A 72,089-nucleotide genomic window follows, 5' to 3' on the forward strand; every position below is an offset into this window, starting at 1 on the left:
GTTCTCCTAATTGTTCTTGCTAATACTTCCAGTACAATATTGAATAAGAGTGGTGAAAGTGGGCATCCTTGTTTTGTTCCAGATGTGAGGGCAAATGCGTTCAGCATTTGTACATTCAAAATCATACTGACTGTTGGTTTGTCATGTATAGCTTTTATAATTTGGAAGTATGTTCCTCCTATACGTAATTTGTAGATTTTTATCATGAGAAGATGATGAACCATTTCCCTTGTGTTCTCTCTGTCTATTGACAAGATCATATGGTTTTTGTTCTTCATATTAAGTGATTTATGATGTTTATGGATTTGTAAATTTTGAACCACCCTTGTATATATGGGATAAATTCTTCTTGATCTTGATGTGTGATCTTTTTGATGTAGTGCTGGATTTGGTTTGCGAGTATTTCGCTAAGAGTTTTTGCATCTACATGAATCAACAATATAGCTCTGTAATTTTATTTTCATGCTGTTTGTTTGGTTTAAGTATCAGAGTGATGCAGGTTTTATAAAAAGAGTTCAGCAAAGTTTCATCCTGTTCAATATTTTGGAATACTTTAAAAATTGTCCAGTTTCATTTCATGTTTTTTTTTAAATTTTATACTTACAAAGAGAACATATAACATGTAATTCATAGGGACAGTATAAGAAAATAACTGCATTTCCCCCATCTTCTCTTTCTTTCTTTTAATTTTTGCAAAGATATAATTTTTTAAGAAATTTTTTTTTTTTAAGATTTATTTATTTACTTGAAGGTCAGAGTTACACAGAGAGAGAAGGAGAGCCAGAGATAGAGGTCTTCCATCCACTGGGTCACTCCCCAATTGGTTGGAGTGGCCGGAGCTGTGCCTATAATAAGCCAGGAACCAGGAGCTTCTTCCGGGTCTTCCACACAGGTGCAGGGACCCAAGGACTTGGGTCAGCTTCCACTGTTTTCCCAGGCCATAGAAGAGATCTGGATCGGAAGTGGAGCTGCTGGAACTCGAATCAGTGCCCATATGGGATGCCAGACTGTAAGCAGTGGCTTTACCCAACAATACTCAACAACTCAACAAGTAAACATTTAAAAACGATGCCCCAAATGTTCCCATGTTTCAAGTGGAATGAGGGTTTGTTAAATCCAGAATGTAAGGTAAGGTCAATTTCTTTACTCTTGCATATTCTATTCATGTTTAACTCTAGTTTATTTTGGCAGCAAATGGTCCTACTTGTTTCCCTTTAGAATTCCTTTAGCATGTTATTTCTTAGTCTGTTTATTTATTGTTTTATTTTTGTAATCTGAGTTATTTTCATTACATAGTAGTGAATTGATTAATTTCATCACTTCTTCAGATTCAGTTATTTGTGTTTTGCTTCTTTCATGTGCATTATCCTCAAGGATTTTGAATACTAAGTGCCTGATGAAAACTGGCTCCCATTGTATATTCAGCTAAATAACAACTGGAATGTAATGAGGCCTAATGTTGTGGAAAAACAATCTGTGGGATTATCCCTTGTAGTCTTCACAAGAAGGAAGTGGATGTTATTATTCCCAATATTCAGTTGAAGGAACTGAGGCCCAGGTTTACACGAGAAGGGAGCACCAAATTCGTCTTAGCGGTCATATATGGCTTATGACATAAGAGATGCTTTTATCCACAGGACATTTCTCCCCTCCTTTCTCTTGTCCCCTTTTCATTCCCTGACTGCCTCCTCCAACTTTTATTTTTCTTTTTCCACATTCTTCCCTATTTGTCTTCTTTGACTTTTCCCTTAAATTATTCTAAGGTTAGGAGAGTTAGCTACCAGAAGTCAAGTAAGTCCTAGACTAATTTTTTTTTTTTTTTGACAGGCAGAGTGGACAGTGAGAGAGAGAGAGAGACAGAGAGAAAGGTCTTCCTTTTTTTGCTGTTGGTTCACCCTCCAATGGCCGCCACGGCTGGCGCGCTGCAGCCAGTGCACCGCGCTGATCTGATGGCAGGAGCCAGATGCTTCTCCTGGTCTCCCATGGGGTGCAGAGTCCAAGTACTTGGGCCATCCTCCACTACACTTCCTAGCCACAGCAGAGAGCTGACCTGGAAGAGGGGCAACCGGGACAGAATCCGGCGCCCCGACCCGGACTAGAACCCGGTGTGCCGGCGCCGCAAGGCGGAGGATTAGCCTAGTGAGCTGCGGCGCCGGCTACCTAGACTCATTTTTATTATAGTTGGCATTTAAATATTTTAAATGAATACATGAGTGAAAGATATGAATCTCTACTTAGTAAAAAGAGAGTTTCAGTTCTCCCACTTCATATAGGTAGCTAAAAAGGTACTACAACTATCCTCTAATCCCTTAAAATTCCTTAAAATCCTTAAAAAATTCTCAGTAGACATCCGTGATACTGTGATAGAGCAAGCAATGTGTATTTGGTCTCTGCGTCCAGTTACTAATATTGTGATTTTCAGAATGATAGGAGTGCTTGACACAGATTTCCTAAATCACTTGGGATGTCCTGAGTGATAGGGGCATCCTGGGTTCTAATAAGCTTAGAAGTGATAGACTCCTGGAAAACGGCAGATCACCAGAAAAACCAAATCACAGAATTTTGGAACATGCAACCCATCTCCCCATACTCCATGGAGTTAACACTAAATCATGTGTTCTGTGGGGAAGTCCCAGTGAAACTTTAGTTCCCTTGGAACTAAAGGATTCAAAGGACCCCTGGATTGGCAAATACACCCATATGATGGAAGGGAAAGACTTTCTCAACTTCAGGATCTTTCCTGACCTCTCTATTCTCTCTCACTTTTTTTTTTATTATTTCTTTATTTATTTATTTGAAATTCAGAGTCACAGGGTGGTAGGGAGGGATTTTCTGTTCACTTGTTTACTCTCCAGATGGCCACAACAGCCTGTGCTGGGCTAGCTCGAAGCTAGGAGCCAGGATATTTGTATGGGTCTCCTATATGGGTGGCAGGGACCCATATTATTTGATACAATTTCTCTTTACAATTCTTTTACTGAGACATTTTAGATACACCATTGAAGAAAAATAACAAAACTAGGAGTTCAGCTGAGACTATAGCACCATCCTTCTAACTCAAATACGTCCCTACATCTAAATGTGAACTCCTTGAACAGTGGATTAAACATAAGGACTGAGATATTTTCTCTGGTCTGAAAACAAAAGCCCAAACATAATTTCCAAAATAAGATACCGTTCTTTTGTAATGATATGCTATTAGGCACCAGGTCAAATATCTGTTGTATCACTTTATAAGGTAGGCATGACATGTTAATATTACTGTGCATAGGGTAATATGACTAATTCTCAACCTTGGCTAATAATGATATATTCCCTTATTACTACTCTACTGCTTCCTTCGCATATCACACCTAGTCTTTAAGTTACAGCTCACATTACACCTCTTTCAGAGTCTTCCATAATTGTAGAAACATTAATTGTATCTTAAACATGTTGAAATATTGAATGGCACAGAAATAGTTAATTATATATTGATACAAAAGAAATGACTATGCATGTCTCAGAATACATTCTCTTCTTTTACCCTCACATGTTGGAATTACATGACTAAATTCTGGTCTATAGACTGTAAGCAAAAATGGTGTAAGTAGGCACTTCCAAGCTGGACTCCTACAGATTTCTCAGGTGTGATCCACCATAAGCTTCCCATATGTCTTGATTCAGGTAAAATTCATCCATAACTTTCAATATGGTGAAGATGGCTGAGACATAAGTTAGGAAAAAACTTGTTTCCATGAGTCATGTTTGAAAGAAGTGACACCTAATCATCAGAGGCATCCATTTTTCTGTTTTGGATTTTACATCAGCAAGAAATAAACATCCAATATGTTATGACATAATGATTTTTAAGTTTGTTACTTTAGCTAGCATTACCTTAAGTAATACAATTTTTTGTACTTTGCAGTGAGAGCCTATTTTAACAATAATAACAAAAAAAAAAACAGGAATAGTTGGCTGTTTTTCCTTTTTTATTTTCTTGGTCTTGTTATAGGGTCATGAGGAGCATGGTCGCAAATAAAAGAACCCAATTATGTTTTGGGAAAAATATTAGGTAAGACATAGTTTTTCTCACTTGAAACATCAACAACAGGCCATCAGAGCCATGGCTTTAAGGAAACTGTAAGAAAGAATGAGAGTTTTATATCTATTAATTATTTTGACTAACTTTTGCAAAAAAAAAAAAAAAGAACTGAGCAAAAAGTTCTAGGTTTTTCAAGTAAAGATAAAGCAGATGAAGAGAAATCCGATATCAAGAAACACACAGGCTCCCAAAATCCTGGTCTTTCTGAACCTTGAATAGCATGAAATAGGATGAAAAAAACACTGATCTACAAAGACTCAGTAAAAATTCTCAGTTGAACAAAATGTTCCATCCTTCAAGTAAAGTTCATATTAAGGTGATAGCTTCCAACCCAACTCTATTGATAGGAAGTTTAAGATAAAGTATAGAAATGTTTAAAAGAATAAGAATATTGACCTCATTCTCTCAAAGGGCTATTTTTTTCCTTTTTTTTTTTTTTTTTTTTTTTTTTTTGACAGGCAGAGTGGACAGTGAGAGAGAGAGACAGAGAGAAAGGTCTTCCTTTTGCCGTTGGTTCACCCTCCAATGGCCGCCGTGGCCGGCGCGCTGCGGCCGGCGCACCGCGCTGATCCGATGGCAGGAGCCAGGAGTCAGGTGCTTTTCCTGGTCTCCCATGGGGTGCAGGGCCCAAGCACCTGGGCCATCCTCCACTGCACTCCCGGGCCACAGCAGAGGGCTGGCCTGGAAGAGGGGCAACCGGGACAGAATCTGGCGCCCCAACTGGGACTAGAACCCGGTGTGCCGGCGCCGCTAGGCGGAGGATTAGCCTAGTGAGCCACGGCGCCGGCCTTATTTTTTTCCTTTTTAAAAATTTTATTTAAGGTATACAAATTTCATGTTTTTCTTGTATACAGATTGAGGAATATAGTAATCCTTCACACTATACTCTCCCTCCTGCCCATGCACCCCTCTTCCTCCTCTTTCCTCTCCTATTCCCTCTCTTAATTTTTACAATGATCTACTCCCAGTTTACTTTATACTCATTAGATTAACCCTACACTAAGTAAAGACTTCAATAAATAATAAGAAAAAAAGGGTTCTGTTTCTCAACAGAAAAGACAAGGGCTGTAAACAATCAGCAAAGACCAAAATGTCAGTTTCACTCAAATGTTATATTTTGAGTACTTTATTAGTTACCACACATCAGGGAAAATATATGGTATTTTTCTTTTTGGGACTGGCTTATTTTACTAAGTATAATGGTTTCTAGATGCATATATTTTCTTGAATAAGACAAGATTTCATTTGTTTTCATGGCTGAGTAGTATTCCATTGTGTGTATATACCATAATTTCTTTATCCAGTCATCAGCTGATGGACATCTGGGTTTATTGCATACCTTAGCCATCTTGAATTTAACTGTAATAAACATGGGTGTATAGATAATTATTTCATATACTGATTCATATTTTTTGGGTAAATTCCCAGTAGTGGGATGGTTGTGTAATATGATCTATTTTCAGCTTTCTTAGGTATCTCCAAACTATCTTCCACGATGGCTGCACAAGTTTACATTCCCACCAATGAGGGGTTAGGGGACTTTTTTCTGTATATCCTCACCAGCATTTATTGTTTCTTGATTTCTGTATGACAACCATTCTTACTGGGGTGAGGTGAAACCTTCTTGTGGTTTTGATTTGCATTTCCCTAATGTCTAGTGATCTTGTGCATTTTTTCATGGGTCTGTTGTCCACTTGAATTTCTTCACTTGAAAAATATCTGTTCCAAGCAATGCCCGTTTCTTAGCTGGATTGTTTGTTCTATTATTGCTGGAGGGTTTTTTTTTTTTTTTTTTTTTTTTTTTAGCTCTTTACAGATTCTGGATATTAATCCTTTGTCAGTTGCATAGTTTGAAAATATATTCTTCCATTCTGTCAGTGCCTTGTTCACTTTGCTGAGTGTTTCTTTGCAGTGCAAAGGCTTCTCAGCTTGAAGCAATCCCATTTGTCTATTTTGGTTTGAATGCCTGTAAGTCTGGGGTATTTTCTAAGAAGTCTTTGCCTATGCCAATGTCTTGCAGAGTATCCATAATGTTCTCCTCTACTAATTTGACAGTATTGGATTATAGATTTAGAACCTTGATCCATTTGAATTTAATTTTTATATAAGATGTAAGGTAGGAATCTTATTTCATACTTCTGCACCCAGAATTCCAATTTTCCCAGCACCATTTGTTGATGAGATTGTACTTGCTCCAGGGATTGATTTTAGCTCCTGTGTCAAAGACAAGCTGCTTATATACCTGTCGATTGATTTGTAGATTTTCTGTTGCGTTCCATTGGTCTACAAGTCTATTTTTGTGCCAGTACCAGGATGTTTATATTATTCTGCCCTGTAGTAGGTCTTGAAATCAGGTATTGTGCTGTTTCCAGCTTTGTTTTTGTTGTATAATATTTCTTGAGCCATCTGGGGTCTCGTGTGCTTCCATATGAATTTTAGCACCTTTTTTTTTTCTATTTTTATGAAGATCATTGGTAATTTGATTAGAATCACATTGAATCTGTAAATTTCTTTGGGTAGTATAGACACTTCGATGATATTAATTCTTCCAATCCATAAACATAGAATATTTTTTCCATTTTTGTGTCTTTTTCTATTTTTTTCTTTAATGTTTTGTCATTTCATTGTAGAAAATTTGACAGCCTTGGGTAAATTTATTCCAATGTATTTAACTTTTTTGAAGCTATTTTAAATGTGATTGATCTTAGAAGTTCTTTCTCTGCTGGCGCCGCAGCTCATTAGACTAATCCTCCACCTGCAGCACCAGAATCCCGGGTTCTAGTCCTGGTTAGGGCTCCAGATGCTGTCCCGGTTGCTCCTCTTCCAATCCAGCTCTCTGCTGTGGCCAGGAAGGCAGTGGAGGATGGCCCAAGTGGTTGGGCCCTGCACCCACACGGGAGACTAGGAGAAGCACCTGGATCCTGTGTTCGCATCAGCGCAGTAGTGCTGGCCATAGAGTCCATCTGGGGCGTGAACCAATGGAAAGAAGACCTTTCTCTCTGTCTCTCTCACTGTCTAATTCTGCCTGTCCAAAAAAAAAAAAAAGTTATTTCTCAGCAATGGCATTGTTTATATACAAAGGCTATTAATTTTTATCTTAATTTTATATCCTCCCACCTTACATACTCTTTTTTTTTTTTTTTTTTTGGAAAGGCAGAGTTACACAGTGTGAGAAAAAGAGAGAGAGACAGACAGAGAGAAAGATCTTCCTTCTGTTGGATCATACCCCAAATGGTCGCTACGGCCAGCGTGCTGCACTGATCCGAAGCCAGGAGCCAGGTGCTTCTGGTCTCCCATGTGGGTGCAGCGCCCAAACACTTGGGCCATTCTCCACTGCCTTCCTGGGCCGCAGCAGAGAGCTGGACTGGAAGAGGAGCAACCGGGACAGAATCCAGCACCCTGACTAGGACTAGAATCCAGGGTGCCAGCGCCACAGGAGGAGGATTAGCCTAGTGAGCCGTGGCACTGGCCACCTTAAGTACTCTTTTATGAGTTCCAATAGTCTCTGGGTGAAGTCTTTTGTTCCCCATGTAAAGAATTATGTCATCTGCCAAAAGGGATAATTTGAATTCCTCTTTTCCAATGTTTATCTCTTTGAATTCTTTTTTTTCCTAATGCCTCTGGCTAAAACTTCCAGGACCGTTTGACTAGCAATGATGAACAACATGCTTGCCTGGTTCCAGAGTTTAGTGGAAATGCTCCAAATTTTCCCCACTCAATAAGATGCTTGAAATGGGTTTGTGAATTGCTTGATCGTGTTGAGGAATGTTCCTTCTATATCCAGTTTGCCTAAGGTTTTCATCACAAAAAGATGTTGTCTTTTATCAAATGTTTTCTCTGCATCTATTGAGATAACCAAATGCTTTTGATTCTTCAGTTTGTTAATAGGATATATCACATTTATTGATTTCTGAATGTTGAGCCATCTGTGCATAACATGGAAGAATCCCACTTGCTCCAGGTGAACGATCTTTCTAAAGTGTTGCTGGATTCAGTTTGCTAGTATTTTGCTGAGGATTTTCCCATCTTTGTTCATTAGGAATAATGGGCTATAGTGCTTTTTCTGTTATATCTTTTTTCTGGTTTTTGAGTTAAGGTGTTGCTGGCTTCAAAGAAGGCATTTGGGAGGATTCCCTCCCTTTCAATTGTTTAACTAGCTAGAGAAGAATTGAGATTAGTTCTTCTTTCAGTGACTGGTAGAATTCAGCAGTGTATCATCTGGTCCTGGGCTTTTCTTTGTTGGGAAATTACTGAATCAATTTCTATGGTTATTGGTCTGTTTAGTTTTCTATGCCTTCATGACTCACTTTTGGTGGAATGTATGTGTCTATGTATCCAGGAATCTGTCCATTTTTTGACTTGTTGCTATACAGCACTTTGCAGTAATTTTTGATGATTGCTTTTTATTTCTATGGTATCTGTCATTATATTTCCTTTTTCATCTCTGATTTTACCCTTTTGAGTCTTCTCCCTTTTTTATGGTTAGTTGGGCCAGTGGTGTATCAATTTTGCTTATTTTTTTTTTCAAAAATAAGCTCTTCATTTCACAAATCTTTTGTGTTTGTTTCTGTTTTGTCTATTTCTTCTCTAAATTTTAATTATTTTCTTCTTCTTACTAAGTTGGGGTTTTGCTCGTTGTTTTTTTCTAGGTCTTTGCAGTGCATTGATAGCTCATTTGTTTTATGTCTTTCCAAATCCTTGCTATAGGCACCAATTGCTATAAACGTCCCTTTAAACATTGCTTTTGCTGTATTCCATAAGTTTTCATAAGTTGTATTGTCATCTTCTTTCATTTCCAGAAATTTTTTATTTCTCTTGATTTCTTCTGTGACCCACTATTCATTCAGGAGCATGCTGTCCAGCCTCCATGTGTTTGCACATGTTCTCAAGAGTTTTGTGTTGTTAATTTTCAGTTTCATTCCACTGTGGTCAGAAACAATGTGTGGTATGATTTTGATTTTTTTTAATTTTCTGAGACTTGCTTTATGGGATATCCTAAAGAATGTTGAATGCACTGGTGAAAAGAATGTGTATTCTGCAACGGTGGGATGAAAGGTTCTGTAGATATCAGTTAGATCCATTTGGTTCATAGCATTGATTATCTCTGTTTATTTGTTGATTTTTTGCTTAGTTGATCTGTTCATTGATGAAAATGAGGTGTTGAAGTCCCCTGTTACTATTGTATTGAAATCAATGTCTCCTTTTAAATCCACTAACATTTGTTTTAAATAGCCATGCACCCTGGCATTGGGGTAAAGATTTAAATGTGTATAATTGTTCTGAATTATGAAGTAGCTAAGGCTTTTAATGGTAGTTGTGAAAAAGTGAACCAGAGAATGAAAAATTGGTATCAATTATGGTGAGTGAAATATACAGTAATAGTTCTAATTCCTTCAGCTGGCTCTACAGAATAACATCACCTCACTATTACAGCAGCACTATAACATTATTGTTATTAGTGACTTCATAATTGCCAAGACTGATGGCATTTTCAATATTTCAGCAAAGTAAAGGTTTATCAAGCACCTCCCTATTCTGGGTGATATGAATATAGAGATTAATGTAACTGTGTTCTTGTCTTTAATGGTCTTTACCTCAAGTAAAAGCCTTGAATCAAACAATTACTTGACTGAAATCATCCTATTAGGAGTTAACACAATCCTGAGAACACTGAGATTCTAGAAAATAAAGAGGTCAAACATACAAAAAATAACAGAGAACTCAATAAAATTTGGAATTGATGCCGCATTTTGTAAAAACTACTGTTACTAGAAGTTTTGCAAAGGGAGTTACCTTAAAAATTTTTACCTTTGAAAACATTGTCTTAATTTTTAATAGCTTAAAAATAACTAACTTCCAGTCAAACTAACATAATACATTTTATTTTTGTATATATAAATGAGTTCAATATAATATTTATTAGAAAAAGCATTTATATATCAGGAAAAAAGTAAAGATGTTAAGCAAATATGTTTTATAAATGTAATAAATGAAATGCATAGTACACAGAATAAATTAACCACAATTATCCATAGTTATTTATTATCTATACTTTTAGATGGTTACTCTAGAATCTCCAACCTGCACATAGTGCCCTTTTCAGCATCCCAAAATCATAATGGCACCATGCTACTCCCTTATTGAATAATTACTTTCGGCTGGCAAATTAAGTAACAGAGTTCAGCTGGATAAAATCGTTCCTCACTGATAACGTAATAGCTTCATCATTCATCACCTCTACATTTTAAATAAAGTGTAGGTAAGAGAATGGACTGCTACTCCACATTATTCTATATGAAATTCACTAGCTGTTTGGCCTTGAACAGGTCACTGAACTTCTGTCTCTCATCTTCTTCACTAAAAAATGGAGATAATGTTATTTTTTTTCTGCACAGAAAGTTCTTTAAAAGTTGAAATCATTTTTTCCTCCCTTAAAATACTTCCCCACTTCTGTTCAAACTTGTCCTTAACCTACAAGGCCCAGCTCAACTCCTGGCACTTCAATATTCTGTACTAGTCCAAAGAGGTTTTGATATTGAGAAGGAAGATGGTATGTTCCTGGCACACTGGACTGATGTTTCATTATAAAGAAACATACAGACAACATTTTTGTTTGTTTAATTTATATTTCTATTGCAGTGCTTAATATAAGACTTGGGACATATAGCTATGCAATAAATATTTGTTAAATCAAGTAACAAATGAACAATATTTCATATATACCATAATTTAATAAATACAATAATGTAAGAAACATAAAGAAAGGAATTGAAGAGACCAGTTACTGATCAGAATTATGTATGTGAACTTGGAGAAACAAGTTGAAGGAAAAAGAATTCTAGGATCCCTCAGAAGAAGATGAGTTTTTGGTGTCTTCTATTTCATCTTGAATTCATCTAAAAGCATAACAAAACCTCATGAATTAGTTACTTCCAGCGTGCATTTCCACACCATTCTAAACTATAATTAATTCTACATTTCATTTGTTTCAGTTAACATGAAAACTCTAAGAATAAATCTAGTCATGTATTATTACCAACTTTGGCATTCATTCTAAAAGATGATTTTTGCATTTTTAATTAAGAGATTCACCTAACAATTGGTTATCTGTCATGTTGTTTGCCATATCATTTTTCTCTATTTAAATCTAATAAGTTATAGTGAATTAAGTAGAAACTTTGTTGTCATGAGATTTTAAGTCACTTTTGTGTTTCATGCTAATTTTCTGATCAAAATAAAATCACTCAGTCATGCTGAAGTTCCCTTTTTCACATGTAAAATGAAGATTTAATTACAACAGTTCCTGTTACAGCTACAAAATAGTTTTTGAGGAAATTAAATTCTAAAGCATGAAATAATCTTCTAAGTTAAGACATAGAATAAATACAATTAGAAGTATTTCAGACATGCAGATAGTCGTAATTGCTGTTTCTTGTCAAGTTCTGAACTCTCTTTAGACATTCTCTTTCTAGGTTTTGTGAAGTGAATCTGTTTATGTGTTCTGAGATGCTAAGATCTTGAAGTGAATCTAGAATAACTACTAACACTTCCCTAATTTGGGTAATTTCTTTATCATATTTTAGCATTTTTTTGAAAACTTGGACAATATATAAAGATATATATAAGCATAGATTCAAGATTTGTTGTTCCTAAAGTTCAGAGAATCTGAAGTCTATTATAAGAACGAGAATAGAAATTAAGGTCACAATATTAAGTATTTAAGTTAATAAGCATTTAAGAAGAAAAAATATACATAGAAATTATATATAGAAATTAATGAAAGCTAACAACATGCAAACAATCAAACCGTGCCTCTATTGAATATACACATGTATCTACATACACATACTTCAGTGGGTGGGATATGATGATATTATGAACCTTCATTTTCAATCACAAATTGAGTTGATATGGAAGAGTAAGTGTGAAAGTTATTGCTACAGCAGAATCTGAATTCCTGTGTATGGCTAAGATGTTAATACCTGTATTTCAGTAAACTCCATTAAAGTATCATTCCTTCTCTTCTTTAGCCAGATCACAGATTTGCTAAAGCTGCTCCTTGCTTCTAATCATGAGGTGAAAGTGTGATAAAGTGTGAGCTGGATATAGTGCTCTCAACTGCTTATAATTAAAACATTTTACAAAAACTTAAAGAATACTAAATGGCACAGCTGTTTTTGAAAAAGATAGTTGCTTATAAAAACTAAACATTCAATTACCATACCACTTAATAATTGTATTCTTGGACATTTGTACCAAAAAAGTGAAAATATATGCTCACATAAAAATCTAAATATTACAGCTTTACTTGTATTGGCAAAAAGAAATGTAAACAGCCAAAATGGCATTAGAAGAGTGAGAGAACCTGAAGTGTATTGATAACTTGGAACACTCCTGTGTATTATAGATAAAGTATGTTTGTTTCACAGAATTAAGGTAATCTGAATAAATTTTGCTGGTAACTTGATAAAACCTTACCTTTTTAAACTTCTTTCTTTGTGTGTGTGTGTGTGTGTTCTTTTTATATTTTTTTTATTTAGTAAATATAAATTTCCAAAGTACGGTTTATTGATTACAATGGCTTCCCTCCCCAACTTCCCTCCCACTCGCATCCCTCCCATTTCCTGTTCCCTCTCCCATTCCATTCACATCAAGATTCATTTTCAATTATCTTTATATACAGAAGATCAATTCAGTATATATTAAGTAAAGATTTCATCAGTTTGCACCCACACAAAAACACAAAGTGTAAAATACTGTTTCAGTACTAGTTACAGCATTACTTCACATTGGACAACACACTAAGGACAGATCCCACATGATACACAGTGACTCCTGTTGTTGACTTAGCAATTTGACACTCTTGTTTATGGCATCAGTAATCTCCCTAGGCTCTAGTTATGAATTGCCAAGGCTATGGAAGCCTTTTGAGTTTGCCGACTTTGATCTTATTCCGACAGGGTCATAGTCAAAGTGGAAGTTCTCTCCTCCCTTCAGAGAAAGGTACCTCCTTCTCTGATGGCCCGTTCTTTCCACTGGGATCTCATTTGCAGAGATCTTTCATTTAGGTTTTTATTTTTTTTAATTTTTTTTTGCCAGAGTACTATTTATGACATCTGCCATTCTATGAGTCTGCTGTGTATCCTGCTTCCCATGATGGATCGTTCTCTCCCTTTTTGATTCTATCAGCTAGTATTAGCAGACACTAGTCTTGTTTGTGTGACCCCTTTGACTCTTAGACCTATCAGTGTGATCAATTGTCAACTGAAGTTGATCACTTGGACTAGTGAGATGGCATTGGTACATGCCACCTTGATGGGATTGTATTGGAATCCCCTGGCACGTTTCTAACTCCACCATTTGGGGCAAGTCCGATTGAGCATATCCCAAATTGTACATCTCCTCCCTCTCTTATTTCCACTCTTATATTTAACAGGGATCACTTTTCAGTTAAAATTTAAACACCTAAGAATAATTGTGTGTTAATCACAGAGTTCAACCAATAGTACTAGAACAAAACAAAACAAAAAATACTAAAATGGATAAAGTATTACATTGTACATCAACAGTCAGGACAAGAGCTGATCAAGTCACTGTTTCTCATAGTGTCCATTTTATTTCAACAGGTTTCCCCTTTGGTGCTCAGTTAGTTGTCGCTGATCAGGGAGAACATATGATATTTGTCCCTTTGGGACTGGCTTAATTCACTCAGCATAATGTTTTCCAGATTCCTCCATCTTGTTGCAAATGACTGGATTTCATTATTTTTGACTGCTGTATAGTATTCTACAGAGTACATGTCCCAGTCTACTGTTGATGGGCATTTGGATTGGTTCCAGGTCTTGGCTATTGTGAATTGAGCTGCAATAAACATTAATGTGCAGACAGCTTTTTTGTTTGCCAATTTCATTTCCTTTGGGTAAATTCCAAGGAGTGGGATGGCTGGGTTGAATGGTAGGGCTATATTCAGGTTTCTGAGGAATCTCCAGACTGACTTCCATAGTGGCTTCACCAGTTTGCATTCCCACCAACAGTGGGTTAGTATCCCTTTTCCCCATATCCTCTCCGGCATCTATTGCTGGTAGATTTCTGAATGTGAGCCATTCTCACCGGGGTGAGGTGAAACTTCATTGTGGTTTTGATTTGCATTTCCCTGATTGCTAGTGATCTTGAACATTTTTTCATGTGTCTGTTGGCCATTTGGATTTCCTCTTACAACTCTCAAGGTAATGCAGGAACCCCAGGGAGAGTTACCTAACTCTGAAGGTATATGTTGACATGTCAAAGTAAAATACTAATCTGGACCTTGAGACATCTCTAGGTCATAAACCATCGGATACCAAAGATTATCTGTCCTTTGACAAAATCCATTTATAACTCAAAGGCTAGAGTGAGAGCCCAGCAAGTTTCCTTTTTTAAAAATAATATACATTTTATTATCAGCATTTATCAGTTTTGAATAGACATATGTCTGCTGACAAAATACAAAGAAAATGCTTAGCTTAACAATTAGCTAAATTTCTCTATGAATAATTTTCCTCAATTCTTCCATGTCAGGTCCTTTCAAGCACCAACAAATTAGTGTTTATTTAAAATCTAATTACAATGCTAATGTCACTGCCAATCTGGATTTTCTTAATACCTTATGGATTATTAGAGCTTGATGCATTTCACTTTGTGAGAGAATCTGGAGAATGATAAGTGAAGGAGACAGTGGGGTAAAAAGGTTGAAGCCATACAGAAGCAAGGTAAGGAGCTCAAAAAAAGTGATGAGATAGACAAAGCAAAGAGTAGTGGTGGAAGGCTAGAAAAGATGCCCAGAAGCCACACAGCTTTAAATAAGTTTACAGAGCTGGGCATTGTGGTGCAGTGGAGTAAGCAGCTGTTTGTGATATCAGAATGCTGATCTGAGCCCAGCTATTCACTTCCAAGTTAATGCATCCTAGAAGGCAGCAGATGACTCAAGTGCTTAGTCCACATGGCAGACCCATATAGAATTTTGGCTTTCTGACTTCATCCTGGCCCTGCCTTGAATGTTGATGATATTTGGGGAATGAACCAGTGCATGGAATATCTTTACCTCAGTCTGCATCTTCCCCCCCACTCCACTATTCTTTCAAGGAGATGAAGAGTAATTAATTAATTAATAAGCAAAGTTACAAAAATCTCATCAGTTGCAATTTACTGACACAAAACATGGAATAAAAAATGTTAATCTTTTATTCAGCTACTTGGAAAAGCAGAAGGTAAGGGCAGGAGTTAAAGCAAATCACACACTTCCCAACTGTAAGTGAAAGATGTGATTAAAATAAAAATCATACCAATATCAGTGATCAAAGCGATGGTAAGCTGAAAAAACACTAGGGGTCTAGGAACAACATAGAACAAAACTGAAGCATAGCTTACATGAAGCTGTCTGCTGACTTCACGCTCACAGGACTTTCAAAACTGAAAGAAAAAATGGCCTGGGGAATCATCTTCTAAAACCTATGATGGACGTAATTTATTCAAAGTCACATTTTACAGTTATCTTATTACATTATGTCATAATATTTACCATTTTTAATACAGATTCTAGTAGAAGTAAAAATAGCTGGGTGGGTAGTGTTGTGCAGTAGGTAAAGCTACTACTTGTGATGCCAGCATCTGATAACAGGTTATTGATTCAAGTCGCTCCCATTCTGCTTGTGGTCCAGCTTCTTGCCAATGTGCCCAGGAAACCAGAGGATTATGGTCCATATATCTGGGCCCCTGACAAGTAAGTGACAGAACAGGATTGAATTCCTGGCTCCCGAATTTGGCCTGGTCCAGCCAAGGTTATTGCAGTCATCTGTAGAGTGAAGCAGTGGATGGAATATTCTCTTCCTCTATCTCTGTTGCTCTACCTTTCAAATGAATAAATGCTTATACAAAAGAAGTAGAAATATTTAAAACTGCAGACAAAGATACAACATAAATGAATGAGAATAAAAGACTTTTGCATGCATATGATGCTTCTTCCCAGTTGGCCATGGCTAGTTAATGTGATATTATAGTCAAGTGTGTGCAAGGATGAGTGTGTATCCTGTGGACTAAACTCAACCATCCTGTACCTTCTAAAAACTATTCAATTATCTGGAGAATAAATCCTATAACCTCCAATCAGTCTGGCATACTTTCAGAATATTAAATTGGCATTATTGAAGGATTCTGTGGTTATTACAATTGTTTTTCTCCTCTGTGTTCATGTTTCATGTCAAGAAGAATGAGAAGTATGGTCAAGGAAGATTGTAAAGTACAAGAGGCTTATTGAGAGAAAACAGAGTAATTAAAGCAAAAATGAAAGAAAACAGCTCCTAGCAATGCCAGGAATGGTCCCTGAAGAGAGTCATTAAGGGCTGATTGTCTTGGAATCTTTATAGGCTGTAAAAGTTGGAAGTTCTCATGATTGCTCCAGAAAATGTATGGTTTTCATTGGTTAATTGGATGAGTGCTCCAATCGAGACTCTTAACAGAAAATACATGAAATTTCCCCATGACACATAAAATTTTCATTACTTAGCTCAGTGACAACAGCACAAAAATGTTGTTTACAAGGATGAACACATGACATTAACATCTTTCACAGAAGCTGACTTCTTAACGCCTCAGATGCTCTGAGACCCATCTTCAAATGGTGAGGGAGAGCCCTGTGGTTCCTGTCTAACTAGCCAGCAGTCTATCATTATCAATTCACTTCTCTGAAGAGTTAAACCTAACTGCTGTTAGAGAGAAGTAGTGAGGACTGCTGAGGATACTTCAAGCTGGAAAGGGGCAATGTTGGAGACAGCAGTCAGTGTTCATCCTCCAGAGGTCTGTTCAGTGGTCCCTGGATAGAAGCCATACATCTATGGTTCCAACTGTAGGGCCATCCAGAGTTTGACAGTGCTCAGATTTAAAGCATGTGAATAAAATAGTTGTCAGTCCTCTCCTGGAATAACCTCTTTTCTTTATACTTTAGGGAATGTTCTCAAAAGAAAGTTCTTAGGACCTCCCAATCCATTTAAAGATCCAGAGGAGGTCCTTACTCATAAATAGCCTTTGAGCCAATTCAAAAATCTTATTGCTCCCTAGGAGGAAAGCTGGATGGGGAGTTATAATTGCCTTCCACTGACAACAAGACAGAAGATGGATCCATCCTTCTTCAGACTGACGCCATACATTGGCCTGAATACCATATCACTTAGAAAGTACCAAGTGGGTCTCTAGATTAGTATTGTGGTCTGATGTCTTATAGGGGACTTTCCCAAATCAAAGAGGCTGCTAAAGACTCAAACAAGGAAATCTCTGTGGCTTCTGATCTGGCCAACAAATCTGCCGCTCAGGTTCCCTCAACTATTTCATCAGACCCCTATTGGTTTTTCTTACAGTGTTTAACTTCTACTTCCCTAAGGAGGATCACTGCAGATAACAATCAGTTTATTTCCTCATGGTATTTAATAGAAGGCCTATTTTCACTGAGGAACTGCCTTTCTTTCTAAATAGCCACATGAGCATTGAGAACTAATTGAGCATACTTAGAATCACTGCAAATATTTACCCCTATATCCTTGCTCAGTTTAAGAGTTTTTATCAGAGCTAACAGAACTTTCAATTGAGCACTTATGCCAGATGGGGAAATGAAAAATTAAGATTTGGAAAGTTAAGTGATTTGCATGAGGCAATAAAACTAACAAATGAACGAGACAACTGAGATTTAAAACTAGGTTTATGTCAAATGTCATGTTCTTTGAACTCTCCAATACCACTTTCTTTGATGATTACATTCATTTAGAATGTGTGTGTGGAAACTAAACAAGTGTTTTTCAATTAGCTAAGTTTATCAACAGTTTCCAACACAATTGTCATGTCCTCTCTTAAAATTCCTTCCTTGACCTCAATTAAGCTATATTGCTTCAATTCCCTTACAATTTATTTAGCTAAATATTCACTTTATACAGGTCTTTTTCTCTACTTGGTACTAAATTTTAGTGTAATACAGGGAACATTGCATAATTTTAAAAGCTCCTGTGACAGGCATAGCAGGTAAAGCCACTGCCTACTATGCCGGCATCACATATGGACGCCAGTTTGAGTCCTGGCTGCTCCACTTTTGATCCAGCTCTCTGCTATGGGCTGGGAAAGCAGTAGAGGATTGTCCAAGTCTTTGAGCCCCTTCACCTACTTGGGAGACCCAGAAGAAGCTCCTGGCTCCTGGCTTTAGATCAGCCCAGCTCTGGCCATTGCAGCCTTTTGGCGAGTGACCAAGTGGATGGAATCTCTCTCTCTCTCTGCCTCTGCCTCTCTGTAACTCTCTCTTTCAAATAAATAAATAAATCTTTTCAAACAAAGTTCCTGTGGCTTTAATTTTTTCTATATGACTTTTAATTCTTGTCAGGTCTCCAGTTTAAAGGCATCCTTTTATTTTTTGGGGGGGGGGATAGGAGGGATATTTAAGATCAATCCATTGCTCAGCCAATCTTCCCTTGCTTGCCTAAACCTATGGATTAATATCTATCTGCATTAGGGGAAGGCATAAAGATTGCCTTCAAGCTATAAGGATAGTAGTTCCAAAGGAGGTTAAGAGATGTCTCCCTAAAGAGTCATTTGGTTCTCCAGTATGAATAGGACGGTATTTGTAAAAATAGAAACTTTCATATACAGCTAAGAGGCTGTGAAACATTTAACTAAAGATCTTCTTGAGACATCTGTTGTGGTCATACTAATGAAAGAAGAGAAACCTGGATTTGAAAGGACAGAAAAGACAACTCCCTCCCTTTAGCAGTTAGGACCACCCAGGACTTCTGAGTGCTGATGGTAGGGGTGGTAGGAGCCTATAGGAGAAGCCCAGGTCATTTGAGGAAGGGGACCTGATCCCAGCTGTCGTGCCCTTGGGGCAGTCAACCCACCAATGCTCCCCTTTGCAAATAACACAGGACTGTGAGGTTTTTCTCTGATGATGGGCATGGGAACATTTCTACTTGAAGTGTTCTGCCTAACCACAGCCATTTGCCGCAATTTGAAGACTCCTGGGGATCCTTGGATTGCTATGGCTATAAGGCTGCTACCAGAGTAGACCTGAGTCTCCATCATATCCTGATTGTGAGACACCAAAGTGGTAACTTGCAGCAGGTTTGCTCAGGTACTGTCAGGTCAATTTTTTGAAGCTTTTTCCTAATACCTAAAGCTAATTGTGTAATGAACTTATCCTTCAAGATTACTTGAGATTGGGACTGGGAAGTATGCTTGACTAACGCCTCCCTCAATCTCTCTAGGAAGGTGGAGGTTTTCTCCCCAGGCTCTTGACCAATCATAGACAGCTTGGAGTAATTTTAGGGTATGGTCTTTTTCTCATACATGTAAGTAGGCTGTGAGTTAGTTGTTTTCTAACTGGCATTTTTAAGTGAGTAAAACTGTATTTATTTCATTATTTTAGGTCTGAGAGTCCAGTGAATCTCAGGAGCATTCTGAAAATGGTTTGACCCACGTGAAATAAGAGAGCAAGAAAAAAATATGTTCCTAACTTTCTGACTCTACCCACTTGAGGCATCCGTGAAATCTCCCACACTGTGGGAACATAGCGTCCTGGAGTCAACAGCAGGGAGCTATTTGAGGACAGGTGTAGAAGATCTTGCCTGTACCTCTACTTCTGTCCTTCATTCTCTGGGACTCTTGATCCTGTAGATCATAGGTGCATGTGTGACCTAGCATTCAACACTCAAGGATGGTTAGGTCAACAGGAGTAGTTGCCCTTATCTGTGCCTACCTTTTACCCTCCCTTCTGCCTCCTCATATTTTCCCTAAGACCTTGGCATAACTTGCTGCTGGAGACATCCTGTCTGCATCCAGCCACCATATGTTCACATTGGAAAGTTGGCTTCCTAAAGGAACTGGTAGAAGATACTCTACTGGATTATATTTTGTTTGCCAAGCTTGAGTCTCTTACACCATATACCTTAGCCTAATTGCTGAATGAGCCTCCTGGGAGGCATCCCCCCTCAATTCCTGACATTTGAGAATGAGTGAGGAAGGAGGGAAAGAGAATGAGGAGTGCAGATTTTAGTCAAATACCACAATGAGTGGTCAGAGTCTGGATCTGATCAGGGAGCCTACAGGAAAATCTGAGAAGCAACTCCAAGACAAAAACATTCAATTATTCCAAGACCTTACTTCAGTCTCATGCATTGGATGGATTTACATGAAACGAAATGCAGGCAGAACAAGACCAACATTCCAACTGTCAAAAAGTGGAGGGGGATTAATCGGGTCTTCCCTGGGAACTGACATTGTGGTATAGCAGGTAAAGCGGGAGGCTGTGATTCCAGCATCCCATATGGACATTAGTTTGTGCCCCAGTGACTCCACTTTCCATCCATCTCCCTGGGAGATTGCCTGGGAAAAATAGCAGAAAATGACCCAGGGGTTTGGGCCCCTACCACCCACATGGGACATCCAGAGGAATGTCATGCCCCTTGGCTTCACCTTGTCCCAGTACTGACCATTGTGGTCATTTGAGGAGTGAACTGGCAGATGGAAAATCAATCTCTCTCTCTCTCTCTCTCTTAATTCTGATTTTCAAAATAAGTAAATAAATCTTTTCAAAAGTATATCAGGTCTGCCTCAGCAAGCCTGCCATCTGTTGTCTTTTAGATGGGAAGCTGTACTGTTCACTTTTATTGACTGAGTACCAATCTATTTAATTGGTAGTGGACTATGGTGGAGAACAAGGATCTCTGAATAAAAGGCTACAGAGGTCAGTTTCACTCATCTTTCCAATGATCATGGAAGAACCCCCCAAAATATTGCAGAAGTCTGTAGTTATTACAATAATTTTTCCCTGACAGGCTGATGGCTCATGTCAAGAAGAAAGTGAAGTACAAACCAGAAAGAGTGTCTAAAACAGAAGTATAAAGTGCTTTATTGAAAGAAAGTAGAGAATTTAAGGTGAAAATGAAAGAAATCAGCCCCCAGCAATACCTAGAGAGGTCCCTGAAGGAGAGACCCACAGAATGATGATTGTCTAGGAGTTTTTACAGGCTGTAAAAAGGGTACATTCTCATGGGTGGTAAAGGAGAAGTCTGATTTTGATTAGCTAGTTGGATAATAAATCCATTTGAGACTCAATAGAGGAAACAGAAACCACATGAAACTTTCCCCCAAGATGCATAACATTCTCATTACTTAGATCAGCTAGAACAGCACAGAAAAACCTTGATTACAAGGACTAACACAAGATAACAACATCCTTTACAGAAACTGCCCACTTGACTTTCTGCAGGTCCTCCAGTATTCATCTCCAGCTTGTGGGTGAGGGGCCATTGGCTCCTGTCTGCCTCCCCAGGAGTCTATCTGTTAGTATCTCACAGGATAGAAGCAATGGCCAAAATCTTCCATAACATGTAGTTTCTCAAGTGGAATTCCTTTATTTCTGTGTTGATAATGATTTTGTTCATGAACATTGTATTAAATGACATGCGATATCCTTTGAGGAAGTAACACAATATAATAACATGAGTGAATATACAAATTAGCTATGGAGAAGTTAATGGACCAGAAGTCACTTACTATGTGATGTTGGATTGCTGCTTGAGTTCTGTGAATTTCCTAAAATCAGAAAAATAAAGCGGATGATATCCCGATATCCAATGTTTGACAGTTTGTAATCTCCACAACAAAAATAAAACTACTTGCTGGTCTTTGTAGATTGAAAGCAGTAAAGTCACTGTGCATAGGCCTTCCCTCTACCACTCGCCTTTTTCTCTAGCCTTCATCTTTGCTCTCCTTCATTCCTTGAAGGTCTGTGAGTGTGTGTGTGTGTGTGTGTGTTCATGCAAAAAAATAGCAGTTTCTTTTCTGTATAGACAGAAATGGGTCCTTTTTAATATAAGTGTGTAATAATTATTTGTCTTTGGCCCTTTCTTTAATGGCTTTTTGGGTCAGTGAGGAGATGATTCCAACTGCTGCCTGGTCAGATTGCACTTGTTATTTCCATACCAGCCTAAAAGGCCATTAGGGATTCTATTTCCATTTGCTGCAGCTATTTAAATAAAGGCCCTTTCCAACCTTTGACAACTTTGACACAACAGTAGAAAAATATGTTCTATGTACACATTGGGAAATAACAGATACAAACCGAGAGAACTATGAATGTGATTTATTGTTGGTAGTATCCAGGGAAGTTTTATTTCTTCACAAATATCAGACCAATATATCAAAAAGAAAAAAAGAAAAAAACTGAAAATTAGCCTTACGATTAGCTCATAAGTTATAAGATGAAGTCTAACGTAGCACCATTCCTTTACTCTTGATTTATTAATTCAATAAAAGTACTAAAATAAAGTGTTTAGACATCATGCTATGTGATAGAGCCCATCCCACCATGAAGCCAATGTGCTAATGGGGTGAACACAACGATGGGTGACGCTGTGTCCTACTATGATATTTGAGTATTTCATTAAGGGCTTTCGTAAAGTCCAAAAATAGTGCTATAATCTTCAGTATATGTAACAGGTCATTTCCATGCATTGGTATTTGAATCATTTTATCATTTTCTATATCATTTTCAATTTAAAAATTGCTAAAAGAAATCAAGGGTATGATGTGATCAGATTTATTTTCTAAGTGAAGTGTCTTCAGTAAATGCATGGCAAAATGTGTATTATGAAATCAATATCCAAGTATTACAAAACTTTTATATCAAAATAAACTTTTCATTCCATTTCCCACAGGATTTTAAAGTATGTTTGTGATATAGCTCATTGTTCTTCTAAAGCTAAGACAGATTACAGATTGGAGTGTAGACAATACAGGCAGGAAGATGAGTAAAAAGTGATTGCATGGGGGCTGGCGCCGCAGCTCACTAGGCTAATCCTCCGCCTAGCGGCGCCGGCACACCGGGTTCTAGTCCCGGTTGGGGCGCCGGATTCTGTCCCGGTTGCCCCTCTTCCAGGCCAGCTCTCTGCTGTGGCCAGGGAGTGCAGTGGAGGATGGCCCAGGTGCTTGGGCCCTGCACCCCATGGGAGACCAGGAAAAGCACCTGGCTCCTGGCTCCTGCCACCGGATCAGCACAGTGCGCCGGCCGCAGTGCGCCGGCCACGGCGGCCATTGGAGGGTGAACTAAAGGCAAAGGAAGACCTTTCTCTCTGTCTCTCTCTCTCACTGTCCACTCTGCCTGTCAAAAAATAAAAAAAATAAAAATAAAAAAAATAAAAAAAAATGATTGCATGGGAGAAACATAATGAGAGTCTAAATTAAAGCATCTATTCTGGATATGGGGCAGTTTTATTGAAAGAAGACATATTTTCTTATTTTATTTCTCATTGCAATTGTACTTTTCTACTCAGAGTTTGGCACACAAATTATGCTCAGCACTTGTTAATGGATGAATAAACACAGGGAAATATTCAAAAGATAGAAGTGGTGGGGAAGGCTGCAGAGGAAAAGTCCACTGAGTGGAAAATTAAAAAAAAAAAAAAACTTTAAAAAAGCCTAAGATTTTTGGCTTTTGATGTCTTTCATTACTCCTCCAAGTCTTCTATTTAGGGCATAAATAAAGCAGAATCCCACAACAATATACGTAAAATCTTATCTAATATCCTAACATTCTCATAAAAAGTCGTGATGGATGTGCAGGTTTTTAACACCAAGATATAAAATGTCCTATGAATTCCTCAGTTTGATGCTCCCTCATGGTAGTTTAAATGAAATCTCTTCTATTTTACTCATAGTATTTCATAAATAACTCATGTCTCTCACATTCTGTGGATCACATACCTCAGTATCATTCCTACCCTGCCAAACTAGGTACTTGTGTCTGTGCTGCCTTTCTCTTTATGTTCTACCATAATGCTTAGGGACTTACAGATTTTAGTACTTCATGAGAAAATGAAATTTAGAGATATTTAAAGTTTCCTGAGTTCTTTTATTTTTATCAAACACACAGGTCACTTTTGTTCCTATAACTAGAGTATAGCTTTAAAAATGCATTCAGAGTGCAATCACTTTTCTGCAATTCCATTGCTACCACCTCCATACAAAAACCAGGATTGTTGTATTGACTTCTAACTACACTGTTATATAATATAATATAATATAATATAATATAATATAATATAATATAATATATAATACTGTTGCCATCATTTAGACTATCATCAACAAGGAAATCAGAATGATCTTTCTAAATGTTAGTTGGCTCATGCCATATCATTCTCAAAATACTGCAATATTTTCCCACTTAATTCATGTAAATCCCAAAACCCTTGATGCTGACTGCTTTTACCCGAAGTCAGTCTCTTCTGTGCTAACTTCATTCCAAGAACATGCTGATCCACATGTATTTCATTCTTCCAGGAATGCTCTTTCCACTTATACTCAGGTGGCTTTCACTTACTTTCTTTATATATTTTTTCAACTGTCATTTTTTGCAAGGCCCTCCCTTTCCATACTATTTGACATTGCAAATATTTCTCCATTATTCACATAAGTCTTTATCTTCAATCTCTCATTTATGTTTATTGCATTTTCTAAAATTTTACAATGTTCTTATTTCTAGTTCAAAACCCTCTTCCAAATTCCAAACTTACATATGCTACTGTGTACTCCACCTCTGCTCTTTGATTTCTAATAGCCATCTGAAATAACTTGTCCATTTTCTCAAAAATGTGTACCTTATCACAGTTATCATTTCAGTTACCTCCAATGACTCTGAAAATTGTTTAACTCAAAACATTAAGCGACTTTTGACAAGTTGCTGTCCATACCACAAAGGCCTTTTTACAGAAAATCTAGTTGGCTGTGCCACACATAAATTCAGAATTGTATCCTTCAATACCTACAGTATCCACACTCTGATTTAAGACACTGTATTGTCTGAATTGGATTATTCCTATATCTGTTTTCTTCCATCCTTGACCTTCTATAGCCTATTCTCAGTATAGCAGCCAAAGTGAGTTTTTGTCAGATCATATCAGTATAGATGAACCCACTGCTTTCAGAATAAATCTAAGGCCTTTATAAGGGTTCACAAGGCTGTGATCTGGCTTCTTGATATCCCTCTGATGCAGTTCCGTAGCAATTTCTTTCTCATTAATCCACAGAATTGTTTTTTTTTCACTTTGTTAATTCTAGAAACCACCAGGCACCTGCTATTTTTAGGAATTTTATTTCATCTTTTCCTAACATATAAACCTGGTTAATTTTATTACATGTTTCAAGTATTTGTTCAATAATCTACCTTGATCACATATTTAATATGGAAAACTGTCCCTCTTGAATTGCACTAATTATGCTTGTTTATACCTCTAATTTTCTGTAATGTAATATTTTTCTACATGGAAACCCCATGAAAATTAAGATCTTTGTTTGGGCTGGTGCCATGGCTTGCTTGGTTAATATTCCGCCTGCGGCGCCGGCATCCCATATTGGCGCTGGGTTCTAGTCCCAGTTGCTCCTCTTCCAGTCCAGCTCGGGAAGGCAGTGGAGGATGGTCCAAGTCTTTGGGTACCTGCCCCTGCATGGGAGACCAGGAAGAAGCACCTGGCTCCTTGCTTTGGACCAGCACGGTTCTGGCCATAGTGGCTATTTGGGTGGTGAACCAACAGAAGAAAGATCTTTCTCTCTGTCTCTCTCTCTCACTATCTAACTCTGTCAAATAAAAAAAAAAATCTTTGTTTATAATTTTTTTATTTTTATAACTCAAATTCTTTTTTTAAACTTTTATTTAATGCATATAAATTTCCAAAGTACAGCTTATGGATTACAATGGCTTGCCCCCCATAAGTTCCCTCCCACCCACAACCCTCCCCTTTCCCGCTCCCTCTCCCCTTCCATTCACATCAAGATTCATTTTCAATTCTCTTTATATACAGAAGATCGATTTAGTATATATTAAGTAAAGATTTCAACAGTTTGCACCCACATAGAAACACAAAGTGAAAAATACTGTTTCAGTACTAGTTATAGCATTAAGTCACAATGTACAGCACATTAGGGACAGAGATCCTACTTGAGGAGTAAGAGCACAGTGACTCCTGTTGTTGACTTAACAATTTGACACTCTTGTTTATGGCATCAGTAAGCACCCTAGGCTCTTGTCATGAGCTGCCAAGGCTATGGAAGCCTTTTGAGTTCACCGACTCTGATCATATTTAGACAAGGTCATAGCCAAAGTGGAAGTTCTCTCCTCCCTTCAGAGAAAGGTACCTCTTTCTTTGATGACCCGTTCTTTCCACTGGGATCTCACTCGCAGAGATCTTTCATTTAGGTGTTTTTTTTTTTTTTTTTTTTTGTTTTTTGTTTTTTGTTTTTTTTTTTTTTCCCCAGAGTGTCTTGGCTTTCCATGCCTGAAATAGTCTCATGGGCTTTTCAGCTGGATCTGCATGCCTTAAGGGCTGATTCTGCGGCCAGATAACTCAAATTCTTAAAACAGCCTAACATGAAGTATCTTTATCATTGCCTATTGATAATTTATTTATTTAATTGTTGGGGAATTATCTGCATTTCCCTATAAAAGGGCAGAAACCCACATGGTAACCAGGAGTACTACTCCTATGTTCTATGTGCAGTGAACAGCCTATGTGGTTGCCAAATGCAGCAACCCTCCACATACACTAAAATGCAAGCTCCATGAGGGGAGGTGTCCTTTTCCATTTTCTTCACTTCTAAATCTTCATGTTCTAGGTTATATTCCAATGCAGGAGATAGGATTGATAAATGTTAAGAACATTAATGATGAAGAAAAATTATACCTTGAAAAGCAAAATTCTTTTAGTTGAACACAGGTATGAATGGGAACAAGAGAAATTCCATAAGTGAGCAATGGAAGCAAGTTGGTGTGGACATTCACTGTATTCCAGTTCTTTAATATACGCTAGTGTTTACAAAGAGTTACATGACTTTAGATTGGCAATGCCTTTAATATACTGCCAAAACTAACACATGAAGAAAACCTAGAAATAACAAGGGGAAACTGAAAAAGAAATGCAGTATATAACACAGAGAGAAAGAAAAAAATTATCTGAAACTGTGTATAGAACTGAATATTTAGGCTTTGGGATGAAGGGGACCTTCAGGTTCTTCTGGTAGTTACACATGAGCAGCCTTCAACAATAACAGAGAATGCAAATCTCTGATTGTGCCCTTGATGGAAGTCTGCAAACAATTGTGCCTCCAGTATGCTATTCCACACTGCAAGTCAGTCATGGATGCTGCTGTTGCATATTGACCAACACAAACACTCCATTTTTCCAGCAACTCTATTGTGGAATAATTTACAATATACCTTGTATAATTATTATTTTCATCTACATAAATTCATCCATTTTTATTGTGACTATCCAGTTATGTTTATGAAATATAACTGAGTTGTGCAGCCATTACAGTACTCCTGTTTCAGAAAAAATACATCATCCTCATCAAGAGATGCTGCTACATGCTTCCCCAAAATAAAATTATTCAGTCTTAGATGTGTCCCTATTTTCTATTTGTCACTATTTGTCCCTATTTTCTTTAAACCAAAGAAAAAAGAAGGTAAAAAGATCATTTGAGATTCTAAATAACCCAGTTTAGCACATTTCAATTCCCTAATGAGAAACGTGTGAACAAATTCCCAAGTTATATCTGTATGTCATTTTTATGAAGATTTGGAAGGAAGGAAGGAGTGGAGGGAGGATGGGTGGGAAAGAGGGGAAGAAAAATCTTTGACTTTATTCATAATTGCTCATCTTTTTAATCTAATTAACTCCCACAGAGGACTTAGAGAAAGCTGAATAAAGAATTTAATTTTTGGTGAAACAATTCCTTATCCTTTTTCTCAGAGCACTAATGTACCTCTCTAAATTCAAGGCTTATGATGAGTAACTCTCACTGCTGAAGCCAAATTAAGGCCCCAAAATGATCTTGAATAAATCTCTCACTTCCAAACAGATTCAGATGTCAAAGGGAAGAGTAAGCTCCAATCATACAGACATGTCCAATACAATCCCATCAAGGTTGCATGTACCAATGCCATCTCACTAGTCCAAGTGATCAATTTCAGTTCACAATCGATCACACTGATAGGTCTAAGAGTCAAAGGGATCACACAAACAAGACTAGTGTCTGCTAATACTAACTGGTAGAATCAAAAAGGTAGAGAACGATCCAACATGGGAAGCGGGATACACGGCAGACTCAAAGAATGGCAGATGTCCTAAATAGCACTCTGGCCTCAGAATCAGCCCTTAAGGCAGTCGGATCTGGCTGAAGAGCCCATGACAGTATTTTAGGAATGGAAAGCCAAGACACTCTGGAAAAAAAGAAGACCTAACTGAAAGATCTCTGTTAATGAGATCCCAGTGGGAAGAACAGGGCCATCAAAGAAGGAGGTACCTTTCTCTGAAGGGAGGAGAGAACTTCCACTTTGACTATGACCTTGTCTAAATAAGATCAATGTCAGAGAACTCAAGAGGCTTCCATAGCCTTGGCAACTCATGACTAGAGCCTAGGGAGATTACTGACGCCATAAACAAGAGTGTCAAATTGCTAAGTCAACAAAAGGAGTCACTGTGTACTTACTTCTCATGTGGGATCTGTCCTTAATGTGTTGCCCAATGTGAAATAATGCTATAACTAGTACTGAAACAGTATTTTACACTTTGTGTTTCTGTGTGGGTGCAAACTGATGAAATCTTTACTTAATATATACTAACTCAATCTTCTGTATATAAAGAGAATTGAAAATGAATCTTGATGTGAATGGAATGGGAGAGGGAGCGGGAGATGGGAGGGGTGTGAGTGGGAGGGAAGTTATGGGGGGAGGAAAGCCATTGTAATCAATAAACAGTACTTTGGAAATTTATATTTACTAAATAAAAGTTAAAAAAATAGTAGTGCCCAACAATGCATGAAAATAGTATACATTTTCTAAATATCTTGACAGATTAGTTCAGCACTGGGCATATAAATGTGTGTATAATTTTGAAGATTAATTTAAATTGTTGGAAGGAATGTAATTTCCAAAGAGATAGTATGAGATTACTTCCAAAACTTCATGGAAAATTGAATGAATGAATAAATTTCTTTTGGTGCAAAAAAAAAATAAAAACAGCAAATCTGAGGTCTAGGAAAACGATTTTCTGCAAAGGTACACAGCAGAGCTGGGTTTTCTTTCCTTTCTGTCTTTTTTAGAAATTTATTTACTTATTTGAAAGTCAGTTACACAGAAAGAAGAGGAGAGGCAGAGAGAGAGAGAGAGAGAGAGAGAGAGAGAGTCTTCCATCCACCGATTCACTCCCCTAATTGGCCACAATGGCCAGAGCTGCACCGATCCAAAGCCAGGAGACATGAGATTCTTCCTCATCTCCCACATGAGTGCAGGGGCCCAAGGACTTGGGCCATCTACTACTGCTTTCCCAGGCCATAGCAGAGAGCTGGGTTGGAAGTGGAGCAGCTGGGACTCCAACCAGTACCTATATGGGATGCTGGCACTGCAAGGGTCGGCTTTACCTGCTATGCCACAGTGCCGACCCCATCTCTTCTTTTTATGGGGGAAATATATTGAAATATATAGTATTCTAGTCCAGTACAACCTGTTTCGAATCAATTATCCGAATAACCAGCTTTCATACAGGAAGAGTAGCATAGTGCAGAGGGTTTAAATGCTTGAGTTTTGTTATCCTTCCACTCAATCAATCCCCACTCTCATATCTTTAATGAATAAGATAATTTTTCAATGTTAACTATCAAAAGACAAAGTAAAATTATGGAATATAATATCTTTTTTCTGAACAAAATATTTAAATACTGGAGAACTTCAGCAAGATTCACTATGGTGGAAGCAGACATTGAGAGCAGAGCAGACTTGAGGACAGACATGGAAGAAAGGGGGTCCGGACTGATAGCTGGGAAATCCAGGAAAGCAGTGTGATTATTTAATATAATGCTGTTAAAGACAGGGAAAAGAAAAAAAGGATAATGGTGAAATTCTTAGCTAGGGTAGCATGGAGTGAAATATATGCATTTTAAAGATTATGCGTTATTAGAATATCATTTTCTATCTGTAGAAATGTTCATCATTCTCAGGAAAATATATATAATGTAGAGCTCAGAAGAATCTTAGCTTATAAAATGTATGATTTAAACAAAGGTTGAAAAATATTTTAGAAAATTTATGTACTCAGCTAATTAAATGGATACATAAATAAATCATTTGATTAAAAGTTGCCATCAAATGCAGTTTTCTGCTTATAATAGCAAAGTTTTAAAATACTCAGCAGTGTCCTTTGATAAATTATAGTATTCTTCTTTAAAAGAAAGAATTTTAAAAGCATGACTCTTAAATATTTTTACCCTGAACTAGTGTTCTATGCAGTATGCATGTAGTATGGTGAATGATTGTTGATTACATGGATAAAATCAAGTGAACAGAAAAGAAAGACAATTGTGTCATACATGCTTGGTATATGTCTTTCTGAAGAGCTTGGTTTCATATCTATTGAGATAATTTTCTTTATTTATCAGCAAATCTGAAAGTTCAGTTATCTTTCTTCAGTTTTTGAACAGAAGTGCAATATCATATAGTGTTAAGACTTAGGCACAGTACTTGATTTGAGACTGTTGAGGCCTGAATTCCGCTTCCTTAAATTGCTTCTTCTGTAATCTTGGTGAGATGAAGTCAGCTTCCAACCCTCAATTTTTCATATGCAATATGTAGAATAATAACAACAGTCTTATCAACTGGTCATAAAGACAAATTAATCTGCTGCAAACAAAATATTTTCTGTAGTGCCTACACAAATAAAGCTCTTAGTAAATGTTAACAGATATTAGCATTTGCTCTCTTATCCTTTATGTGTATCTCATTTACTGCAACAATAAGAAGAAAATGAAGTGGGTAGTATGTTTTATCTTCTAGCAGGAGCAGTATCATTTGCCATGAGTAACCCACGTTGAATTTAGAAAATTGATAGTTTGAATTCTGGGTTTACGATCTGCCAGTTGGATGAGAATGGAAAAGTAAGTTAGCTTCACTGATGCTTGGTTGCCTCAGTTGCAGTGAGGTTTTAGAGAATTATGTGATCTGTGATTTACTGGTAAATACCAAGAAGATTTCATTTCCTTTCATTTTTCTGTTCTTCCCTAAATATTGTTGTTGACATAATAATAATGATTGTGAAAAAGGCTTAATATGTTTAAATGAACTAACAAAATTCCAATGCAGCCAATTTTTCCTTATTCAATATTTAAGATAAGGGGGTTTTGAATGAACGAATATCTTCATATCTCTAAAAATTTTATGATTTTTGTGATTTGAATTACAGTCTGTATTCAAGAAAATCTAATTTTAGCATGCTTTCTTTAATAATGTTAAATGTAGCAAAGACTAAGAAGCTACACTTTACTTCTTCAATAAAGAGGAAAGAAGGAAGAGAGAGAAAGAGAAGGAGGAAGAGAGGGAAGAAGGCAAGAAGGAAGGAAGGAAGTATGGAAGGAAGAAGGGAAAGGTAAAATCCCAGATCCCAGATTGATGGTACAAACGGAGCTTTCCACACTGAAAGTTAACCTTGCAGTCTGTCTTCAAGATACTGACCTCCAAACCAACAGGTTCAAGGAGATTCTCTCTTAGCAGAGCCATGCCTGCCCTTGCCAATCTGAAAAGCCATCCAAATCTGCTCAGAGTAGTGATTACACCCACCAGAACCCAAATATCAACCTTCCCAGGGAGCCAAGACAAAGAGGTTCTCCTTTATAACTCCTATTCTATTCTGGATCTACAGGCATTTTTAACTGTCCCCAAGAACTATATGAACTAGCAGAGAGGAGTGGAGGAAGTCAGTTATGGAGCAAGCTGGTTTGCTAACACACACAATTTTAGGTGATTTGGGAGTGGCAATCTTTGAACCACAGCAATAGCTTTTAATGTGCTTTTCTAGTGCAGATTGTGATTTTCTCAGTAAAAGAATACAGTCAGAATAATGTGAAGGGCAACTCTACTACTTTTAATATTTCAGAACAAAAATTAGCTATCATTCCAAATAAACCTTTCAAATATCAGAGGCATGAGAACAGAAATTTAATTTCTGGCAGTCCTGATCAGTGGAAAACTCTTCTAAACTCCGTTTTGGGGACCTAAGCTTATTTTATTGTGTGACTGCAACATCATCAAAGATGATCATGCTCTTCTGTATCTTTTTTTTAAAGATTTTATTTATTTATTTATTTGAGAGGTAGAGTTACAGACAGTGAGAGGGAGAAACAGAGAAAGGTCTTCTGTTCGTGGGTTCACTCCCCAATAGCCTCAATGGTTGGAGCTGTGCCGATCCGAAGCCAGGAGCCAGGAGACTCCTCCTGGTTTCCCATGTGGGTGCAAGAGCCCAAGGACTTGGGCCATCCTCTACTGCCTTCCCAGGCCACAGCAGACAGCTAGATCAGAAGAGGAGCAGCCGGGACTAGAATCGGCGCCCATATGGGATGCCGGCGCTGCAGGCAGAGGATTAACACACTGCACCACAGCACCGGCTCCCTGTATCTTTTTTTTTTTTAAGATTTATTTATTTATTTAAAAGTCAGAGTCAGAGAGGGAGGGAGAGGGGGGCAGAGAGAGAGAGAGAGAGAAAGAGAGAGAGAGAGAGAGATCATATATCTATTGGTTTACTCCACAAGATGGCCAGGAGCCAAGAGCTTCCTCCAGGTCTCCCAAATAGGTGGCAGGGACGCAAGCACTTGGAGATCTTCCACTACTTTTCCCACAGTATTAGCAAGGGGCCAGATCATAAATGCAGCAGCCAGGATGCAATCCAGCACCCATATGGGATGCAGACACTGCAGGTGCTGGCTTTACCTGCCACACCACAACACTGGTCCCAATCTGTATCTTTAAGAAAGGGAAAAATATATTGAGAATTATAGAGTATTTTTGAATCAGGCTAGAGTTCAGTCATTTCTATAACTAAGAAACCCAGCAAATTTATTTCCTCTGTGTTTCAGGTAAAATTTTCTTGACATTTTAGTGTTGAGTTACAGAAGTTTATTATATGCTCAGCTCGTCAATCCTAAAGCATATCAATTACCAATATTTTCCCAGTGTGTAGCTTGAATTATCTTGCTATTTACAATAAAGTTTGATGTGAAGTTTTAATTTTGTGAGTTTTATCAATGTTTTCTTTACATTATGTTCTGTCAAAAAATATTTGGTTACCTTAAGGTTATGCATATGTTATGCTATTTTATTACCTTGTTTATATAGGTACTATGCTGCTTAACTTTCATATTAGTCTCTCTTGGTGTGAGGTTAAGACTGAAAGATTTATATTTACAACCAATTTTCTACCACCATTTTTGAAAACCTACCCATTGCCTATCAAGTTAACTTGGAAATCGTCAAAAATCACTTGTCTTAGATGTTAGTTAGCCATTGCTGGGCAGCATATTGCCCAGAATTACAATTTCTGTGGAGCAGGATATGGGTGTGATTAATTTTACTACTCTGCCTCAAGATCCCTTATGAGACTGCCATCAAGCTGTTGGCTACATTGCAGTTATTATAAGACTGACTGAAAATGGCTGGCGACACGGCTCAATAGGCTAATCCTCCACCTGTGGCACTGACACCCTGGGTTATAGTCCCAGTTGGGGCACCGGATTCTGTCCCGGTTGCTCCTCTTCCAGTGCAGCTCTCTGCTGTGGCCCAGGAAGGCAGTGGAGGATGGCCCAAGTGCTTGGGCCCAGCACCCGCATGAGAGACCAGGAGAAGCACCTGGCTCCTGGTTTCAGATCAGCGCGGAATGCTGGCTGCACTGCAACGGCGGCCATTGGGGGGTGGGGGGGTGGGTGAACCAACGGAAAAAGGAAGACCTTTCTCTCTGTCTCTCTCTCTCTCACTGTCCACTCTGCCTATCAAAAATAAATAAATAAATAGATAGATAGATAGATAGATAGATAAAAGACTGACAGGAATTGCAGGAACACTTCCACACCAAGAAAGTAATATATTTGTACATGTTCTTATCTTCCATCCTCCTAGCAATTTGTGCATACCTCCAATATTTGTGAGTAGGCATAAATGCAAGCCCTCGATTTCTCTCAACAATTCCTCCCCGTTCAACTTGCACTATCATAAATGTTGCCATAATTTACAGGTTTTTTTTTAACTTCCATATAAGATTTCTCCTGAAGAATAAATTTGTTCATAAAGATACAAGTTTGAAGAGTGCAAAATACCGACTTAAGCTACATTTCTTTCTATGCAGCTTCTCATTTTATTTTCATCGTTGCTGTCAGTTGTCTCATTACTTTTCCCATAATTGTTTAGTGTCTGGCTACATCAGGGCTTTTTGTTTTTAATCATTGCTTCTATAATGCAAATTCTGGATTGCTAAGAGACAGGAACCCACATATATGCTTTCAGATAAGAATTCGAAGAACTGAAGGAGTTCTGTTAAAAAAAGATAAAGAAAAGACAAAGATTTAAAAGTTTTCTAAAATATTCAGAATGATATCCACAATAATTACAATGATTATGACAAGTTTTTGATGCTTACTTCTATATGTTAGTTATGTTTTCTTGCTAAGAGTTAAACTCAACAAGAATAGATACTATGTCTGCTGTATTTTTTTAGTTGCAGATATTGTGGTTGGCACAAGACAAATACATTTTGTGTTGCATTGGATTCCATATGGGTGAAATTATTTTAAAAATTCCATAAGGGGAACTGACATTGTGAGGCAGCAAGTTAAGCTGCTGTCTGTAATGTAAGCATTCCACATGAGTCCACCTCCTATCCAGTTCCCTGCTAATGTGCCTGGAAAATCAGTAGAAGACACCACCCAAATGGGAGACTTGGATGAAGATTCTGGCTCCTGGATTTGTACTGGCCCAGCCCTGGTCACTGTGGCCATTTGGGAGTGAACCTGCAGATGGAAGATTTTCTCTCTTTCTCTCTCTCTCTCTCTCTCTCTCTCTCTGACTCTTTGTAACCTTGCCTTTCAAATAGATAGACAGACAGACAGACAGATAGATAAATGTTTTAAAAAATCCACAAGGGCTGTAGCCTTGTTTCTGTGAGTTTCAAAATATTAGGCTATATAGCCACGTAAGTAGGTGTCATGTTGGCCAAGTTTGTACTTATTTCAGTAATGTTGCTGCTGCTTTCACAATTTTATTTCTTAATTTTATTTCAGGTATACAAATTTCATGCATTTCATATATACAGATTTAGGAATATAGTGATTCTTCCCACACTCCCACCAACACTCCCATCCTTCTTCCTCCTCTCTCCTATTTGCACTCATACTTTCTACAAAGATCTATTCTCAGTTTACTTTATACTCTTACGATTAACCCTATACACTAAGAGTTCAAAAAAAAGTATGAGAAAAAAAAAACCACTGTTACTTAACAGTAGAGACAAGGGCTGTAAACAAAGAACAAATCTCAAAATTTCAATTTCCCTCTTATATATTACACTTCATATACTCTATTACTTACTACAGATAAGGGAAAATATATGGTATTTGTTTTTTTGGTACTGGCTTATTTCACTAAGCATAGTTGTTTTCAGTTACATCCATTTTGTTGCAAAAGACATGGTTTCATGTTTTTGTACTGCTGAGTAGTATTCCATAGTGTATACATCCCATAATTTTTTTTAGAATTATTTGTCAGTTGTGACATATTTATGACATGAACATACTTTCGGTATTAAAGTAAATATTCTCTAGTCAACTTTAGAGACAAGAGTGAATGTTTAAATTGGATGCCATTAAAAAGAGGTCTAATATGTGACAATAAACATTCTGATTTTTCCAGGTTTCCATTATCATAACCTTCACCTCAAACTAACCTGATAGTTCTCACTTTATAATTATAAGGCAGAAACTGTCAGATTGGGTGCAAAACCAATATTCAACAGTATGTTGTAGAAGGATTAAAAAAAAAAAAAAAGCACAATTACAGGGGCTGGCGCTATGGCACAGCAGGTTAATCCACCATCTGCAGCGCCAGCACCCCATATGAGCACTGGTTTGAGTCCCAGCTGCCCCACTTCCTATCCAGTTCCCTGCTAATGTACCTGGAAAGCAGTGGCAGATGCTCAAGCTCTTGGGCCCCTGCATCCATTGGTAAATCCAGAGGAAGCTCCTGGCTCCTGGCTACTGGTTCCTGGCTTGGGTCTGGCCCAGCCCTTGCCATTGTGGTCATTTGGGGAGTGAACCAGCAGATGGATGATCTCTCCCTCTCTCTCCATCCACCTCTCCTTGTATCTCTGTAACTCTGTCTTTCACATAAATAAATAAATCTTTTTTAAAAAAAGAAAAACACCATTATACAAACAACAACTATACAAAAGCTGGATTGGTTATCACAATATCATACAAAATAGACTTTAAAACAAAATAGTCCTTCACACTCAATAGAATGGTGATAATAAAAAGGGAGATAATTTATGCTTATGAACATATAGAGAAATGGGTATACTTAGAAATTACCAGAAGATATTTAAAATGGTATAAATTTTAGTAAACATTTTGTAGATTATACAAAAAGTTGTACATAAGGTTATCATGTGACCCAGAATTTCCATTCTTTCAAATTTTTGTACTTAAAATAGTGAAAAAGTGGAACAAACTTAAATTTCCATCAATTGATTAAAGGGTAAAATAAATGTGGTATGTTCATTTAATAGAATATTATCCAGCAATCAAAAAGAACAAAATACTGGTATATTGATGCTTTCACAGTAAAAAACCTGGAGAACATTATGCAGAGTGAAAGAATCCAGTTACAAAACCTCACACGTTCTCTTATCCTGTCTATATAGCAAATCCAGAATAAGGAAATCTGTTGATAGAAGGTCCATAAGTGATTGCCTTGGAGTAGGGGATGGAGAGGAGATGAATAGGCATTTGGAGTGACATCTAGTGGCTAAAAAGAATTCTTTCTATGGTGTTGAAAATTCTGAAAATAATTATTGTGATGGTGCAGAGGTCTGCAGATATGCAAAAAAATCAATGAATTATGCATTTTATGGGTGAAATGTACTGAACTGTACTTCAGTCAACTGTTAAAATGTGATTGTCAGTTAAAGCACAATATGCTCAGTCAAACTGGAATTTGTATTGCACAATGACTGCTTATTTAGCTTATACCATATATTTATATATAACTAGATATTTTATATTAAAATACTTGTATTTCATTTGATAACAAATATTTTATATACAATTATTTATTATTTGCCTCAATTTCAAATTACCCTGTGTATCTTGTAGTTTTATTTGATTCATCTGGCAAGACAAAAGTTGCTTTGGCTTAGAAAACATTTTATCTGATTTTGTTTTTGAATAAGTGCCTAAATCACTCCAAGGAAGTTTCACATCCAGATGCTTTTAAAGTGTTTATAGAGCATAATAAACATTGCAACTTGCATAACACAGCGCATCTTACACATTCTGTTATATATAAATACTTTAATCCTGGCCAGATTGTGTAATTTTAATAAAAAGATAAAAACTTAATAGAAAGATATCTTCCTTGGTTATATCTTGGCTTTATTGGTGAAGGAGAGATTTTCAACATTGGGAATTCAGGCAATCTAAAATATTTAACTTTGGCAATTGAGACCTAATCTTCAGAGATTAAAAAATTAATATATAGCTTAGAATTTACATAGTAGTTGGATTTCTTTAAAAACTAAATGTAGGGGCCAGTGCTGTGTCATAGCAGATAAAGCAGCTGCCTGTAGTGCTGGCATCCCATATGGGCACCGGTTTGAGACTTGCTGCTCCACTTCTCTTCCAGCTCTCCGCTATTGCCTGGGAAAGCAGGGGCCTAAGTCCTTTGGCCCCTGCACACGCATGGGAGACTTGGAAGAAGCTCCTGGCTCCTGTCTTCAGGTTGGTGTAGCTCCCACCATTGCAGTCATCTGGGGAGTGAACCAGCGGATGGAAGACCTCTCTCTTTCTCTATCTCTTCCTCTGCCTTTCAAATTAAATAAATAAATCTTAAAAAAAATCACTTAACCATACAAACATATTTTGAATTTATATAAGTAATCTGTACTGAAAACTCACACAGTATTTTTTATTTAGGATTCTATCATCATATGTTAAAGGCCCAACGATTTTATTACATATTATATATAACATACATATATATATACATATACATGCATAATATATAGTTTTGTATGGTTTATATAAAATAAGCAAGAGAAAAGAAAATATTCAATTTAATGTCTTCAATATTTATCTACCTAATTATATTTATCAATTCTCTCTTTCTGATATCAATTTCTATCATCATATTAGACTTTAAAACTATGTATTGTAAGGTGTGTATGACACTGGTCAATCTCCATTTTTTAAAATTATCTGAGAATGTACATTGCCTTTATATTTTGAAAAAAGTTTTGATGGGAGTCGGCTTTGTGGCATAAAGGATTAAGCTGCCTCCAGCACTGCTGAAATCTCATATGGATGATGATTCTTGCCATGCTGATCCACTTCCATTCCAGCTCCCTGCTAATGCACCTAGGAAAGCAGCAGAAGATGGCCCAAGTGCTTGGGCCCCTGCAGCCATGTGGGTGACCCAGAAAAATTTCCTGGCTCCCGACTTTGGCCTGAATCATCCCTAGTCATTACAGCCATTTGAGGAGGGAACCATTAGATAGAAGATTTCTCTCTCTCTCTCTCTCTCTCCCTCCCCATAACTCTGCCTTTTCTATAAATAAAATATATTTTAAACAAGTTTTTATATAAGATTATTGATTGACATTTTACTTTAGTACTTTGAATATTTTAACCCATTGCTTGCTGGATGCCATTTTTTATAAGAATTTATATACTAGTGAGGAGTTTCGATATATGACGAACTGTTTTTCTCTTACTGTTCTCAGCACATCTTTTTCATTCTTTAAGGGCTTTCAAAATGTTGACAGAATGCACATTAGCATAGATGTCTTTGAGTTGATCCTACTTGGAATTGTCAAGAATGGATGTCATTTTAGTGGACTCATTTTAATGCCCCTCACCAATTCTAAATTTTTGAACATTGTTTTTCACTTTGTCTTCTGGTTTTTCCATAGCATGCATACTGATTGCGTAACAGCATTCTGTATTTGTCTAAGGAACTGTTCTCTTTTCTTCATGCTTATTGTCTACGTTGTTCAGATTATATTATCTCTGTTTATCTATCTTGATGTTACTTGAATTTGTTCTTCTCTTAGAAATCTGCTCTCCCCCAAATGATTTTTTATTTCTGTTGTAAATTTTAATTTCAGCATTTTCATTTGTCTCATCTTTGTCATTGCTATTTCTTAACTAGTATTCTCTACTCCATGAATATCATAATTTCTTACTTTTTTAAATAAAATGGTTTACTTGAATTCTTTACATTTATTTATAACAGTTGCTTGAATATCTTTATTTGCTAAATTAAAGAACACACTGTTTCATATAAACATTCTGCTTCCTTGTTTTCCTGTATGTTGGTCAAATCTCACTGCTTCATTTCATGACTCTTTTTCGTTGTTGTTGAAAACATGACTTTTAAAATAACCCTTTCTCGGGTTTAGTTTTGTTGTTGAATTTTTGTTTGCTAATTTGTTTAATGTCTTGATTGGAATATTTCAGTGAAGTTTTGTTTTATCTGTAGGGTACTCACTTTAATTATTCTCCTGAGAGGATGCGGCTTTAAACATGCACAAGGTCACCCTGATCCCCTTACCAATCACTCTCAAAGTGGAGAGTGGTTTTATCTGAACTCATTTTGACTGTCTCTTTCAACCCTCTGTTAGTGTTCAAACTAGTCTGTCCCTAAGGATATTTTATACAGGACTCACACTTTGCTAATTCTAGCCTGTTTCATCATTATTTTTAACAGCACCTTAAGGTACACACTTCACCACAGTCTAATTGCTATAATTCTGATCCTTTATAGACTTATACTTTGAGACCAAATTTTGAGGCTTGCTCATACCATAAGTGAATTATTGCGAGCCATGTGTTTTTCTGGTTCTTTCTGGTAAACTTCCAGTTTATCTACCACTTTATTTGTTAATACCATGGCATTTCCATCTTTTGGTACCAGGCTCCTTTTAACTGTTCACTGCAAAAAATCCATTGTTTTCAAAATCGCTTCTTTATCTTGAACTTATCTATATTCTGAACAAAATGGTCATCCATCTCAGAGAGAAAGAGCAATTCTCTCATTTTGTACCTATTCTTTTTTCCCTGAGAAGAAACTGTGCTACTTTTCTGAGCTTCTATTCTAGGTAGTAGGTATTTTTATTTCTTTTTTAATAAGATTTATTTATTTATTTAAAAGGCAGAATTACAGAGAGGCAGAGAGAAAGAGAAAGATCTTCTATCTGCTGGTTCACTTCCTAAATGGTTGCAGTGGCCGGAGCTGTGCCAATCTGAAGCCAAGAGCCAGAAGCTTCTTCCAAGTCTCCCACACAGGTTCAGGGGACCAAGCATCTGGACCATCTTCTATTGCTTTTCCAGGCAATAGCAGAGAGCTGGATCCGAAGAGGAGCAGCTGGGACGAGAACAGGCATCCATATTGGGTGTGGTCCTACAGGAGCGGCTTTACCTGCTATACCATAGCTCTGGCCCCAGTCATTTTTCTTATAATGACACCCTTACTCATTGAGCAAGAATAGTAGTAGTCCTTGATATTCTATATTTGTTTCTTTTAGTGTAAAATCTGCACCACACAGGTGATCTGAAGTGAGGGAAATCAAGACTCATTATTCGTGGACTGCCACATCTGAATAGGATCTGGGTAGTGGAAGGAAGCCCATGCTTTCCAACTGAAACTGCCTTCAGTAGAACTTGTGCAACACGGGGCTGAGGGATGAGAAATACTACAAGCATAGCTCTTCTAGAAATAGGCGTAAATTGTAGTTTTATATACAGATATACTAAGAGAGAAAACCATATCTTTCTTGGCTGCATCTGCCTGGACTAGAACTTCTATTTCACCCAACCTGGGTTTGAAAATGAATCCATGACTCAAATGCCACAGATTCATTCTTTCTGAGATTTAGTAGACTTTCTGTTGTCTATTCTTAGGACAATGTTCAGTCAAGTAAATGTTTCCTGTTTTTTTTTTTTTTTCTTTAAGGACTTTTGCTAGTGATGTTTATTTCACTCATTAGTGTATCTGTAGAATCTTCTATGCCACCAATCCGAAAGAGCTTCCTCTTGCAACCTTAATTCAGGTCTGTCCCTCCTTCCCAAATTTCCTGATAAATGAAAACATGACTGAAACAGGTTAACTCTCATGCCTATGGAGAAAATGAACACAATGTAAAGGAGAAATTAAATGCCTACCTGCAATCCCAGTCTCTACTATCAAACTGAAATATCAGCAATAGGAAAATTTTATGTCTCCAAAACTCAACCACTAAAATTTAATAAAACTGTTCTTTTTCTGAGTATCTACTATTTTCCACAGCTACCTGGTTGCCAATAAAAATTTTAAAACCAGGGAAGTCAAGAATTAATACTATACATAAAGACCAGAGTTAAAACTATTCAGATTCAGAAAACCAAGAATATAAAATGAATAAGATAAAGTGAAAGAAAATCAATTTAGGAAACGATTCAATCCTCAGTGGAAAGTAGTTGTCAGTTACCCAGATATCCCCAAATCCTCCTGACAATTAGAATAATACATATGCTTCATATTTTATTTTTAATGTACTTTTACTTACTTGGAAGACAAAGAAAGAGAGAATCTTCCATTTGCTGGTTTGTTTCCTAAATGCCCACAATATACACAAAGACCTTCATAATTTAATAAAATTAATTCAAAGACCCCCATCTCTTGTGCAGTGGGAAATGAATATCTTTCTTATTATCTATGGAAACTGTGATATTTACCACTAACAATTTTCTTCTCATAGATTACCGAGTTCTGCTCACTTTTCTGTTTGTTTCTGTTTGCTCTTGAGTCTTGCACTTCTTATATCTTTACCATTTCAAATAAATAAAGCTTACATCTTCATATCTTCACCCTTCTTTTAGGTCACTTGATTTTTTTTTCTACCCTTCTTTTGTTTTCTGGATAATTTTCCCTATTACTAATTTTATTATCTTTGAGTCAAGTCTAATTTTCCACTTCTAAAGCTTTTTTAAATTTGCCAAATAATATAAAGTATGTTATTTTTAGTAATTTATATCATCTTCCAATGTATTTTCATCTTGGTTTAGAATCATTTATGTATTGTCTCAGGTTGTATAAAGGCCATGGTTTTAAATAATTGATAATATAAAGTTTTTAGATGAATTTCTTTCTGGGGAAAATCTTCTGATATTAATTTTCATTTGATTTTTTCTGGTACTTCATTTCTTTATTTTGTTTCAGAGATATTAAAAACTGTTCATAGATTTTTATGTTTTGAAATCTTGGTTATTCACCCACTAACCCTATACTTCTATTTTCAGGAATTATAAGGGTTTTTTCTTTCTCTAATTTATGTCTCTAGGGTAATTTCCCCTCTCAGAATTTAAATGCTGGTAATGATTTATAACTGGCTTTGCCAACTCTGTTTTTTAGCAGCCTGACAGGAGTATAAAACATATCTCAAGATTTGGCCATTTAAAATCAGATTTTGGTCCTCTAGATTTTTAATTTATTTCTTGTGTTATTTCATGTGGCAGGTTCACAACAATAGACCAGAGCTAGGTTCTCCTGAATGGGACAAGTAAAGTGTGCGCTTTTCAACTATACTCCACCTTTGTTAACCTGCTCATCTAATTAAAAGTGAATTATATTCACTGATTTTAACAATCTGTGGCCCACAGGTAGTGTTGACCTTTATTTGACTAAGCTTCAATGAGAACTATTTTGCTGTTCATAAAGTACATTAAGTTGTGCACAAAATGAACAAATTTTGGGGACTGGCATTGTGGTACACCGGGTTAAGCCACTTGTAATGCCTCTGTCTCTTATCAGGGCACCCCTTCAAGTCTCAGCTGTTGTGTTTCTGATCCAGCTTCATGCTACTGTGCCTGGGAAAGCAGCAGAAGATGGCCCAAGTGCTTGTGTCCTTGCACCCACCTGAGAAACGAGAGTGGAATTCCTTTGTCCTGGCTTCAATCTGACCCAGAGCTGGCTGTTGTAGTCATTAGGGGTGTGAAACCATGTGTGGAAGGTCTCGCCAGCTCTCCCTTTCTCTTTCTGTCTCTCTATCACTCTGCCTCTCTGTGTTGCTCTTTCAAATAAATAAATGAAAAAGTAAATTTGTTTTAAGGTACCATCTGTTTACGCAGCCTTCAGACAAGCACAACCTTGCTTCCCCAAATCAGGGGCATCACCTCCTTGTTAGTAGTGAGTCTGCAACTCTGATGAAAGAGCCAAAGAGAAATGGTTTGAGGTAGACAAAAAGATTTCATCCAGGGCAGCCCAGATCTCATGCACACTGACCTGTGATTTAGCCTTTATTCTCCCAAACTTCGAGTACAAACATGATACATTTAAATATATACAACATCTTTCTTCTGATGGTTCTAAATCATCTTCTGGTAATGTTCTTAAATCCAATACTGTCCCTACAGATACTCAAAGCTTTAAATGTGTGGAATATGGTCGTCCCATGCTCTATTTTGAGTCTCTATTTCTCTTTGGTTATCTCAGTTTTCAGGAAAACTGATGTAAGACCTATATTTTGTGCCATCTTTTTATTTTTTATCTAAAGAACTCAATTTGATTGTCACAGGTAATACATTCAAGATTCCTGCTGCCTCCCCTAAAATCTACTACATAAAATCTACTACATAAAAAACTAATAGCCATGACTTAGAGTGTTTGAAGTTTAAATTTATTTTTAGTAAATTAGATCTGAATTGAATCAATGTTTTTGATGAGCATTAAAAAAAAGTAATTCTGTTAAATATTATTTCTGAACTTATGTGTACAGGACAATACAATCCCTGCAGGACTACCTCTCATTATCAATATTCATAAAAACAAATACCACACTTGACCTTAGCCAACAGGCCACTCCCCTAACATACAATGATTATCTTTTTTAATAGAAAACTTTTATTTAATAAATATAAAGTTCAAAAGTACAACTTTTGGATTATAGCAGATCTTCTCTCATAACCACCCTCCCACCTGCAAACCATCCCATCTCCTACTTCCTCTCCCATCCTATTCTTCATTACAATTCATTTTAATTATCTATATATACAAAAGATCAACTCTATACTGAGTAAAGATTTGAACAGTTTTCACCCACACAGACACACAAAGTATAAAGGTCTGTTTGAAGATTAGTCTTACTGTCAATTCTCATAGTACAACACATTAAAGACAAGGGCCGTACATGGGGAGCAGGTGCACAGTGAATTCTGTTGTTGATTTAACAATTGACACTCTTATTTATGATGTCAGTAATCACCTGAGGATCTTGTCATGAGGTGCCAAGGCTATGGAAGCCTCCGACCTTATTTAGACAAGGCCATAATCCAAGTGGAAGTTCTCTCCTCCCTCCAGAGAAAGGTGCCTCCTTTTTTGATGACCCCTTCTTTCCACCAAGATCAAAGAGATCTTTCATTTAGGTCATTTTTTGCCAAAGTTTCTTGGCTTTCCATGCCTGAGAAACTCTCATGGGCTTTTTAGCCAAATTAGAATGCCTTAAGGGCTGATTCTGAGGCCAGAGTGCTGTTTAGGACATTTGCCATTCTATGAGTCTGCTGTGTATCCTGCTTCCCATGTTGTATCATTCTCTCCTTTTTAATTCTATCAATTATTATTAGCAGACACTGGTCTTATTTACGTGTTCCCTTTGACAAAATATTTTTTAAAGTTTTTTTTTTTTTTTTTGCTTTTATTGACTTGAAAGTCAGAGAGATGGAGAGAGAAAAGAGAAAAGAGAGAGGAGAGGAGAGGAGAGGAGAGAAGAGGAGAGGAGAGGAGAGGAGAGGAGAGGAGAGGAGAGGAGAGGAGAGGAGAGGAGAGGAGAGGGATCTTCTATCTGCTGGTTCACTCCCCAAGTGCTCCAAAAATCCTGGGTGTAGCCTAGCTGAATCCAGAAGCTGGGAAGTCCATCCTGGTCTCCAGCATGGGTGACAAATACACAAGTATCTGAGCCATCATCTACTGCACCTTAGCACTATATGGTGCACCTTAGCAGGAAGCAGAGGTAGGACATGATCCCAGACACTGTGACATGGAATGTGGGTGTACCAAGCAGCTGCTTAATTTGCTGTGACACAAAGCCTGCCCCATATACAGTAATTTTCAACACTAGAGGAATTGAGGTAATGGTTAAAAAACTAAAAATAGGGGCTAGCACTGTGACGTAGTGGGTAAAGCCACCACCTGCAGAACCGGAATCCCATATGGGCACTGGTTTGAGACCCAGCTGCTCCACTTCTGATCCAGCTCTCTGCTATCCCTGGGATATCAGTAGAAGATGGCCCAAGTCTTGGACCCCTGCACCTGCATGGGAGACCCGAAAGAAGCTCCTGGTTCTTGGCTTCAGATCGGTGCACTCTGACCATTGTGGCCAACTGGGGAGTGAACCAGTGGATGGAAGACCTCTCTCTCTCTCTCGTTGTCTCTCCTCTCTCTGTGTGTAACTCTTTCAAATAAATAAATAAAATCTTAAAAAAAAAAACTAAAAATAACAGCAGTAGAGACTCTGTTATTCTGTAGTAGAGAAGGAAGTTATGTTGTCCCACTGTACACCTTTGAGTAAAACTAGCATTGTCCATATAATTCTAGAATATAGTGTTAAGTTTAGGATATTATATTTCAAAAGATATGCACAGATGAAGACAACGACAGAAATTTGAGACCATGCAATTGGAATATATAGTGATATGGTGAAATTACTTCAGGTACAAGAAATAATAAAGGTATGGCATGACAATGATAAACAGAAAAGCTGGAATATATTTAAACACAATCAAGTACATGAAGAGAAACAGCAGCAGGGACGCAGCAGAATCTCATTTGCTCATATCACACATTCTATCGCTATAGCCTTGAAGCTCTAAGGAGAGGATTTTAAGTTTTCAAGAAAACTGGAATTCTCCTTAGGGGTTTACGTGAATATCTCATGTGCATAGACTAGCAACCACAACAAATTATGTGTGACAGAAAGTGGTGGCACAGTTTAATAATTTTATTACTGAGTGTTTTCATCCCGTAATGAGACAACTTGTTCCTAAAACGAATCAAAACAGCATGAAGTCAATGAGAGGCTGAAGAGAAAGGTGGAGACAAAACTTGTTATGTTTTTTTTAAAACTCACTTTGTCTGGATTGTATATTCTCATTTCTGGCTGGAGGTATGCAGACTTGTTTTCCATTATTTCAGAGTCTTGCTTATTGAGACAGAAATTTAGCAGTTACATAGTCTGTCATCAAGGATCTCATGCTTACTCAAAGTACATGTACAGCCACACAAATATAAATGAAAAGAAAGTACAGAAAAGCAAAAAGTAGTGAAGGCCATATTACTCCCAGAATGTGTTGAAACATGATTGTGGAGATTTCAATAAGGAAGTAATCTTGAACTCAGCCTTGATGAGTCCAGGCATGGGGAGATACAGAGGAGCCTATTGCATGCAGGAAAAAGAGAATGCATTAAAGCACAGGAACAGGAAAGCCCAGATTGGGCATATTATTATTTCTTCTTCAAACAGATAAAGTAGATTTTATTATCACCTATTTCATTGTTAATTAGGAAGGTTTGTTTGAAGCTGCTGTAGATTGAAAATCCTATGGTTAATTTTATTAGCATAAAAATCCTTGTATTAAAATTTATGCATGCACACATTTTATCCTGCCTTCATATGAGAATAGTTTTGCAAAAGTCTCAAAGTCTCTAACAAATTTCCAAATAAAGTCAATGTTGCTTTAAAAATAATGCATATTGAAATTCTTCAGTTGTTGACTTCAAACTCTTTGCTAATAAAGATATTTTGTTTCTTTCTCATAGAGAATTGAATAATTTAACTCTGCCTTTCAAAGAACCAATCTACTGATTAATATTTCTCATACCCAAGACAAAATGGAATCTGCATAGAAGATTTGTATTAAAATGCAATTAAGAACAAATTACAATGACACAAACTAAAACTTTCATTAAAAATGCATTCTCTTGATTGATGTTCTTGAATTACATGGAAAATTGTTAAACGTCAAGAAACCTGTGGAAAGGAAGAATTAAATATAATTAATGAAGAAAATGAGCACATATTACATTAAACTCACTGCTACCAGAATTAAATGTACTGAGAAATTGCACTAATATCAAATCACTAGAAAAGAGAATTTATCAAATTGTACAGGGGGAATAAAAAGCAACACTACAGAATATGTTAGAGTATTTTCAAAGGAAACACAGCAAATTTAAATTCTTGACAAGGAAACAGATTACAATACATTTTAAAATTGTGCAAATGTAACTAACTTGCTTACTGAACTGGAATCTATATTCTAGAAGTTACAATAACCACTAGAAACACAAAGATGAAAAAAAAATCTGATTGGCATTGTAAGGGATATAATTTTCCCTTTTTCAGCATATGTTGTATTATTTAACAAACTTTCTTGGAATATCCACTTGTCACCAGGTACAGTGCTGGATTCAATGAATTTAAAAAAAAAATAGGAAGGGGACCAAGAGGAGAAGGATAAAGAACATCCCCTATCCAGGAACTCACAATCTAGATCGTCAGTATTTATTACTTTAAATATTTTGGAGACTATCCTAGAAATTATAAAATTCTGGCTCTCTCTCAGGGCCAAGACAAGCATTTTAACAGACACACTAATATATAAATGAATCACAGATTAGATTCTTCCCTTCACGTGGTTCTCTGAAAAGTTCCTGTTATAAAGCTGGAACCTATACTAGCTCTCTTCAAACAAATTAATAAAAATTCACATTCTAAAATGATTCACTCAGCCAAAGGTTTTTCCATGAATGTGTTTCCCTGTAGAAGCTGTACAGCCAACAGAAATTTCTGGGTGCTTTGACAACACCTTCAACTCAATTCCTCTCCTCTTCTGTATTTAAATTTTATGTTAGGTCAGGCTTCCATACTAGAACAAAACCCCAAATTAAACTGCTTTAATATTCAGTGCCTGACAAAGACCCTTCCATATCCTACATGCCTAATAGTTGGCTAATGAATGCAAGAATAAATTCATAAAGGAATGAATTATTTCACTTCATATATCAAGTAGTAAGACCTTATTTATCTAAATATTCTCATTACACTTATTTTGTTATATTTAAGTAAGTACTTACTAGATTAGAAATACTTGGACCTAAATATTTCTAATTTTTTTCGCATCTGCATCTCACCATTGGAAAAATATTCCAATGTTAGATCCCAAAAAGAAGTCAAATAGTTATACTTGTTGTATATTTTGAAAGAAAACTCGGGAAACTTTTATCAAGATTCTCAATATGGGGAACAGTGTTTTGGTATAGGGTGTAAAGTGGCTGCCTGGAAAGCTGAGATCCCATATTATGCTGGTTCATGTCCTGGGTGCTCCACTTTCTATCCAGCCACCTGATAAAGGCTCAGAAAAACAATGGAATATGACCTAGGGGAAGCCTCTGGCTCCTCTCTTCAACCTGGCCCAGCACCAGCCCACCAGCCATTACAGTCATCTTAGGAGTGAACCAGCAGATGGCAGATTCTCTCTCTCTCTCTACCCCCCCCCCAACTTTTAAATAAAAGAAGTATTAAAAAGCAGATTTTCAAATGAAATACTGGCATTCCACAAGAAAGCAACATAATGCCCAGGTACCTTCTGTCCCTCTGTGTGTGTGTGTGTGTATGTGTGTGTGTGTTGTCTACATTATAGCTTATAGGTAATTGTCATTAGGACATTAAGAAAAGTTAAGAATGAGCAATTTAATTGTTTAAAGCTCTAAGTCACCTCTTGGCAGTCATTCTTTTCTGCTGAGAGAATTTTCAAGTTCCTTGGATTCATCATATAAAGCAACTAATTTATTCTACCATCAAGTTATGTTTTTTTCAAGGATGGTAACATGTAACATGCATCATTCATCTAAAATGATACCCCAAAATATCCTCGCACTTACCAAGAACAGATGGTTTCAACTAGAAAGAGGAACAGAAGTCATAATTTATGAAACTTAAAAAATATTTTTATCAAAATTCACTTACAGTTCTGAAACACATCATAAATGTACATGCATAAAATTTAAAACGTTTCTGCTAACAATAAATTTAATCATTGTTCAGAAATGTAGCTAAGAAAGTCAAGAATTTTTCAGATAATCTTTTTCTTCATGTTACTTTTCTGTATGTCAATATACTTACTTGCAATTAGTTTCCAAATTATGTACTTAAATAATGAAAGCAGTTCCTTTGTTGCAAAATATATCTTCCCAATTGGCAATTGAAACTAAAGGTAAACAATGGTTTTGGAGTCAGTAAAATTTATAAATACTGATTCTTATACCAGGCATCTCTGAAAAGGCCTTACTTTTTTTTTTTTCTTTATTGAAGTCTTTAAACACAGAGACATTAAGGAAAACAGCAAAAGTCTGCCTAAGGAATCCTTATACTTGCTCTTTAGTGCGTGAAATTCTTATTTTATAACTGACACAAGGACTTCTCTACATCAGAAAGGTAAGAGGGTATGCAGAATCTAGGACTGTGGGAAGAGGGGAATGCATGCTATCTGCAAAACTGGCTGGCTGTAGATAGGACTCAGAATGCTAAACATGCAATCTGCATAACTTTTCATTCTATGAAGCTTTGTTTTGAAGACCAGTTTTTTCACTTTAAAAGTAAACATCATTTTTTGGCAAATGAATTCATGCCATCTGCTTTGTATATTCAATAAAAAGAAGAAATGGTACTGTCCCATCACAGATTGCACTGGGGGATATTGGTAAGTTGTGATATCTAAAATGATCAGTTATTGCTTTCAGGGGGTTTAGAATCTTATCTAATAATGAAACTTTTATGATGAAAATGAAACAGAAAAACTTAATTTGGATCACCACAGCATTGAATATCTAAGAGACAGCAAGATTTTCTTCAGCTGTCATTGCTAAAATGTATTTCATGCTTATGCCTGAAAAGGAGTATTGTATGAACCCATTTGTACCCCACATAGTAGGAGTGTTAGAAGGAAAGTGCTCTTGATATGCTGTTTCCAGAAAATCTCGTTCAAGTGTCACAGAACGAAGAATGAAGATTGTGTGTCTTTGGACAACCAAAGATATTCTTGAGTCCCACAAACATACAGAAATCATAGCTCTTGGATCTAAAGGGGTTTGGATTAGACAGCAAAATGGGGAAGGCGGGGGAAGTCAGAGCCCTGGGAAAATACAAGTTGTAATCTTCAATTAAACCCCTGGAAGGAGTAAATAGGTTGAATGTAAGAGAATGCATTACTATCGCTTCTTGTCCTTTTGGCTGAGATCAAGTGAAGGGAATGCATTAACTAAAAAGAAGTTTAAACAAAGGACTTTTCTTTATAAAAAGTACATATTTAAAAGACAGGGTGACAAAGAAGGATACAGAGAAAGGAGAGAGAGAGAGAGATTTTTCCATCTGCTGATTCATTCTCCTGAAGGCCCACATCAGCTACAGCTGGAACCAGGCAGAAGTAAGGAGTCAGGAACTCAATTTTGGTTCCCACAGGGCTGGCAGGTACCAATTACTTGCAACATCTTCTGATGTATTTCTAGAAACATTGACAGGAAGCTGGATTGGAAGCAGGCACTCCACTATGAAATGTGGATGTCTCAAGAAGTAGCTAAACCTTCTGTGCCACACCACCTGCCCCAAGCAGGAAAACTTGTATAAGTCCAATTAACAGGTTGAATTTATCACTCCAAAGATATGTTGAAGTCCTAATCTCCATACATGTGAATAGAACTTTATCTGGAAAAAAGGCATCTGAAGATACACACAGGAAGAATTTCATATGATGAGAGAGCAGAGATTAGCGTGAAGAGGTGGCAAGTTGAGAACATCAATGATTGATAGTCATCACTAGGAGCTGGAAAGAGGCAGGGAGGATGCTTCCACATGGATTTCAAGGGAAGTAGAGATTTTCAGGCACCTTGATTTTGACTTTCAACCTCCAAAACTGTGAGATTATAAATGTCTGTTGATTGCTATTTTTAATTCGTTTTGTGTGTGTGTATGTGTGTGTGGTTTTTTTTGTGAGGCAAGAAGACAGACATAGAGAGAGCTTCTATCCATTGGCTCTCTTCAAAATTCCTGGCTACAGCCAGGAGCCAGAAACTCATTCCAATTTCCCATGTGGGTGACAGGGATCCAGCTACTTGAATTGTCACCTGATGCCTCCCAATGTCCACTTTGGTGGAAAGTTGGAATTAGGAACGAGTACCGGAAATCAAATCCAGTCACCCTGATATGGAATGTGGATATTTTAGCCATTAGATCAAATACCCACCCCAAGACTGTTGCTTAAGCCACTCAGTTTGTTGTACTTTGTATAATGGCACCAGGATATAAGTACACGTAGCAACAACAGCAAGAAAACAAATGGAAGAAGGATTGGCACTTCTTAAATGGCCTGTGTAAAATAAATCCTTCAGGCCAAAATGAATCAATTATTTTTACTTTCTGCCTGGTCCAGGTTGCACCACAACTTACAGAAATTAGGAAGGAAGAATTGTGGGGTAAGTTTTCAAGTGCATTAAATTGTGTTCCAACCTAACTTTTGAATCTCTGAGAACATGCTCTATTCTGATGCTATAAAGATTAAGCCTTGTTCTCTCTCTCCAAGAGATGGAGAACATGTACAACACTTTAATTCATTTTATTATTTCAGTATGAATAAAAAAAAAAACACCTTCAAGATAGATGAAATCACATAGACCTTGGCTCCAATGCCTGCTCTCCAAATTACTAGTTCTATAATGTGGTATGATCCATTTAATTTTTTAAAAAAACCTTCATATGTCTTAACTTATAAATAAAATAATGTATACCTTGTAGAACTGGGGTAGATTTAAATGAGGATACATTCAGTACTCTAGAGAAGGGAGAGTTTTACATGCTCAATAAAAAGAGCTCTTACTACTGAGGTTTTAATGTGAGATAAAATAGGTAACTATTTGAAAAGGGATAATTACAATTGTCTGTAAGTATCTTTGAAGACTTAGGGGAAAATAGGTTCCAAATATCACTAAAAGGATCTAAGCTGGAATCTGTAGAAAAACAAGAATACTTAGAAAAGAAAGAAAAAAAAAAACAGTGCAAAGTTATGAGGTGTGTTTGTTTCCACCTGTTTCACTGACATAGTAGACATAGGATGCATTCAACTCTGGTGCCTCCCATTTGCCTTTAAATTAGGTTAGGTATATGATAATGCGTGCTTATCATGAATCAGGCAAACATGATGTAAGCTACTATCAGCCCTTCCCCTTGGAGACTACCTTTGTCTAACTTGCCACCCCACCCCCCCACCCCCCCAGCCCCCCACATCCACTTTTCCTTTGTTAGGCTTATCTAAGAGTTTGTATGCTGACAGGGCTGTGGATGGATGGAGTCTATATACTGTGTCTCAGAAAGGAAGAGATCTTTCACTGACATACATTGGGCTCTGCATGAATGTGTGTGTATGCATGAAACCACTTAGATCACAGAATGTGTTGCAGCAGCCAGAATCAATTATTCTGATTAATGAAAAATGCTTCTTCTTTACTTGCAATGCTCAATCTGTAACTTTCCCATCCAACAGCTTTAAAGTGTTGAAAAAAAGCTATGTATAATGTGAGTAATTATAAACCAGCCATGGAACTAAATAGCCATTTTTGTAAATATATGCATTCTTTTTTCTCACTGGTAGAAAATAATCCAGTCCTTCAATGATAAACATCAGATAATCTTTCCATTCAGCAATTCATGAACTCCAAGTATTGGTTTTAACTTTTCAGATATTGTATTTTCAATTTACAATATAGTCAGAGGCCTAATGCTCCATTAAATAAAGAGCACAAACAAAAACCATCAGAGCAGAGTTAAGGGCCATAAACAACAATCAAATAAAAAAGTGTCAACTTCACCAACATATAGCAAGTATCAAAATAGTCACAGATCATCAAAACCATGTAGTACTAAGCTCCTAAAAATTTACCCAACATAGATTCAAAACAAAGTTTGACAAAACATTGTATTTACAGCAAAACTGATGCATACAGGCACTTCAATAATTTTTTTGTTCACTGATTTTTCAATTCTCATATTAATGTGATATTAAAATAGAGAACAAATTCAATGCAGTTCATAGATACAATTCTAAAAATATAATGTTACTTCATTTCCTCTCTCCATCTTCCTTCCTTCCTCCCTTCCTTCCTTCCTTCCTTCCTTCCTTCCTTCCTTCCTTCCTTCTTTATTTCCTTCTTTCTTAAGATTTACATTATACTCAAAGGCTTAATGATTGACTAATAGTTCAACCAGTAAAAATAAAAAAAAGATTATAATTCACAAGGAATGTAGACCAGGGCTATAAGCAATAATCAAATGAAAAGACCATTTCACCCACACATAGTAAATTTTGAAATAATCACAGATCATTAAAGCTGTAGTACTCTATCATTTTTAAACATTATTTAACAAAGATATAGAATAAAATTTGACAAAACTGTATTTGCAGAAATATTGATACACAGAGGCATTTCTTCTTTTTGTTTTTTTTTTTCTCTTTTGAAAATTTTACCTCCCAGATATAAGGGAGAACATGTGATATTTGACTTCTTATGTCCAGTTTATTTCATTCAACATGATACCATTCTATTACATATATTTTGATGCAAATGGTAGAATTTCATTCTTTTTAATATCTGAGTAATATTCCATTGTGTGTGTGTATGTGTGTGTACATAATATTTTCTTTATCCGTCTAATGATGGACATCTTGGTTGATTTCATATTTTGGCTATTGTGAACAGTGCTGCTAAAAACATGGTGGTGCAGGTATCCATTTGATAAAACATGTTCATATCTTTGGGGTATATACCCAGTAGTGGGATTGCTGGGTCATATGGGAAGTCAATTTCCATTTTTTAAGAAATCACTATACTGTTTTCCGTAGTAGCTTCACTAATTTATATTCCCACCAACAGTGTATTAGGAGTCCCTCTTTCTCCACATCCTTATCATCCTGTTTTGATGGACTCTATCATTTGGATAACCGCCATTCTGATAGGAGTTAAGCGATATCTCATTGTGATTTTGATCTGCATTTCCTTGATGGTCAGTTATGTTGAGCGTACTTTTCTTATATTTATTGACCATTGGTATTTCTCCATTTGAGGACCTCAACTGCGTATGGAGGTCTTTTGTCCATTTATTAAATGGGTTAATTGCTGGTGTTGCTGATGAGCTTTTTGGGTTGTTGGTATAGTTTGGATATTAATCCTTTATTGTATAGGTAGCTTGCAAATATTTTTCCATTATGCTGGATATCTATTCTTTCTATTGATTGTTTCCTTTGATGTGCAGAATAATCCCATATGTCTAGTTATGCTTTTGTCACCTGTGCTTTGGGGGTATAATACAAGAAGTCATCACCTTCAGGAATGTCTTGATGCATTACCCTTACATTTTCTTCCAACAACTTGAAAGTCTCACATCTTAAATCTAGTTTTTGATCCATCCTTTTGTTAAGATGTATTTATTTGAAAAGTAGAGTTACAGAGAGAGAGAAAGGAAAGACAGAGTGAAAGGGAAATTGCCCATCTGCCGGTTCAATCCCCAAAAAGCTACAAGGGCTGGGGCTGGGCCAGGCTGAAGTCAGGAGCCAGGAGTTTCTTCTGAGTCTCCTATGTGGATACAGGGTCCCAAGTAGTTGAACTATCTTCTCCTGCTTTCCCAGGTATATTAACATGGAGCTGCATCAGAAGTGGAGCAGCCAGAACTTGAACCGGCACCTACAAGGGATGCCTGGTGTGTGACAACAGCTTAACCCACTGCACCAAAGTGTTGGCCCCCTTTGATCCATCTAGAATTGATTTTCTTTATATGGTGAGAGGTAGGGAACTAATTTAATTCTTCCACCTATGTATATCTAGTTTTGCCATCATCAGTTACTAAAGAGATCATTCTTTCTTCAATGTATGGTCTGGGCACTTTAGTCAAAAATCAGTTTACTGTACATACATGGATTAATTTCTGGGCTGTCTATTCCATTTCATTGATCTGTATTTTTTTTTTCTGCCAGTACCGTGCTGTTTTAATTATTGTAGCGGCGTAGTATGCTTTGAAGTCAGGAACTGTGATACCATCAACTTGATTTTTTTTTTTCCCCTCAGGATTGCTTCAGCTATTCTTGGCCTGTTATGATTCTATATGATTTTTAGGTTCTCTAATTCTGTAAAGAATGCCTTTGGTATTTTGATAAAGATTGTACTGAGCTGGCACCTTGGCTCAATAGGCTAATCCTCTACCTGCGGCGCTGGCACACCGGGTTCTAGTCCCGATCGGGCACCGGATTCTGTCCCGGTTGACCCTCTTCCAGGCTAGCTCTCTGCTGTGGCCTGGAAGTGCAGTGGAGGATGGCCCAATTGGGCCCTGCACCCGCATGGGAGACCAGGAGAAGCACCTGGCTCCTGCCTTCGGATCAGCGCAATGTGCCGGCCATAGCGCACCCGCGGCAGTGCGCCAGCTGCAGCGGCCATTGGAGGGTGAACCAACGGCAAAAAGGAAGACCTTTCTCTCTGTCTCTCTCTCTCTCACTGTCCACTCTGTCTGTCAAAAAAAATTTTTTTTAAAAAAAGATTGTATTGAATCTGTATATTGCTTTGGTTGTATAGATTTTAAATGGTTTTGATCCTTCCAAACCATGAGTAAGGAATACATTTACATTTTTTTGTGTCTGATTATTTACTTCATCAATGTTTTATAATTTTCATTGTAGAGATCTTTCACTTCATTTTTAAAATTTGTTCCTAAATACTTGTGGGTTTTTTTGTGGCTATTGTTAATGTGATTTATTTCTGGATTTCTCATTCAGTAAGTTCATATTAGTGTATAAAAATGCTACTTTTTTTGTATGTTTATTTTGTAACCTGCAGCTTTACTAAAATGCTTTTTCCATTCTCAAAGCTTTTTGGTGGAGTGTTTTGGTTTTTCCACTTCCAACACCATGCCATCTTCAAACACAGATATTTTTCCTTTCTCCTTTTCGAATTTGATGCCCTTTATTTCTTTCCTCCTTTCTAATTGTTCTTCAATAAGAATAGTGAAATGGTCATTCTTCTCATCAGTACATGAAACATTTTCTAGGATAGACCACATATTAGGCCACAAATCGTCTCAGTAAAATTTTAAAAGAACTGAAATCACACCATTTATCTTCTCAGACCACAAAAGAATGAAACTAGAAATAAGCAGCAACAAGAACAATAGAACATCTACAAATACATGAAAATTAAACAACATGCTACTGAAAGACTAATGGATCATTGAAGAAATTAAAAGGAAATCAACAACTTTCTTGGAATCATGGAAATGAAAACACAATATATCAAAACATGTGCAATACAACAAAATCAATATTGGAAGGGAAGTTTCTAACATTATGTGCTTAAATTTTTTTAAGATATGTTTATTTACTTGAGAGGCAGAGCTACAGACAGAGAAAGGGAGAGACAGAGAAAGACATCTTCCAATCACTGGTTCACTCTCCAAATGGCCACAAAGGCTAGAGCAGGAACAATCCAAAGCTAGGAGGACACAAACTGGTGCCCATATGGGATGCCCGCACCACAGGCAGAAGCTTAACTTACTGCACTACAGTGCCAACCCCAAGTGCCTAAATTTTAAAAAGAGAAATGTCTCAAATAAATCTAATGATATATCATGAAGATTTAGAAAAACAAGAATTAAACAAACAAAAAAAAAACAGTAGGAGGAGAGAAATAGTAAGGATCAGAGAAGAAATAAATGAAACTGTAGCTGAAATAACAATAGAAAAGATCAATAAAACAAGAAGCTGATTCTTGGAGAAGATAAACAAGATAAACAAACATTTAGCAAAAAAGGAAAAAAAGAAAAACTTAAATACATAAAATTAGAAATGAAAAAAGAGACCTTACAACCAACACCACTGAAATACAAATGATGACAAGAAACTACTAGGAACCACTTTTTGCTTACTATACTGGAAAACCTCAAAGAAACGGATAAATTCCCAGATACATGTATCCTACCAATTTAAATCAAGGAGAAATAGAAAATCTAAACAAACCAATACAAGCTATGAGATTAAAACTGATCAAAAGTAGTCCTTGAGGAAAAGTCCAAGACCTGGTGGTATTAAGAGGAATTAACTCAAATACTTTTAAACCTATGCCATAATATTGAACTGGATGGAACTCTGCCAAACTTTTTATGAAACGAGCATCACTCTGAGCATAAAACCAAAGACCCAACAGGAAAAGAAAGCTATGGACCATATCCTAGGTGAATATACATGCAAAAATTCTGAACAAAATACTAGCAAACTGATTCCAAAACCACATCAAAAAGATTATATTTCGTGATCAAGCAGGATGTATTACAGAGCTGCAAGTGTGTTATAACATCACAATCAATAAATGTCAGAAATTATATCAACAGGATGAAGGGAAAAAAAAATATAGTCCAGATGGCAGGGACCCAAGTACATGAGCCATCATCTCCATCTTCCCATATTAGCAGGAAGCTGGATTGGAAGCTGAAGAGCTGCACTCCAAATAGGCACTGCAATATGGGTTGCATGTATCCCAAACCACTACCCAAATACCCACCCCTACAATTCTCCTACCTGTGCTAACCAAAATGATATCTACCAAGAATAACTCAGTAGGTAAACCACAATAAATGTTAGGCTAATAATTATTCACAAGACACTGCCATTTGTGCAGAAATAATTGAATTCTGATACCAGATTTTCACAGTAGTTCATGGCAAATGACAAATCAGACCAAATCAACAACTGAGAAACAAACTTTTCATCAATTGTCTAGTAGAGTGGATGTCATTCTGCTGACACCACACATACAACAAATATTTTAAAACTTCCAGTAATTCTGTGAATTAGCTATCATTTTATATCTTTCAGGTGAGAATACTATGCATCAAAAACCTAAGTGATACGACCAAATCATCAGCTAGTAAGCTGGAATTTGAATTGTCTGGCTTCCTATTGCATCCCATCTGCCATTCTATATGCCATAGGCAAGGAATAGGGAAAGTAGGATCAGGATACTGTCCATAATAATAAGACATAAAGCAATAAAGAAATATTTTATTGAAGTAATTAGTAGCACTACACAGTGTTACAGAAAGGAGATTTAGCTTTCTATGGTTCAAACTGCAGCCACTTTCTTAAATAACATATCTTGCTTTGCGAATATGTGTCTACACCTTGTTTTGTGGATATGCCTGTACTATCAACATTAGAAATCACAAAATGCCTACCTTTCAGGTTTTACATTCTGTTTGTCCCTTTTCCCAGCTCAAAGTTTCTTATACCTTCAATAAGAATATTTGGAGATGAATTGTATTGTTTGAAATTGAGTTTGTCAAGGGATTGGAGAGAAAGATTAATTGCTAAATGTTTTGTTAACACAATGGTGTTTTGTAAATGAGAATAATGGATCTCAAAATGAGGTCACTATCTGTGAGATATTGAATTACTTGTTTCCACCAATAGCCTCCTCAGTCTGTAGAAATCCTAAGGACATTTGTGAGTAATTATCAACCTCCAGGAACTAATGATGGATCTCAGTGAAACTGGACACGACTGGACCTTAATCAAAATCTCTACTAAAAACATTCTGTAATAACAAAGTTCACGTTATTTTTTTTATTTAGTTGGTGGGAATTTTCCTTGCACAGGAGAAAAGTAGCTTTATAGGTTAATTCTGTCTCAATCTATCCCCCTTTCTCCTGCTTCAGTTGCTTTTGATGTCACTTAACTGGAACTCTGAAGTACCACATTTCCAAATGTAAATGAATTGTTTAAATATTATAAAGCCATAAATCTGGAAGAAACCAGCTCCCTCACTATGGAAATAAAAACTGTAGTTCTACAAAACATCTAGCTTTTTAGGGATATGCTTCCAAACTGTACTCTGGAGTACTACAATCTCACACTGAGGATTTTGGTCAAACAACCCCTATAACATTAGAAAAATCAAACTTTGTTGTTCCTAGCTAATTCCCTGTATTGGCCTATTATTATTCTTTAACCTGAGTTTCCATTGAATCTTGTTATAATGTCTCTGCTCTTTGGAGTTTCTTAAATTTTTATTCTCCATTCCTCTACCCTTCCCTAATCTATTTGACTTCATTATAATTACTTATAATTTATGACAACTTTAAATTGTATTCAGTGGCTCTTAATTTTTTAGTGAATACCACACAAAACACATTCTATATTAATTCACAGTGTGTGCTCCTATTTTTTTGTAGTGTTACTCATTGGTGTAATAAAACTGTTTTTTTTTTTTTTTTTTTTAATGAGGGATGATGTTTGCAAAGCCTGTTTTTCTCCTTAATTTATTTTTTGCTACTTGTATCACAAAAAGATGTTAATCAGTTGGGGCTGGTGCTGTGGCATAGTGGGTAAAGTCGCTGCCTGCAGTGCAGGCATCCCATATGGGCACTGGTTCAAGTCCCGGCTGCTCTACTTCCGATCCAGCTCTCTGCTATGGCCTGCGGAAGCTTGGGCCCCTGCAGCTGCATGGGAGACCTGGAAGAAGCTCCTGGCTCCTGGCTTTGGACTGTCACAGCTCCAGTGATTAACGGACAATTGGGGAGTAAACCAGTGGATAGAAGACCTTTCTCTCTTTCTGCCTCTCCTTTTATCTCTGTGTAACTCTGATTTCAAATAAATAAATAAATCTTTAAAAAATACTGAACATCAGTAATCATCAGGAAAATGTAAATCAAACCACAATGAAATCACTTCACTCCAGTTGGATAGTCTATTATAAAAAAGACAGACTATAACAAGTGCTGACCACGACCTAGAGATAAGTGACCATTGTTAGTGTTGTATGTATTAGTATAGTCATTTTGGAAAAGAATATGGAGGTTCCACAAAAAATAGAAATACAAATATTACATAACCTAGCAATAACACTACTGGGTGTAATTTCAAGTGAAATGAAAACACCCTGTCAAAGAGGTATCTAAATTTCCATGTTTATTGCAGTGCAGTTCTATTCAGAATACCTAAGATATGGAAACAACACAAGTGTACATCCACTGATTAGTGGATAAAGAAAATGTAATACACACACAGTGAAATACTACTCAGCCATTAGGAGGATGAAATTCTGTCATTTGTCACAGCATGGATGGAAACAGAGGTTATGATGTTAAATCTTATATATACATAAATATATATCATACACAAAAAGACAAACATATCATGATCTTACTTATAATGTGAAAATTTTAAAAAATAGTTATCTCATAGAAATTGAGAATAGAATGCTGGTTACCACACTAGGGAGGTTAGTGAGGAGAGAAGGATGGGAAGAGACTAATTAATGCACAGTAAGTTATAGTTACACAGAAGAAAGAAGTTCTGGTATTCTTGCACATAGCAAGGTGAATATAGATAGCAACAATGCACCATATTTGTTTAGCTAGAAGGGAAGATTTTTGAAAATTTTCCAAATAAAGAGATGATAAATATGTGAGAAGGTAGATATGTTCTCCCCAAATTTGAACATTATTAAATGTACACATCTCATGACATTCCTTAAATGTGTAATTTATATGAAACAGTTAAAATTAAATAATGAAACATAATAAAGTTAAAAAAATTAAAGAAGAAAGACTGAAATATATTTGCAAAGGCTAAAAGTTACATATTAAAACTGGAACTCATATCTTTTCAAAACAAGTAACTTTTATTTAACAAGCCAATCTGAGACCTGTGAGATCCATAAGTAGTGTGATATGTTTTATTCATTTTCCAAATGGCTCTTTTGATGAATTATAGATGCCAGTTTTCTCAAATGCACTAAAGAAACTTCTTACAAGCCACATACAGCTAAGTTGCATGCACGCATTTCCTCAACAGTCCCTGGTGGACTTGCTCAGCAATCTAATGGAATACTACTTTCATCTGATGCCTTTATAATCAACTTCACCTGGATACAATAAGTGTTAAGACTACAGTTCTGGGCTGGCACCATGGCTCAATAGGCTACTCCTCCGCCTGTTGCACTGGCACACCGGGTTCTAGTCCCTGTCGAGGCGCCGGATTCTGTCCCGGTTGCCCCTCTTCCAGGCCGGCTCTCTGCTGTGGCCCAGGAAGGCAGTGGAGGATGGCCCAAGTCCTTGGGCCCTGCATCCCATGGGAGACCAGGAGAAACACCTGACTCCAGCCTTCGGATCAGCGCGGTGCGCCAGCTGTGGCAGCCATTGGGGGGTGAACCAACGGAAAAGGAAGACCTTTCTCTCTGTCTCTCTCTCTCTCACTGTCCACTCTTCCTTTAAAAAAAAAAAAAGACTACATTTTTGGATCCTAAAGATACAGACCATTATATGTTGAATTATTTACAAATCTAATCTTTAAATAAAATGTGCCTCCATGCAACCATGTTCTAAGGCATTCAAATTATATTTCTCCCTCTTTTCTAATTGCTAAGTAATCCTTCAGAAGGTGATATTCCTAGAACATGGGGTTATATACCAAGGTATAACCTATTTTTAAGCACCCCATCAGATGAAAGTAAGAATTGCCCCATCTTGATTTTTTTTTTATGTGATAGGCAGAGTGGACAGTGAGAGAGAGAGACAGAGAGAAAGGAGAAAGGTCTTCCTTTTCCGTTGGTTCACCCTCCAATGGCTGCTGTGACTGGCGCGCTGCAGCCAGCACACTGCGCTGATCCGATGGCAGGAGCCAGGTGCTTCTTCTGGTCTCCCATGTGGGTGCAGGGCCCAAGCACTTGGGCCATCCTCCACTGCACTCCCGGGCCACAGCATAGAGCTGGACTGGAAGAGGGGCAACCGAGACAGAATCCGGCGCCCCGACCGGGACTAGAACCTGGGGTGCCGGCACCGCAGGCAGAGGATTAGCCTATGGCCTCCATCTTGAATTTTTTAGCACTCTTTGTTTTCATGCTGTAAAAATTGGTTTCATTAATAGGCAGATGCAGTAAAAACTATTAGCTCTGTTTATTGCTTGTGGTGACTGAAAGTGTTCCACAGCAGTCAAGTTTCTTCCCCAAGTCGAAAATGCTCACAAATGCAGAAGCAAAACTTTTATGGCAAATATTCAGTTACTTGAACTGATCTATAAGGTTTATGTGTCTAGGCTGGAAAACATAGAGCAATTACCATTTGCAGCCAAATCACCCTAGACTTGAAGAATTTGATTACGGTTGAGGTTGGAAGTGAAAGTATACTTAAAGAATAAGGGCCGAGAATCAAGCCTGAATTATGAATACAAGAACAATGCTAAAAGATGCTAAAAAGGTGACAAGTCAAAATGCTGAAAAGCTGATTCAGGGTTGAATAGAAGTTGGATGGTGGTACAATGATGTAGACAATGTGTGTGTTTGTGTGATTTTGTAATGTAAGAGAGTCTGCATGTCTAAAGAGTACATGACCAAGGTAGATGGTCACTTAAAATGACTAAAACAAGTCAAGGATTATTCTCACTGACAAGCTCATAAAATCTCTGACACAGTCCTTCTTTGAGTCCTCTCAGCTGGTGGCTGACAAAGAATTATCCATTGTATATGCAACTGATAATGCTGGAAATGTCCCCCAAAAACTAAAAGGAACAGTATTCCATTAGGAAAATATTCTGCTACTTCTATCACTCATTAGTTCTGGACATTTGTTTATTCGTGTGAAACTTTGGGACATGCTTCATAACCTCTCTAAGTCTCTACATTAGAAAACAGAAATGAGTCTATGACAAAGAAGAGTTCAATGTAGGGAGTAGCATATAACAATATCTCAAAAACATGGATTTTTTTGTCTTCTTTTCATGTGGTTATTCATATGAACATGAGAGGATGAAAATAAATTTGAAGAGAGACCACAGATAAACTAAGGAATAGTGAAAGTGACAGATGGCAAAATGCATGATTTTTAAAAAAATGAAATAGAGGAATAAAGGAATATGACAATCTGACAGGGAAATAAATGTTATTGGGAAAAGCTTACGGAAACAAATTGATAAAAATAAGTGAATTTTAAAAGGAGAAACAGACACAGCAAATAAAAGAAAATGCAAAATCAAATGCTGATTATAATAACTAGAAAAAAGCTGCAAAAAATATGAGACATGATATTACTTCAACAAACTACAAGCAGCATAAACATCATGTGACTTGTTATCTCTCAGGAGCTAAAATATAAGTTCCAATATTTAATATTTTAAGTCAATAGAAATTTATTGTTTGCTCACAAACCTATTCTGAACAAGTATGATTCAGATAGCAAGGTCATTCTTCAATGTGGTTGTTCAGGTACGTGTGACTCTATTAAAACTCAGAGACTTGCCACTCCTACTCACACTCCATCAGTCAGGACTGTGGCAGATGGTCCCATCCAATTACAAGACAGGAGTGGAAATTTAGTGTAGCTGTGCACTAGAGATCCAGGGAGAATAGATTTATTACATTAAAATACTGCTATGCAACTCAATAACATTGTGGATCCAATAAAGTTTAGTTTTGAACTGAGGGTTATAGCAAGAAAGTCAAGTCAGAAAGGACATATATCTCCTGTATGGTGAATCAAAAGAGCTGATGTTGCTCTATGAAAATCTCATCTGTTGATCTCAATGTAGAAACATATTGCCAGTTGTCAGTTGGGTTGTTTCTCCTGCACATGAACCAATAGCACATGGTAATTTTCATATAACTGGCATCACATCATGAGATATTTTACTGGACATAAATTATCATTGCTTCTAGAAAAGCTAATTTGGTGCCTTTTTTTCAACACATGCACATGAGATCTAGCTCTGATTTGGAATCTAAGTTTCATGTAGAAATGAGAAGCAAAAGAATTTAATTTCTTCAGTATTTTGCACAGGACACAAGAGCACGGGGAATAAAATCCTATTAAACAGCTGATTAGGTCTCCTTTTTTTTAAGCTTGTATGGCATTTTGACAATAGCTTTCTCTGTAACTACTGAAAAAAGTTAAACTTAGCAGCCTTTTAAGAGTACCATGTACTCATATGTAAATGTTTGGATATGTCTCCATACAGATCCTTAGAAAGCCTTGGGTATCTTTCAAAGATAATTCAAATAATGTCAGGAATAATAAAGATAAGTTGAAATGGGTCACAGAAAAATAAAACACAAATCTGGGGTAAATTTTGGAAATAACTTTACCCTGTCTTTCCCTCAATGAAAAATGAGTCCCTTTAGCAGTATTGCTCATCTTTAAAAATGTGTTTTCACATATGTGTACTGTCAAATGCTGATATAAGTTCAGAAGCAAATGATTTTCATTGATAGTACTCATTACCTTGAAGATATTTATAGACATTTATAGATTACTGGGCTTTTATCTTATGTTACTTTGAGATAATCACTTTCAACTGGAGATTTGGTACACAAACCTAAGTTTCCTAAATAGATTTTGATATATGAAAATTTCCTTAGCACCTGGTTTAAAATCTTAAAAATGCTGCTGCAACTGTAATTTGAGCTCAGAAAAATATATCTGTCACAATCTGTGTGGCAATGGAGCCATATCTCCTGGTCTGAATCTTTGTAAAGATTTATTTTTATTTGAAAGGCAGAGTTACAGAAAAAGAGGGAGAGACAGAGATCTTCCATCCACTGGTTCACTCCCCTGGTGGCCGCAATAGCCAGGAATAGGCCAGACCAAAGTCAGGAGCTTGGAGCTTCTGCCTGGTCTCCCATGTGGATGGCAGAGGCCCAAGTACTTGGACCATCTTCCATTGTTTTCCCAGGCACATTAGTGGAGAGCTGGATTAGAAGCGGAGCAGCCAGGACTCTAACCGGGAAACTATCTGGCACCTATATACGATACTAGCCTCAGAGGAGGTGGCTTAACCCACTACACCATGATGCCCACTTCTCCCCACCCCAGCAATTTTATTTTTTGATAACATGGCACATATACAAAACAGCTTGATATTATTTGTGACTCAAATATCATTTGCTGATATTTCACATTAAGCACTATTTTCTCATATAAGCAATATTGTAATTAGTAATTTTAGATTAAATTTAATAAGAAATATCAAGTCTACCACAAAATCTAATACCGTAAGTGACTTTTAGTTTTCATTGACAGTATTGCAAAGGGATTATTCTCATTCAGAAAATTTTAAATCTATGTTTGAGCTGAAAATAACACAATGAAACCATGCCACTGCTAAGCCACTGAATGATTGTATAGTAGGTCAATTCAGGATAGGTAGATTCTAGTTCTGACAAAAATTCACAATTTCACCATGAATGAGAGCAAAGGAATGCACTACTGATACTGTTCATTCATTAATCTATGTGGCAAATTCAATGTTTTCCATAAAGTACTTTATAGATGCTAACTCTTAGTGACTGCTTGTTGTTGACTCCCTGTGTAAATTAGCGGGTTTAGTTATAATAAAAGACAAGGAAAGTCGCCAAATGTCTAAAAGTCATTTGCCTTAAAAATAATAATTATCCCTGCAGTTAAACTATTATATAAACTCTTCTTTCTGAAAGGCTGACTTCTTTTTTTATTATTTTTTTAACAAGAAGAGTTATAAACAGTGAGAGAGAGAGACAGAGAGAAAGGTCCTCCCTCTGGTGGTTCACTCCCCAAATGGCCATTATGGCCAGGGGTGCGCCGATCCGAAGCCAGGAGTCAGGTGCTTCTTCCTGGTCTCCCATGCAGGTACAGGGGCCCAAGGACTTAAGCCATCCTCCACAGCCCTCCTGGGTCACAGCAGAGAGTTGGACTGGAAGAGGAGCAACTGGGACTAGAACCAGCACCCATATGAGATGCCGGCACCACAGGCACAGGATTAACCAAGTGAACCAAGGCATCGGCCCCAACTTCTTAAAAAAAAAACCTTATTTTATTTGTTCACATTTCTTCTGCAGCTACTATCAAATGAAATTTCACTAACTCATTATAGTGATTTCCTCCCTTATCTGTGATTTTACTTTCTGTGTTTTCAACTAACCCCAGTCAATTGTGGATAAAAATATTAAGTGGAAAATTCCAGTAATAAACAATTTGCAAGTCTTAAATTGAACACCATTTTGAGTAAGAGGAAATCTCGTGCCATTCTACATCATCAAACTCAGAATATGAATTGTCATTTTATCCAGGATAGTCACATCATATATTATATTCCCCCATAATTGCCATTAGTTAGAGTTGTATCTGTGATTTTGGACATCCACTGGGAGTTTGGGAACATAGCCTCTGTGGATAGGAGGGATTACTGTTAGCAAATGGTTTCCCTTGCTTGGCTAACAGATGAGCTGCACAGAAGCTTACTTTGCTGGTAGGCACATTTTAATTGCTCTATTTTAAAAAAAGAAATTCTACTGTGGTGAAATATTTTAAATTTCTTGCAAATTGGGTTTATTTGGCAAGTGCTTTGTTTGGAAATAGCAATGCATGCTGTACTCTGTTAGCACACCTTTAGTGTCATTTCATAACAAACTCACTGCTTTGCTATCAAATTCAATAACAAAATAACATATATCCTGGCCTTACAAGCACTCCATTCAAAATCTCCTTTTCTCTTTGATTCTTGTTTTGTCCTGATTGTGATGTTCCCATAAAATATAAGATAATCTGAAATAAAATGCAAACAGAGATGTCATTGCAAGATAGTACTGGAGATGCTGTCATGCTTTTACTGCATCATTCGAATGTGTAGTGCACAGTGTGAGAGGCAAAGCAAGGTGTATTGTGTCTCTGGGAACTACTCCACTATACTGTTATAGTCTAAAAGGATAGGCAATACATAAATTAACAGACATAGGATTTTCTTTTTTTAATTTTTTAATTTTTTTTTTATTTTTATTTGATAGAGTTAGACAGTGAGAGAGACAGAGAGAAAGGTCTTCCCTCCACTGGTTCACTCCCGCAAATGGCCGCCACGGCCGGCGCCGCTCCTATCTGAAGTCAGGAGCTCTTTATTAAGGTATATAAACTATTTAATCATTGGAAAGGTATATAGACAAATCTTTTTAACACAACCACAGTGTGGCCATGGCTGCCATGGTTTTCATGCGCTGGCCTCAAAACAAGGGTCCCAAATGTGGCACAGTCCTCTATATCCCTGAACCATATTCAGTCACTCTAGGACTGCGTAGAGTTTATAATCTGAACCACTGGCCACAATCCTGGCTATATTTTCCATTCTTTCCATTCCCTGTTTGAGAATAGGTCTGGGACCTTGTACTTCAAAGAGTGATCACACATTCCACCTTATTCTCAATGAGTTCTCTGTACTCTTGGTGAGGTCAATTTCTGCTTTGCTCAACACCATGTGAACACATTTTATCCTCATACCCTAAATGACAGTGATGGCAAAGGCTATTTTGCCATTAATTCTGGTATTGAATACTTGAAAAGCATGCTGAAACTTCGCGTGGATCACTAGAGATACGGAAAGGGCACCAGTGGCAGTGGGTGAATCTCCTGAGAAGAGGACGAGAAGCTTTGAGAACATGAATGATGCTGTTCTGAACAATGCCTGGTGTCTTTCAGTTCATAGGCCTCCCCAGATAATGAATCTCTAGAGTATTTGCTAGGATGGGGAAAGAGCAACTGTCTGGCTTTCCAGGTGGAAAAGGAGCTTTGAGGCTGAAATACCCTTTCACCTAGTATGCTTTACCTGGTCTCTTCCTGTTTATTTTTCTTATTTCTACCCACAAATAAACAGACACACATATTTGTAAACCTCTTGGATATATATGCAATTACTTAATGTCATTCTCAATTTCCCCAACTGCTGACTAGGGATTTTTTTTCTTAAGTTTGTTGAATCATTGGGTAACTTTCTTCTCTATCAGCTTCCAAAATTTGCTTCAATTTTTCTGTTCATTTCTGATGGGTTGACATCTCTTAAAAATTACTATTTTACCATTTCAGTGTGTTTGTTTTTTTTTAAGAGAATGTAAAAGTAGACATAGATATTTAATTTGTCTCTTTACCACTAGTCCTTTCCAAGGAACTAGTTTTCTTTTTATTTTTTTTAACCTGAACAACCCCTTCTTTTTCTATTGGGAAATTAAATTCTTTATCATCTTAAATAGTAATTTTTCTTCCAGTTACTAACAATATAACAACCCCTTTTAACTGAATATTATATTCTGAGAAATAGTTCTGTAGCTAATATGTAGCTACTCTTTAGAAGGACAATAATATTAATTTCACTCAAGCAGAAATCAAAAGCATACTTTCTTTTAAAATATTTTTTATTTCAATGAAGCACAAAATGAAAAGGTGGGCAGCTGTGACATTTCCGCTTCTGTGTTTTAATTGTTTCAGTAGAGACCTAGTGTTCTGAAAATTCACTTAGTCATACCCATTAAATTAAAAATAGGTTTGCTTGTTAACATTATATTGGAATGTAAGAATACCACAGGATTTAACAGTTAGATGAATTTTTTATGATTTAGAAACAAATTATTCTCTCAATAATAACTTCACATATGAAGATGATTTTAATCTTTAGGACCCCAGGATGTAAGGATTTGGATCAATTATTATCCTTGTCTCTTTGGTTCTTGTATGACCTTATTTTATTTTGTTTAATGAAAAACATAATGAGACTAGGTCATTATCAATTATTTAAATCTATCCAGTATTCTTTGTCTCATTTTCCTGTCTTTCCTACGAAGTAACTACCTGCTTGTATGCCTATTATTCCTTATTTTTTTTTACGTATGTATTTAATCTGAAACTTTTTTCTTTCTTGGTTTTGTGTTTTATCATAGGACATCATACTGTGTAGTATTCTAAATTTTGTTTTTTCCCTCAAAAATTGTGTTACTGAGATTCGTTCACACTGTTTCCTAAATTGTACATCGATTCCTGGTCTATAGTATGCTATTGCATAGCTTAACAGTTTAGTTTCAGTCTTTAAGCATTTGATTCTGAATACCAGCTACTCTGCCACAATATTGCTCTAATCTTGGCTCCCACTTTTGTGGACTTGTGTTTTTGGCTGTTCAGGTCCAACTTCAAGTACTCCACTACCAGCACCTGCATATTTTCTTCCCTCTCTTGGTCTCATAAATCCTAACTCTTGGATATGCTGAGTCAGCCCATGTTTGTTTGTTTGCATGAGTGTAGGCAGAGGCAAGACCTCAGAACAGGTCTCTCACTTTGCAAGATGAAAGGACCACTTTCTTCATGGTCTACTCAAAGTATAACAAGGCCTTCTGTCAGTGACTCTATTTAGCACTGAGACAGAAATACAGGCCTGAGTGACATTTTCACCCATAAATATTGCAGGTGAAATTCAGCTTAAGACTGGCTACAATAACATTGGTCATTGTTAAATGTACATTCCCTATAAGAAAGATCACATGTTCTGATGAGATTTATCAGAGAGTACAAGGGATATATTCTTTTTTTAAAAAAAAAAAGAATTATTTATTTATTTGAAAAATAAAAAGGAATACATGCTTGCAGAGGGAAGGAGGGAAGGAGGGAATGAGGGAGGGAAGATGGGTGGGACAGAGAGAGAGGAGAGAGAGAGAAAGAGAGAGAGAGAAATCTTCTGTCCACTGGTTCATTCCCCAAGTGGCCACCAGGGCTGCACCAGGCTGAAACTAGGATCCAAGAGTTGCATCAAGGTCTCCCTTGTGGGTGCAGGGGCCCAAGTACTTGGTTCATCTTCTGCTACATTTCCCAGTTGCATTAGCAGGTACATTAGCAGGGAACTGGATCAGAAGTGGAACAGCCTGGACCCAAACCAGTGCTCACATGGGATACCAATATCCTAGGCAGCATCCTAACCCATTAACCCACAATGCTATCACCAAGAAATATAATCTTGTTAATATCACTATTACAAAGCATTTATCACAACTAGGAGTAAAGTATAATTGCTTAAGTAATCAAAAGCTGCCAAACAAAATGTCAGAGTATTTCTCAATTTGTGATCTGAAGACTCCTGGAGTTCCTGTAATCTTTTCCTCAGATTCATGAAGCCAAAAGTATTTTCAAGGTAATACTAAGATATATTATTTACAATTTTCTGTCTCGTGTTTTCAAAAGTAGTCAGTAGCATTTTCCAAATGCTACATGATGTGTGATACTGTGATAGATGGACGCAAGAGAAGATACTAGAATCCATTCTGTTACGTCAGATACTTAAAATGCTTGAAAAATTATAAAACATTGTTAGTTTGTTTTTTAATGTATTCTCTGTTTTTAGAAATTCTGGCTACTTTTTAACTAAAATATGCTATCACATTAATATGTAATTAGATTACAATTCTTTTTAAATGAATTAGTTAGCACCTCATTTAGTATATACAGATATGAATGACCCATATAAATAAATGTTATGAACCACACGTTCATTGAATTATTTTAAATAATAGTGCATTAAGATTACATGTTGGCAGAGTTTGTATGGGACTGAATTCCTTTTTGGATTTTAGCCCATTAATTTAAAATGCATTCATTTGCACTTTTTAAAATTTATTTATTTATTTGAAAGTCAGAGTTATACAGAGAGGGAAGGAGAAGCAGAGAGAGAGAGAGAGAGAGAGAGAGGTCTTCCATCTGCTGGTTCACTCCCTAATTGGCTGCAATGGCTGGAACTGAGCCAATCTGAAGCCAGGAGCCAGAAGCTTCTTCCAGGTCTCCCACATGTGTGCAGGGGCCCAAGGACTACAGTAGAGAGCTGGATCAGAAGAGAAGCAGCAGGGACGTGAACTAGCACCCATATGGGATGCTGGCACCACAGGCAGAGGCTCAGTCCACTATGCCACAGCACAGGTCTCTCATTTGAGTTTTAAAAATTGTATTAATTAGGAAAAAGGCTAGATTTTTTCTAGATAAAGTCATAATTGAACTTTTAAAAACTAAACAGGTTTTGTTCTCAGTGGTTTCTTAAATACAGCTCTTTATTTTACATACCTGGAAAACTTCACAGAAATATGAACACCTGAACTATACCCCCAGACCATCTCATATGATTTATCAAATTACATCAAAGAGGGCCAAATTAAATGTTATTTCCACATTTATTATAGCAAACCTTGGATCATTGTGGCAGGCATTGCTAAAGATCATTGGTTTTCTTGTTCTATTTTCCCTAGAAACACAGACTTCATTTTCCAGTCTCATTTACAGTTAGGTATTTCCAAATGTATCATGTATTTGTTGTGAGAAGGCACAAGGAAAAAAAGCACACATTTGGGAGAATCATACTTAAAATGACAATTTCTTACTGTTACCGGTGAATGGCAGCGTTCTTGTCTTCACGCAAGAAAGAATTAAGGCGTGAGACAGAGTAGTGGAAAGTAAAGTAACAAAGTTTATTAGGGAAAAGGACATCCGTAAAAAGGGATGGGCACCTCTCCAGACAGGACCTAAGAGAGAGTGCTCAGTCGCTTGGACTGGGAGGGGTGAGGAGGTTGAGTGGAGAGATTACACCTGGGCATGCAGGCGGGTGACTCAGCAGAGAGGCAGAGAGCTGGGATTCTGCACATTACCAATCTGCTGCTTGGAGTGGACCAGCTTCTTGATAGTTTCTTCTGTTTGGGAGAGGTCATATTATTGACTTCCTTTGAAGAAACCTCTTCCCAGGGCTGGGGTAGGGCTGGGGGGCAGAGTGGGAAGGGTAGTAGTTTATCTATCAACTTCCATTTATTAGTCACAGGCATACTGCTTGAATGAAACCAAGGAAGTTTCACAGTGTCTAATGATTCTACAGCAAAGAAAATCTCCAGGGCAGGAGATAAGAAGCATGGGAGATACGGAAATTGAGCTGCTGTTGGCTGCCTGCCTATGGAGTTAGTCACTGATGCATCTGACACAAAGCAAGTGAACAAGGGCCTCAA

Source organism: Oryctolagus cuniculus, chromosome 1 (assembly GCF_051225735.1).
Source record: "Oryctolagus cuniculus isolate XC-2025 breed Fujian yellow rabbit chromosome 1, ASM5122573v1, whole genome shotgun sequence".
NCBI lineage: Eukaryota > Metazoa > Chordata > Mammalia > Lagomorpha > Leporidae > Oryctolagus > Oryctolagus cuniculus.